General features: G+C 44.8%; 1 protein-coding gene across 2 annotated transcripts; it reads right to left on the bottom strand.

Annotated features, from left to right (window-relative positions):
- Nucleotides 1-36,556: 36,556 nt before the first annotated feature.
- On the bottom strand, nt 36,557-56,880 carry LOC139159764 (zinc finger protein with KRAB and SCAN domains 5-like). 2 transcript variants are annotated; one of them, XM_070737141.1, is made up of 6 exons: nt 56,795-56,880; nt 51,231-51,818; nt 44,896-45,010; nt 42,809-42,891; nt 40,962-41,088; nt 36,557-37,573 (listed from the first exon to the last, which is right to left on the bottom strand). In XM_070737141.1, the coding sequence occupies exons 2-6, from the start codon at nt 51,534-51,536 to the stop codon at nt 36,987-36,989; spliced, it is 1,218 nt and encodes a 405-aa protein (XP_070593242.1). In that variant the 5' UTR covers nt 51,537-51,818; nt 56,795-56,880; the 3' UTR covers nt 36,557-36,986. The 2 variants fall into 2 exon arrangements, with proteins under 2 accessions (XP_070593242.1, XP_070593243.1); XM_070737142.1 differs by having other exon boundaries at nt 56,791-56,850.
- Nucleotides 56,881-57,234: the final 354 nt, after the last annotated feature.

The following is a 57,234-nucleotide window of genomic DNA, read 5'->3' on the forward strand; positions in this document are numbered from 1 at the left end:
TAAGGGAAACATGATAGCAGAATTCCAATATCTCAGGGGTTGCCACAAAGAAGAGGGAGTCAAACTAAGTGTCTGAGGGTAGAGCAAGAAGCAAGGGATGGAAATTAAACAAGGAGAGAAGCAACTTAGAACTTAGGAGAAATTTCCTGACAGTTAGAACAATTAATCAGTGGAACAGCTTTCCTCTAGAAGTTGTGAATGGTCCAACGCTGGAAGTTTTTAAGAGAGCTATCGTGGGGCTTCCCAGATTCGTCCGTTTCTACAACACTCCATGGCCTACACTGGCTGCCTATCAGTTTCTGGTGCCAATTCAAAGTGTTGGTAATGACCTTTAAAGCCCTACATGGCAGTGGACCAGAATACCTCCGGAACCGCCTTCTACCGCACGAATCCCAGCAGCCGATAAGGTCCCACAGTTGGCCTTCTCCGGGTCCCATCAACCAAACAATGTAATTTGGCGGGCCCCAGGGGAAGAGCCTTCTCTGTGGTGGCCCCGGCCCTCTAGAATCAACTCCCCCCAGAGATTAGAATGGCCCCCACCCTCCTTGTCTTTCATAAATTACTCAAAACCCACTTATATCGCCAGATATGTGGGAACTGAGACACCTCCCCTAGGCTTTTATATTTTATGTTTTTGGTATGTATTTGTTGCATGGTTTTTAATTGTTGGGGTTTTATATATTGTTCTCTTAATATTAGATTTGTTGCAATGTTATATTGTCTTTGATTATTGTTGTCAGCCGCCCTGAGTCTTCGGAGAGGGGCGGCATACAAATCTAATAAATTATTATTATTATTATTGGGCGGTAGGAAAAGCAAATAGGATGCTTGGCTGCATAGCTAGAGGTATAACAAGCAGGGAGAGGGAGATTGTGATCCCCTTATATAGAGCGTTGGTGAGACCACATTTGGAATACTGTGTTCAGTTCTGGAGACCTCACCTACAAAAAGATATTGACAAAATTGAACGGGTCCAAAGACGGGCTACAAGAATGGTGGAAGGTCTTAAGCATAAAACCTATCAGGAAAGACTTCATGAACTCAATCTGTATAGTCTGGAGGACAGAAGAAAAAGGGGGGACATGATCGAAACATTTAAATATGTTAAAGGGTTAAATAAGGTTCATGAGGGAAGTGTTTTTAATAGGAAAGTGAACACAAGAACAAGGGGACACAATCTGAAGTTAGTTGGGGGAAAGATCAAAAGCAACGTGAGAAAATATTATTTTACTGAAAGAGTAGTAGATCCTTGGAACAAACTTCCAGCAGACATGGTTGGTAAATCCACAGTAACTGAATGTAAACATGCCTGGGATAAACATATCCATTGTAAGATAAAATACAGGAAATAGTATAAGGGCAGACTAGATGGACCATGAGGTCTTTTTCTGCCGTCAGTCTTCTATGTTTCTATGTTTCTATTATTATTATTATTATTAAGATGTTGGATAACCATTTGTCTGAAGTGGTGTAGGTCAAGGGTGGGTTCCACTTAACTTCGCCACCACTTTGCACACATGTGCGCTCTGCTCGCACTTGTGTACCCTCATGTAATTTCATTTCCGTGCATGTCCGGTAGCTGGAATCGACCCAAAACACAGCTGAAGAGGTGATCAGTGGTGCTTCGGACAAAGAAATAAAGATCAGTATTAATCCGGGGGCAGATGGTGGCGCTAATGGACCAACACTGAACGAATTGGATCCTTGACGTCACCAGAGGGTCGCTACTGTTCGGGAGATCCAGTCCAAACTGGGAGAAACACCCCCTGGTATAGGGTTCCTGCCTGAGCAGAGGATTGAACTGGAAGACCTCAAAGCTACTTTCCAATTCTGTTACAACAGTTTCAGACTATAATTGGTGAAGATTCTCTGTCACTCAGCTAGAGTCGTATCAATCAAGACAACTGGTCATCTTTCTTTTTCCATTGGTTAGAAATGTTTGCTGCGTATCCAAGTAGCTTTTTCCGTATGACCAGGGTGGCTGGGGAACTCCATATACAGGGTGTAGACAAAAAAATGGAAACACTTGACTTTTTGGCATCATAATGTTTGAACATATTCAAATCAACCAAAACTTGACATATTTTAATGTTTTTTTAAATTGTTATTTGATGTTTTTTTAAACTACCTTTTTTTTAACAGAAATTTAAGGAAATTAGGTATAACCTTCTAGAAATGGCAGACCTCTAAGATTTTCAAAGAGGCCAAATTGTTGGTGCTCGAATGGCAGGCGCTAGTGTAACAGAAATTGCCCGAATGTTTGGCGTTTCAAGAGGTAATGTCTCAAAAGTAAGGACCGCTTTTGAAAGAGAAGGGAAAATGTCCTCAGCCAAGCACAGGTCTGGTTGAAAGTCGAAGTTGTCTGAGAGAGACCGTTGGACTCTAAAGTAAATTGTTAGAACGGATCGCAAGACCACAGCTCCTAAAATCACTGCAGAACTCAATAGACACGTACAGAACCCAGTTTCCACAAAAAGTGTTTGAAGGGAGCTTCACAAATCTGGATTCCACGGAAGAGCTGCAATTAGAAAACCTCTGCTCTCAAAGACAAATGTTTCAAAGTGTTTAGAGTGGTGTGGAAACCACCAAAAATGGTCCCTCGAGCAGTGGCAAAATGTGATTTTCTCTGACAAATCATCGCTTACCATTTTTCTGACCTCCGCCCGTGTTTACGTTTGGAGACAGCCAAAATAAACATTTCATCCGGACTGCCTTCTCCCAACCGTCAAACATGGGGGTTCAGTGATGATCTGGGATGCTATTTCTTGGAAATCCACCGGGCCAATGATTTCCCTTCATGGAAGCATTAACAACCATCACTATTTAGGAATTTTGGCCGACCAAATTCATTCTATGGTTCAAGAACTGTTTCCAGAGGGGGATGCCATCTTTCAAGATAATGCACCAATCCATAGAGCAAGAATTGTTAAAGAATGGCTTGAGGAACATTCTAATGAAGTTCAGCATCTCATCTGGCCACCACAATCACCAGACTTCAACATTATTGAGCATTTATGGTCGATTTTAGAGATTCAAGTAAGAAGTCGATTTCCACCACGATCGTCTCTAAACGAACTGGAGGGTGGTTTAACTGGGCTAAAATTCCTTTGGAAACAATTCACAATTTGTATGAATCGATACCTCGGAGAATTGTGGCTGTATTTGCCGCAAAAGGTGGACCAACACCATCTTAAAAGATATTTTGATGATTTTTTAAAAAGACTGCGCGGAAATGGATATAATGACAAGACGGTTAAAAGACTAAGAGGAAACAGAATTTTATGATATCTGGAACAAAGTGTATATATGGATAAATAAGAAGAAAAAGTAAAAGTAAAAAGAATAGGAAAATTGTAGAAGTAGTTTATATATGAAGACTTACTATACAAGGCTAAACAAATTTCTTCTTTTCATTTAAAGTAATAAGTAGATTTAAAGTGTTTATAATGTATTCTTTTTTCTGTATTGAAATTTTACTTCTAGAATAAGCGGGGAAGTTGCAACCCCATTTTTATGTTAAATGTATGTCTGTCAATTTTGTCTATTTTATGAAAATTAATAAAATTTATTGGGGAAAAAAAAGATATTTTGATGATATTTCAAGGTGTTTCCATTTTTTTGTCCACACCTCTATGTCCCCTGTAGTAAATAAACTTCCATATATGTCTTCCATATATATTCTATTCTAATTCCAATTCCATTCTATTCTACAGTGCCATTAATTTCCACAATCAACCTGTTAAGCAGTAGGTTTTCTTAATCGGGGAACACATTCTGAAAGGGAGAAGCACTAAGTTAAGCATCCACATGACACTGATATACTGGTTGATAATGTGCAGTTTTTATTTGTACAAAATAAACAGCAAAACACAAAATAACAGCAACAGGGGTGCATATATGGTTGAAGAAGGGAAAAAAATGTAAATAGCCAGAACAAAAACAACTAAATAAAACATGTCACATTATAATTCTACATATACATGCGAAGGCAAAATTATATAATTTCATAATTACATTCTTTGACACTTTTATGTAATTATTTTTTAACACACGGCATTCTATATAAATGAATCCCATCTTTCATTGCATTCATCCAGAGAAAGACTACATATATAGCCAGTCCGCTTCTAGACGGCAAGTTACATTTTCCTTCATTGAGTGAAAAGGACGATAAATTTATTTTCCCAAAATTGTTTAAGGATGGATTGCGAGGCTGTCAACTCATTTCTGGTCTATCTGCCTTCCAATCCCACCTTTGTCGCCAGGGTTAGATAGGGTGAATGGAAGAGGCAGAAAGAAGTGGATTCAAAACAACAGCTCTTTATTTGGCAACTACAGTAGTACCTTAGATACGAGTATAATTGATTCCAGAAAGGAGCTTGTATGTCGAGCAACTCGTATCTGGAACAAATCGCTTTAGACTTTGTTTTCCCCCTCCGAGATAACCAAAAGCAAGGATTCTTGCGCCACCTAGTGGACGCTCGGCTCGTATGCCGAATTTCAGCTCGGGTCTAGAACAGAAATTTCTCTCCCCTCGTGGCTCGTATCTTGAAATACTCACATGTGGAGCAGCTCGTATCTAGAGGTAATACTGTATTTACAATCCAGCAAAGGCTCTGTCTGAGAGCCAGCCCTTTTAGTTAGTTGGGGGAAAGATCAAAAGCAACATGAGAAAATATTATTTTAGTGAAAGAGTAGTAGATCCTTGGAACAAACTTCCAGCTGACGTGGTTGATAAATCCACAGTCACTGAATTTAAACATGCCTGGGATAAACATATATCCGTCCTAAGATAAAATACAGAAAATAGTATAAGGGCAGACTAGATGGACCATGAGGTCTTTTTCTGCCGTCAATCTAGGTTTCTATGTTTCTTTTAGAGGGAGCTGCCAGACACAGTCTAGCCCAGGGGTAGGCAAAGTTGGCCCTTCTATGACTTATGGACTTCAACTCCCAGAATTCCTGAGCCAAACATCGGAGTTGAAGTCCACAATTCACAGAAGAGCCAACTTTGCCTAACCCTGGGCTAGCCAATCAGCAGTCAGTATTTTCCCTCCAGAATGGAAGACCTGACTATGTGCCTCAATCTGAGAATGTAATACTTAATACTGAGACAGCCCTGAACTTATTAGTGCTTTTGGAATTCTAGAATAAGGGCAGACCTCGATTTACAATAATAATTCGGATGCTTGGCAACTGGCTCATATTTATGACAGTTGTGGTGTCCCGGGGTCATCTGATCCCCCTTTTGTGACTTTCTGACCAGCAAAGTCAATGTGGAAGGCCAGATTCACTTAACAACTTCAGTGATTCACTTAATGATTTTGTCAAGAAAGATTGTTAAAATAAGGCAAACAGTGACTGAACTGCCTCGCTTACAAAGGAAAATTTGAGGCTGAACGGTGGTCGTAAGTCGAAGACTACCTGCACTAGAGTAGCTTGGCGTTATTCACATTTAATAACTAATAATACTACTGTCTGTTCTGTCGGGCTCTCTGGTAGAATCCTCCCGAAAATTCACAGGTACAAATTTCAGACTCACACACGTTTGAAAATTCAAAACAATGTTCTTTATCATGAAAATTCACTTAAACCAAGCCCTCTTTTGGTATAGCAAAGAGCACTCATCTCCAAACAAACTGGTAATTTGTACAAGTCCCTTATCAGTTCTGTGATACTTGCAGCTCTGAGGCAATTCACAGTCCTTCTTCTTTCACAAAGTGAAACACACTTTGCTCTGGTTTAGTTTCAAAGCGGGGGGAAATCAGCACACAAAAGGTCAAAGTCAGTAAAGCAGGCACGAAACACAACGATCAGATAATCCTCCACAATGGCCAAACCCACACGCTGCTATTTATAGCAGCCTCACTAATCACCACAGCCCCACCCAACCACAGGTGGCCTCATTTTCTTTGATAATAATCTCTCAGTTGTTGCTGCCTATGTGTCGCTCTCCGCATGCGTGGTTGTATCATTAACTCTTGTTCTGAATCCAAGGAGGAGCTAGATAATTGATCTCCTTCTGAGCTGTCTGCCAGACTCTCCTCCTCCCTGTCACTCATGTCTTCTTGGTCAGATGAGCCTTCATCATCAGATTCCACCGGGAGCAAAACAGGCCTGCAGCATATGGATGTCTCCCCCACATCCACAGTCCTTGGGGCAGGAGCTGGGCCAGAGCTAACCACAACACCGTCCAAAGAGGGATGGAGAGCAGCAGGGAGGAACTGGGGTTGAGACCCACTGGCCTAAGTGCTATTGCTATGACTTGTGGACTTCAATTTCCAAAATTCCTGAGTCAGCCAGGAGACACGACCATGTCCGAACCAGTCTGTTAACCTCGTTGGGTTTACCACACCATGTTGAACTTGGCCTAGGTTTTGCTACTTGCTAAACATCCAGGCAGTTGAAAAAGCTTACATTCATCCAAATACATTTTTCAAACATTTATTCCATTGCAGTCCGAATAGATCAGCCAGTGGCAGGAAGTCATTATCGTGATGTGAACGCGACCGACCCAGATGGGATCTTGCAACATCTTAAAATGCTGTCATGCGGCTGCAGGAAGCTGCAAGCAGCCATAAATACCGTGGGGAGGTGAGGGAGTTGACCAGCCCTCAGAATTTTGGAAGTAGGTTGTACGTACCCTGGGGAGGTCCATGATGATACAGGCATTCTGGGAGTTGAAGTCCACAAGTCATAAAGAGGCCAGAGTCTCCCACCCCTGCTCCAAAGCATCATTTTTTTTTAACCTGGGCAAGAGTCTGGGGGGTTCTGGGAAAGGAAGACCACACATCTTAAAATTATAAGACTGAAAAATACTGTTCTAATTGTTAAAACGTGGAGGCAACCAGACTGGATTTACACCCCAGCCCAGAAGCTTCTCCTAACTTTTCTTCATTTGTCACCTCTTTGTTTTGTCTCAAACATTAAGGCTCACTTCACAGAGCTTGCTAAGCTTAAATTGTATTGGGCAAGTGCATTAACCAATTTGTTGTTTATCTATTTCTTCCTCTATTACACAATATCCTATATAAAAAGAAAACAGAACTCTTAACATATCATAATTATATAGATCACATCATTAGCATCAAAATCCACTCTATCACTTGTATTGTTATATTCATTATATTATTTTGAATCAATTAGTCCTTTGTAGTTTCACATAATGACCATTCAGTTTTACCTTTAACCAAATCTTTTATGTAGAAGATACAGTGTCACCTCTATTTAAGAACTTAATTAGTTCCATGACCAGGTTCTTAAGTAGAAAAGTTTGTAAGTAGAAGCAATTTTTCCCATAGGAATCAATGTAAAAGCAAATAATGTGTGCAAACCCATTAGGAAAGAAATAAAAGCTCGGAATTTGGGTGGGAGGAGTAGGAGGAAGAAGAGGAGGAGGACAGTCACTGCCGAAGGAAGAAGGTGAGGTGAGGGAATAAAAAAAAATCCAAAACTTTGAGGTTAAAAAAAAAAAGAGGGACTCTGAGGCAGAGAGGAGGAGCACACTCCTCCCATGCACCCAGCGAGAGGCTGCCTCCCATACAATGCACCAGAGAGAGAAACCCAGGCGGGCGAGAGAGGGGAGGCTTCCTCCCTGCTTTCTCTTCCTTCCCATGCTGAAGGGCTCCCCTCTTCTCTCGCTCGCTCGCTTTGGAGCCAGTCCTTTCCTTCACCGTGGTGACTCCTCGGTTTGGCTGAAGCCGAGTTGATTCGGCCAGGGTGAAGCGCCCCCTTTTGCCTTTCTTTTCTTTTCATCTCACTGTCTACTCTTTTCCCCAACTACTTTTCTCCTTCTTAAATGTATTATTTGATCCTTATTGGTTTTGGTTTTGCTGAAAAATGCAAGGAAAAGCATCGTAAAACATGGTCCTGTGACTGCAGGAAGTTGTAAACACCCATAAATGCTACAAAGTGGTGGGGAAGGTGGGCAGCCTCCGCCATTTTGGAAGCAAGTTTTAAGTATCCCTGAGGAGGTCCGTTCTATCTTCAAACGATTACACAACAATTGGTCATAAGTGAACTTGTACCTGTAGGGGAAAACAAAAAGATGGAGAGAAGGCTAAGATGACTGGAATCATCTTGGAGAGCTTCAACCAAGCCTAGAGGTAGAGCTCTTGCCTCACAATCAGGAGGTAGTGAGTTCGATCCTAGGTAGGGTCTCCTGCTTGGGCAGGGGGTTGGACTAGATGACCTGCAAGCAGTGTTCCCTCTAATTTTTTGGGGGGGTGGGCGGAAAAGTATAGTGTCTGAGCAGCAGTCCCTTTGGGACTGGGCGGCACAGAAATAATAAATAAATAAATAGATAAATAAATAAATAAACAAATAAATAAATAAAAAACCCACCCTGTTTTGCCTCAGAGAATTTCAAAATAAAATACTATACTGTGTGTCTATAACAGGGAGCTCATAATAGGGCAACTCTATCAATATCAAAATGCCACTTAAATAGTTGAGCTAGTTTCAAACTAGATTTTGATTTTCTTTCTCTCTTCCTTACTCCCATTCTTTTTCTTTCTCTTTTCCTTCCTCTCTTTTTTCTATCTGTTTCTCTCTCTCCCTCTCTCTCTCCTTCCCTCTCACTCTTTCCCTCTCGGCTTCTGGGCAGGTTTGGAAAACTCTGAGTTGATGATGATTTTTAAGTGAGCGATTGCTCACTGCTCAGCTTAGAGGGAACTATGCCTGCAAGATCCCTTCCAACTATTAATCTGTTAAAGAGAGCAAGAAGCCTTCTATGACACTGCAGTCAAATTAGATTATGTTTCCCCAAATTTATTTAATTGAAATTCACAGGAGACCAGAAAAGGATCAGTGGCCAACGTCATGCTCATCAGTTTTATATACTGCTCAAAAAAAATAAAAGGAACACTTAAACAACACAATATAACTCCAAGTAAATCAAACTTCTGTGAAATCAAACTGTCCACTTAGGAAGCAACACTGATTGACAATCAATTTCGCATGCTGTTGTGCACATTCAACTTTGTACAGAACAAAGTATTTATTTATTTTTATTTATTCATTCAGATCTTTGGGTGTTCCCTTTATTTTTTTGAGCAATGTATATATAAAAAGTATATATTTTAAATTAAACATAAAAAATCCAATGTCTACATAGACAGTGTGTTATCTGGGTATATTTAGTTTTGAGAAATGATAAATGGTAATAATAGCAATGATATTCATAACATTAATAACAATCACATAATAATAATATTTGCTTATCCATTTTAGTAAACCTTTATTTATTAGATTTGTATGCCGCCCCTCTCCGTAGACTCAGGGATTCTACGTTTATATAATTAATAATTCTCTTAAGCTTTTAATTTTGTAACTTCTGTTTCTATTAGTTAGCCATTGGTAAAAGAAATCCCGTGTCAAAAAATATTCTGTTTCTTCCTTCTCCTTAATTTTAATTTATCCATTTCTGTACATTCTAATATTTTTTTAAATTACACTTTCATCCATAGGGATTTCTTCGTTCTTCTACTGTTGTGCAAACCCAATTCTAGCCGCTGTTAGCACATGTAAAATTAAATATGTATTTCTTTTATTGCATTTTTCTGGTAAGATACCCCAAAATATTTCTGGTTTTAAATCTGTATGTTGTTTTACCATATTTTCTATATGTTGTTTTACCATGTATGTATTTTAGTTCAATATATATTTTTTGCCTTTGGACAAAACTTCGGAAACTTCAGATCGTGCAGAATGCAGCTGCGAGAGCAATCATGGGATTTCCCAAATATGCCCATGTTACACCAACACTCCGCAGTCTGCATTGGTTGCCGATCAGTTTCCGGTCACAATTCAAAGTGTTGCTTATGACCTATAAAGCCCTTCATGGCACCGGACCAGATTATCTCAGGGACTGCCTTCTGCTGCAGGAATCCCAGCGACCAGTTAGGTCCCACAGAGTGGATCTTCTCCGGGTCCTGTCAACTAAAGAATGTCACTTGGCGGGACCCAGGGGAAGAGCCTTCTCTGTGGTGGCCCTGGCCCTCTGGAACCAACTCCCCCCAAAGATTAGAATTGCCCCCACCCTCCTTGCCTTTCGTAAGCTGCTTAAAACCAACCTCTGCCATCAGGCATGGGGGAATTGAGACCCTCTTCCCTTTAGGCCTTTATAATTCTATGCATGGTATGTATTTATGTATGTTTGGTTTTTTTATATTAATGGACTTTTAATTATTTCTAACATCAGACTACTATTATACACTGCTTTATTGTTGCTGTTAGCCGCCCCGAGTCTCTGGAGAGGGGCGGCATACAAATCCAATAAATAAATAAATAAAATGTCTACTACATGATAATACAAACCCGGTATCTGATTACATTTCCAACATTTAACAGGCATGTTACCTCTTATAAGGCTGCCAAAAAGAGCCCTTCAGCCCTTCCGGAACGACATGGGAATTCTGGGAGTTGAAGTCCACAAATCATAAAGGGGCCACAGTTTTAGACCATCCCTAGTCTAAAATGACAGTCTTGGAGCCAAATAGTCACTGCAGAGCAGTTGGTTGGAGGGGCTCCAATCTATAGCCAGCTTGGTCTAGTAGTTAAGGCACCAGGTTGGAAACCAGGAGACGGTGAGTTGCATGAAAGCTTTCTGAGGCCTGTCACTCTCTTTCAGCCCAATCCACCTCACAGGGTCGTTGTTGTGGAGAAAATAGGATGAGGAATGTTTGTTGGAGATGTTACTTATAAAGGTGCGATAAAAATCTAAATAAACAAAGAAACCTACCTGAGGGGCTGCAAGCAGCCCGTAATAATTTTATGTCCCTCAGAAAATTTTGAATCTGCACTGTCCCCCTACTCCACCTGCCCATCATTCTAATTGATATCTTTGCTAGGGTTTGCTCTCAACTCACAGCCTGACTTGATTCTCAGATGGAAAACATTAAAAAATCAAAACATTTGGTAATATTTCTACTCACAAGGAGGGTCATTCTTTGGCTTATCGTCTCCTTTCTTGAATCCTAGGTTGTATAAAGAGAAACAACAACAAGAAAGTCTCAAAATGGGTGAACAGTGCAGTCAGGCGGTAGGGAAAGCAAGTAGGATGCTTGGCTGCATAGCTAAAGGTATAACAAGCAGGAAGAGGGAGATTTTGATCCTGCTATATAGAATGCTGGTGAGACCACATTTGGAATACTGTGTTCAGTTCTGGAGACCTCACCTACAAAAAGATATTGACAAAATTGAACGGGTCCAAAGACGGGCTACAAGAATGGTGGAAGGTCTTAAGCATAAAACGTATCAGGAAAGACTTAATGAACTCAATCTGTATAGTCTGGAGGACAGAAGGAAAAGGGGGGACATGATCGAAACATTTAAATATGTTAAAGGTTTAAATAAGGTTCAGGAGGAAAGTGTTTTTAATAGGAAAGTGAACACAAGAACAAGGGGACACAATCTGAAGTTAGTTGGGGGAAAAGATCAAAAGCAACGTGAGAAAATATTATTTTACTGAAAGAGTAGTAGATCCTTGAAACAAGCATCCAGCAGACGTGGTAGATAAATCCATAGTAACTGAATTTAAACATGCCTGGGATAAACATATATCCATCCTAAGATAAAATACAGAAAATAGTATAAGGGCAGACTAGATGGACCATGAGGTCGTTTTCTGCCGTCAGACTTCTATGTTTCTATGTTTCTAAAGGTTGTTAGAGAAAACCACAAGGGAAGCCAATCAATGACAGGAAGGAATAAGCTTTAATGAGCTCATTTTGAACGGATTGGGACAACTTGTTACAGCCAACTCGCCACGGCCATCTTGCCAGAGTCAATTCACCTCGGCCAACTCGCTTGCGGGATAACTTGCCACGGCCAACTGGCGACTGGACAATTCAACAATTGAATTTCATTACTTAAAATCATTTAAAAATCATTTTAGTTTTTGCCCTTCACCTTTCATTTTGTCCCTCCCTTGACATCCTTTATTTAATGATTCTATCCCTCCATTTCTTCGATTTTATTCTAACTCTTGTCCCGCAGGAGAGTTGGCCGCAGCAAGTTCTCCTGGACTCCACTTCAAAAGGTGCATTTTGTTAGAATATTCATGACCGAGAGAGCCAGTGGTAACAAGGTCAGCCAATGAATAAGGCATAGCAACTAAGTCAGCCTGTGGGAGTTAAATACTTTTGAGTCTGTGCAGAGAATCGAAACTGAAAACTTAAGGCTGGACCTGGCTCCAGGTCGACTCTGCTCTCTGGACTCTGAACTAGAAGCTGCTTGTGTTTTACCTTTAACTGTTGCTACATTGAAGATCTCTGCTAACGGTATTGTAAATTTATATATTATATTACTATATTTATAAAGAAGTTATACATTCAACTTTGTACAGAACGAAGTATTCAATGAGAATATTGCATTCATTCAGATCTAGGATGTGTTCCTTGAATGTTCCCTTTATATTTTTGAACAATGTATATTATATTACTATATTTATAAGAAGTTAACGAATCAGCTGAATCAGTCATCGGTGTGTGCTTCTGGAATTGATTTTGATGCAACAAACTCTAATACACATAACAAAAGCTGGTGTCTGAAAAGAGGCTCCCAAGCCCTGGGGGAAAATATAGGTGTTTAATACCCTCCAAGGGGAAGATAGGTTTGGGATTAAACTGAAACCTCGGGGATGGGGATGCTGTCCTAGTTCCAAAAAGAGGAGCAGTAATAGAGAATAGCACACTTCTTGGATTCAACCGAAAGACATTGCTGATGCACCAGGAACTAAAGCCAACCCAATATCATTCAAGCACTCATTTGCTTTGATACAAATGGAACCCTGGATTGGTCAATGATCAATGGATCATTCCCCTGGATGGAAGTGAAATGGGGAAAACAGCAGCAGAAGCAGCAAGAACGTTTTCATTGAAACCCTTCTCTTTGACCAAAGCCTTTGAAAGAGGCAGTTCTGTGGTGCCCGTTCCCAACTCAGAAGGAGACTGGGCTGTCCGAACGTCAGACTCAACTGAATTAAAGCTGGAGTTCCAACAAGAGGCTGAGATTTCAGATGCTCCACAAGAGGGCTGGGAAAGCAGGGAAGAAAGGGAGGATGGAGGAGAAGAAAAAGAAAAATGAAAAAAAGAAGAGGAATGAGGAGAAAGAGAAGAAGTGGAGGAAGGAAGAAGAGAAGGAAGGAGGAAGGTGAAGAAAGGAGAAGAGGAGGATGGAGGAGAAAGACAAGAAGCGGAGGAGGAGGTGGGAGGAGAAAAGGACGGTCAGGAGGAAGGAGGAGAAAGATAAGGAGGAAGAAAAAGGAAGGAGGAGAAACAGAAGAAGAGGAGGAAGAGGGAGGAGAAGAGGAGGTGGGAGGAAGAAGGAAGGAGAAGAGGAGGAGGCAGTTTTTCCCAATGGTTAAGGCACCAGGCTAAAAAGCAAATGACCAAACATGAGTTGAAGTCTCACCTTGGCCATGAAAGCCAGCTAGGTGACTTTGTCTCAGCCCAACCCACCTCACTGGATTGTTGAGGTGGGGGGCGGGGGATAGGAGGGAGGTGTGTTGCATATGTTTTCTGCCTTGAGTTATTTGGGAAAATAACAAAGGCAGATAATAAATAAATGAATAAACAAAGATGCAACTAGCAGATAAGCAAACAAGCTCCCTAGCTCCCTGAAGGGAGACAAATGGGAGGAATCGCCCCATCTTTGAACTACCCAGAAAAGGATACTTACTGCGAAATGCCAAGATCCCAACAATTGCACACACTACGATAATGCCAGCTGCAGCAGCACCGATGATATACCACAGGTTGAACCTGGATTGTGGAACTGGATTGAGAAAAAGAGAAAATCACTCAATGGGAACCACCAAATATCTGCTTATTGGGCAAAAAGATCTCCAACAGTGAGAAAAATAAAGAGATCTACCAAGTTAAGAAATGTCAGATGTCTTTACGTCATAGGACAGTGATGGCGAACCTTTTTTCCCTCAGGTGCCAAAAGAGTGTGCACACGCACTACCGCACATACATGAGTGTACGCATCTCAGACATTAACACCCTTGAAAATGTCCAAAGATACTTCACCAGAAGAGCCCTTCACTCCTCCACTCGAAATAGAATACCCTACGAGACTAGACTTTCAATCCTGGGCTTAGAAAGTCTAGAACTAAGACGCCTTAAACAAGATCTAAGTATTGCCCACAAGATCATATGCTGCAACGTCCTGCCTATCGGCGACTACTTCAGCTTCAACCACAACAACACAAGAGCACACAACAGATTTAAACTTTAATATTAACCGCTCTAAACTTGACTGTAAAAAATACGACTTCGGTAACTGAGTTGTCAAAGCGTGGAACTCATTACCGGACTCCATAGTGTCATCCCCAAACCCCCAACACTTTACACTTAGATTATCTACGGTTGACCTATCCAGATTCCTAAGAGGTCAGTAAGAGGCGAGTACAAGTGCACTAGAGTGCCTTCCGTCCCCTGTCCTATTGCTCTCCTACATTTCCTATTCCTTTCTTCTATTCCTATATCTCTTCTTCTATTCTTTCATTGATATGTTCTATTACTATACCTTCTTTTCTATTCTTTCTTAGATATATTTTACTATGAGTATCTCCTCTATAACCTTCATCATGTATTTTACTATGTGTGTGTATATATATACCCAGTAAAACCCTAATTGTGTATTGGACAAAATAAATAAGTAAGTAAGTAAGTAAGTAAGTAAGTAAGTAAGTAAGTAAGTAAGTAAGTAAGTAAGTAAGTAAGTAAATAATTCAGTGCCTGGGGAGGGTGAAAACAGCTTCCCCCACTACCTTGGAGGCCCTCTGGAGACTGGAAATGGTCTGTTTCCCAACTTCTGGTGGGCCCAATAGGCTTGTGTTTTGCCCTACCCAGGCTCCAAAAGCTTCCCTGAAGCCAGCAGAGGGTAAAAATGCCCTTCCCCATTCTTTCAGAGGCTCTCTGGAAGCCAAAAACGTTCTCCCAGAGCCTCTGTGCGAGCCAAAAATCAGCTGGCCGGCACACACATGCACATTGGAGCTGAGCTAGGGCAACGGCTCGCGTGCCAGCATATATGGCTCCACGTGCCACCTGTGGCACCCGTGCCATAGGTTCGCCATCACCGTCATAGGAGATGCCCAAATTTTCATTCCACACATTCTACATGTACACTAGCAGTCACTAACCTTTCAGATCTTAGGACCACTAAATTGGTAATTTTAAATCTCGTGGAGTATTAATATGATGATTTTTAAAAAAAGATAAATAGTATTTGTTGCAACATAAAAATGCAAATATTTTTTCTGCAGTCCAAAATTTTCTCACGGACCATCAGTGGTCTATACTAGGGATGTCAAATTCGATTACAATGAAGGCCGCATCAGGGCTGTGTTTGATTTAGTTATTTATTGGATTTGTATGCCGCCCCTCTCTGGAGACTCGGGGCAGCTAACAGCAATAATAAGACAGCGTACAATAATACAGTGATCCCTCGAGTATCGCGAGGGTTCCGTTCCAAGACCCCTCGCGATAATCGATTTTTCACGATGTAGCGGTGCGGAAGTAACAACACCATCTGCGCATGCGCGCCCTTTTTTTCATGGCCGCGCATGCGCAGATGGTGGAGTTTGCGTGGGCAGCGGGGAAACCCCGATCTTCGGCTCCTCGCTGCTCCCGCGCTGCCGAGCAGATCAGCTGCTGGGCGGCCGAAGTAACCTTCCCTGGGTCTTCCCTGCCGCCCACGCAAAGGGGAAACCCCGATCTTCGGCTCCTCGCTGCTGCCGCACCCGCCGCTTGTCCGCCGCCTGCCTGCCCGCCCGCCCGCCGCTTGTCCGCTCGCCGCTTGTCCGCCCACCGCTTGTCCGCCCGCCGCTTGTCCGCCCGCCGCTTGTCCGCCCGCCGCTTGTCTGCCGCCTGCCTGCCCGCCCGCCGCTCGCCTGCTCGCCGCTCGGTGCACGAGAGAGGGAAAGTGAGAAAAAGAGAGAGAGCAAGGGGGGAGAGATAGAGAAAGAGAGAGAAGGAAAGAAAGAAAGAGATGAGAAAGGAAGGAAGAGAGTGAGAGAGAGGAAGAAAGAGAGAGAGAGAAGAGTGGAGTATTTTTTAATTAATATTTTCTGAAAAATCGCGATATAGCGTTTCGTGAAGATCGAGATGGTATTATTTGTTGAAAAATTGCGATATAGCGTTTCGCGAAGATCGAGATCGCGAAAATCGAGGGATCACTGTAATCCAATACTAAAAACAATTAAAAACCCATTAATATAAAAACCAAGCATACATACAGACATAACATATATAAAATTGTAAAGGCCTAGGGGGAAAGAGTATGAGGTGGGTTTTAAGTAGCTTACAAAAGGCAAGGAGGGTGGGGGCAATTCTAATTTCTGGGGGGAGTTGGTTCCAGAGGGCCGGGGCCGCCACAGAGAAGGCTCTTCCCCTGGGTCCCGCCAAGCGGCATTGTTTAGTTGACGGGACCCGGAGAAGACCCACTCTGTGGGACCTTGATGTTGGGAGACCGAGGTGGGTGTGGCCAAAGTGGGTGTGGCCAGCTTGACATCCCTTGTGTTGGAGGCGCCTGTGAGGGCCCGAACGTTCTGCCAGTGGAAATGGCCTCCCGAGTTCTGTTTTCAGCTGTGAGAGCCTCCTGCAACCCTCTGACAGTGAAAATAGAGCTTAGGTGGGCCACAGGCAGCCCTCCCTGGCTCCGTTTTTTAAAATAGAGGTACCGCAGGCTGGTTCTTTGCTGTTGCCATAATGGCCCCATAGGCTGGATCTAAGCACGCTGTGGGCCAGATCTAAGCACCCCGTAGGTAAAAAATACCGAAGAAAATCTAGTTGCCTTTTGAAAAACATTTTGGGACAACCAAATTTGATTGAGAATCTCTATCAGGGTTCAGCAACCTTAAACAGCCAAAAAGGTCCTAACTGGAAGCCCCCATTCAATTCTGGAGTCAACCAGAAGTCTGGTTCACCCATCATAGAGTCTCCTCCTAGTGTGGCATCCTTTTTCCTCTCCTTAGAGGAAGTTGGTTCCCCTACCATAGAGTCTTCATTGCATGGCATCCTATTTCCTCTACCTGTTCTAACTAAAAGCCCTAGCAATTGTGGAGCCGACCAGCACCAGGGTGCTGCAGCAGAGGGATGAAAGAGCCACATGCGGTTCCAGAGCCGCAGGTTGCTGACCCCTGATCTCCATAAACAATTTTTCATAGACAGGCAGCTTTTCTCACCCTTCAGGGCCAGTTCCAGAGGCTCAGGTAGACCGTCGTGATCCACGTAGCACTGATAACGGTCCCTTTCTTGGGGGTCGATCTGGATGCTGAGCCAGTAGTGGTAGGTCCCATCTGAATTGGGGGCCACAGACGGAGCATAGTGGGTGTCCACCTCCCAGATCTCCCCGTCCCTTGTCCAGAAGGCATCAATCTCCCTGGGGTAGAAGCCATAAGGTTCGCAGATGTGAGTTTCCATCCCATCCACCAGCTCCGTCCTGCTGCTCATCTTCACCATTGGAGGCTCTGGGGAAAAAAGGGGTTTATGATCAAAAACTGAGTCTATCTTGAAATCATCATGATTTGAGTATTCGGAGAGGGGCAGCATACAAGTGTAATAGAAACATAGAAACATAGAAGACTGACGGCAGAAAAAGACCTCATGGTCCATCTAGTCTGCCCTTATACTATTTCCTGCATTTTATCTTACAATGGATATATGTTTATCCCAGGCATGTTTAAATTCAGTTACTGTGGATTTACCAACCACGTCTCCTGGAAGTTTGTTCCAAGGATCTACTACTCTTTCAGTGAAATAATATTTTCTCACGTTGATTTTGATCTTTCCCCCAACTAACTTCAGATTCTGTCCCCTTGTTCTTGTGTTCACTTTCCTATTAAAAACACTTTCCTCCTGAACCTTATTTACCACTTTGACATATTTAAATGTTTCGATCATGTCCCCCCTTTTCCTTCTGTCCTCTAGACCGGTGATTTTCAACCTTTTTTGAGCCGCGGCACATTTTTTACATTTACGAAACCCTGGGGCACATTGAGCGGGGGGCGGGGAGGGGGGGCTAAAAAAAGTTTGGACAAAAAAATTATCTGTCTCTTCCTCCCTTTTGCTTTATTTCTCTCTCCCTCCTTCTTTCTCTCCCTTCCTTCCTCTTTCTTTCTCTCTCTCTCCGTCCCTCTTTCTTTCTCTTCCTTCCTCTCTTTTGCTCTCTTTCTCTCTCCCTCCCTACCTCCCTCTATGTCTTTCTCTCTCTCTCTCCTTCCCTCCCTCTCTTTCTCTCTCTCTTGCTTTCTTTCTCTCTCTCTTGTTCTCTTTCTCTCTCTCTTGTTCTCTTTCTCTCTCGCTCACTCTTTCTCTTGCTTTCTCTTGCTTTCTCGCTCTCTTTCTTTCTCTCTTGCTTTCTTTCTCTCTTTCTTTCTCTCTCTCTTGCTTTCTTTCTCTCTCTGAGCTTCGCGGCACACCTGATCATGTCTCGCGGTACACTAGTGTGCCGTGGCACACTGGTTGAAAAACACTGCTCTAGACTATACAGATTGAGTTCATTAAGTCTTTCCTGATACGTTTTATGCTTAAGGCCTTCCACCATTCTTGTAGCCCGTATTTGGACCCGTTCAATTTTGTCAATATCTTTTTGTAGGTGAGGTTTCCTACTAATAATAAATCATTATTAATTATTATTTTTGTGCATCTTGAGCCACGGTGGCTTAGTGGTTAGAGTGCAGTACTGCAGGCTACTTCTGCTGCCTGCCGGCTGCCTGCAATTTAGCAGTTAAAATCACACCGGGCTCAAGATTGACTAAGCCTTCCATCCTTCTGAGGTGGGTAAAATGAGGACTCAAATTGTTGGAGGCAAGACGCTGACTCTGTAAACTGCTGTAAAAGCACTGTGAAGCAGTATTTATTTATTTATTTATTTATTTATTTATTATTTAGATTTGTATGCTGCCCCTCTCCGAAGACTCGTCTAAATGCTATTGCTATCACACATGCAACCAGAACTAGGTGTCACCCAATAGATCCAAGTTGCTTGGAACAGTTTCTTTTAGCCAGAAAAACATAAAAGCACTTTATTTAAATGCAGGTAGTTTTCGACTTAAAACTGTTCATTTAGTGACCAAAGTTAAACGGCACTGAACAAAGTGGTACCTCGGTTCTCGACCACAATTCGTTCCAGAAGTGTGGTCAAGAACCGATTTGGTTGAGTACCGAATTAATTTATCCCTTAGGAAATAATGGAAATGGATTTAATTTATTCCCAGCCCCTATTTCCTTTATTTCCTATGGGATAAAGATCTGAGGAGCTCTATAGTCTAAGCACTCTAAGCTGTAGGAAGGGTGGGGGCGGCTGCAATACTGGCAGTTTCGGGGGGGCTCCTTTCCTCAGTGGTTCGTCTTGTACCTGTAGGCAGCTGCACCAACTTTCTCCTTCCCGGCGGCGGCGGCGGCTTTCCATCAAGCAGCAGCAGCGCCGGGAATGTCACATGATGAAGGGAAGCTGCTGGAGCCATCTCAGCAGTTGCCGCTGCTCCAGCGGCTTCCCTTCCTCAAGTGACGTTCCTGGCCCTACTGCTGCTCGATGGAAAGCCGTCGCCGCCGCCGGGAAGGAGAAAGTTGGTGCAGCTGCCTACAGGTACAAGACGAACCACTGAGGAAAGGAGCCCCCCCGAAGCTGCTGGTATTGCAGCCGCTCCCACCCTTCCTACAGCTTGGAGTGCTTAGACTAGAGACTGGGAGGCTGTTAAGTGAGCAGCCAGGATGGGCGTGTCGGATTCCAACTCCCATTCCTTCTCACCCCGTCCCCTCAGATCTTGTAGCATTTTGGATAATAAACAAAATTTTCTGTGGCTGTTCGGTATCTGAATTTTTGTTCAGATACCGAAGCAAACTTTTACCGAAAATTTTGTTCGGTATCCGAAATGTACGAGAACCAAGGTGTTCAAGAACTGAGGTACCACTGTAATTGATAACCCTTTTCACATTTATGATTAATAATAATAATAATAATAATAACAACAACAACAACAACAAACAACAACAACAACAACAATAATAATAATAATTTATTAGATTTGTATGCCACCCCTCTTCGATGATGGTTGCAACATTCCCACTGCCACATGATTTACATTTGAATGCTTGACAACGGGCTCACATTTATGACGGTTGCAGTGTCTCAAAGTCCTTTGGCAACGTTCTGACGAGCAAAAGCCAATCAGAATCAAAATGGAGCTAGAAGGGATCTTGGTGGTCTTCTAGCTCAAGCCAGAGCTAAAAGAGTCCAGCTCAAGCAGGAGAGACTATACGAGTGATGTCAAATTCAATTTCATTGAGTACCACATTAGGATTGTGTTTGACCTCGGGGTTTGGGGTGAGCCAGCTCAACATCACTCGTGTTGGGGACTCCGGTAGCAGCGCCAAAGCTCTGCCAGCGAAAATGGGCTCCCGAGGGCTGTTTCCGGATGCAGTGGCCTCCTGCAACCCTTTGCCAGTAAAAACAGAGCCTATGAGTGCTGCCTCCTGAATTCCTTTTTCACTGGCAGTGGCACCTCTGGTCAGTCCTTTGCTGTTTCCAGAGTGGCCCCATGGTGTACATTTCCACCCGTGTCAATTTAGTGGAGCGGTCAATGTGCCGGTGCCTTGAATCCATGAGGGTCTGGGTGGGAGTTAACAGGCTCAAGTTCAACGCAGACAAGACTGAGAGTCTTCGGAGAGGGGCGGCATGCAAATATAATAATAATAATAATAATAATAATAATAATAATAATAATAATAATAATAGTTGTTGTTGTTGTTGTTGTTGTTCTGGCTTCTGGTAGAAATTTAGCAATTACAAATAACTCTTATCAAATGCATTATATCATGAATAAAGAAACTCCATTTATTTCTCTGCTCTTCTGGAATTCAAACACATTTCGTACACGCACTTATCTGTTGGTCTGTTATCTCCCTTGACTGCATTTCTCATATTCCTTCTCCTTCTCCACTTAACAAGATTTATTTTCCTAACAGCCTGATCTCTAAAAACAGCAGCCCTGACTGTTAATCAACACAGAATACTTTTTCTTACTTGAGAGCAGCAAGAAAAACCTCCATTTTTCTCATCGGCAACGTGGAAACTCCACCCTTCTTCCCCACTGACCCCCTGACGTGCCAAATACATCACTACAGTATTTAACCCATTCCTCTCCTTAATATCTTCTTCCAGACTTCTGTTCTCTACGTTTTTGGGCCCTTCTGAATTTAGGGTTAAGCCAGCGAGTGTCTGATTCTCCCTCACTAGATCCTAAACTCATAGCTCCATCCTGTGGCTGGCCTCCCACCTGTTCTACTACCTGTAACCCCAGGCCTCCCACTAATTCATAAAAACTATCTGAATCAGAGTCCTCAATATCTTCAGCATCCTCCAACTGACCAGGAGTATGTACAACAATGATTATTATTATTATTATTTTTAGATTTGTATGCCGCCCCCTCTCCGAAGACTACTACTACTACTACTATTACTACTATTACTATTATTACTATTATTACTATTATTACTATTATTATTACTATTATTATTATTATTATGGGTTCTGCCTCTTAAAGACTCCACCATCTGTCTGTCTTTGAACCTACACAGAAAACACTTGCCACACCAAAACAATACATGGAGTAGCACCTTCTCCACACTTTTCTCCCTGGCCATTTCTCTGTACCTTTCCTCAAGGACCCGTTGAATCCATAGTGCTCGTTCTTCTTCATCCACTCCGTGCAGGTGCTCTCCAGGTAGCCCCTGAAGCGTTGCATGATGGCGGTTTCACTCTCCCATTTCCACTTGATTAAGAGGGCTTCCTTGTCGGCGGCGAACCAGCTGGAGGTCCCCATGTCGTACTTGAGGAAATGCCTCCCGTTGTAGCCGTATTGCCAGCGTCCGCTCCTGGTCCCGTCTTCCCGTACTTCACAAGTGATGATCATCTGGACGATGTGATACCCTGAAAGAAGCACCCCCAGAGTTAAGGAGGAAAAGCTCCCTCTTGGGAGATTGGGGAAAGCCACTCCCTGCAAGGGCTCCGGATTCTGTGACTGCTAAGACGAGAAAGCAAGGAAGACAGGGATTACAGGAAGAGATCCTTGGGGACCACCTGAGGTCAAGACCGAATTTGGGATCTGTAAGATTCAGCCTCACTATGAAGGAACTCACCATAAATGAGGCATCAAGCCTGAATTTGATTGGGGGGTGGGATTGTTTCAGAGGTGGGTTCCAACACAATCCTAAGCTGCATCAACAGGGGAATACACTCCAAGACCAGGGAAGTCTTAATACCACTCTACTACGCCCTGGTCAGACCATACCTGGAGTACTGTGTTCAGTTCTGGTCACCACACTTCAAAAAAGACATTGGAACTCTGGAGAAGGTGCAGAAAAGAGCAACCAAAATGATCAGGGGTCTAGAAACCAAGATTTACGAAGAGAGACCGTGGGAACTGGGCATGGATAGCCTAGAGAAAAGGAGGGCCAGAGCAGACATGATAGTGTAGCAGGACAAGAACGACTTGAGATGCACAGGTTTATTGCATGTGGTTCAGAATTATATCAAAGCACTTCTGAACAGTTATAAAACTGTCCCTTGGGAGTATTTATACATATGCAAAAGCGGAGAGTGAAATAACCAATCATACATCAAAAAGACAAGGTTATATGATGTAAAAATACAGAAACGAAAGTTACAAATCTGAAAGTACCTGCGGTAGACATAAAGAAGAACTTGTGGTTAATAAGTGGTTATATTCGTATCAAGCTATATGCCAGTCTATCTGCCTAGAGTGCAGGTGACAACCCATCTTGCACCATCAAAACTTTGTTCCTTTTCCTGAGTACATTTCTTGGTTACGCTTTTAGCGCTACAGCTGTATCTCAACCAGGTACAGAGGAAGCAAAAGTGTGAAAGCAAAGATTTGGCCGATTGTCAGCACTTTAAAATGTCAAGTTTATATCAGATACATGTAGGACAAAGGTCATATATCAGAAGAGCATAATTCAGCCAAGAGTTGCAGTATTAAGTGAAAATACATATATCAGGTCATAGCCTAGCTTCCTCAATAGCAGTCTACAGGTATACGAAGAGGAGGGGATCACTTTATTCTCCAGGGCACCGGAGGGCCGGACGAGGAACAACGGCTGGAAGCTGACCAAGGAGAGATTCAACCTGGAAATAAGGAAGAACTTCCTGACGGTCAGAACGATCAACCAGTGGAACAACTGACCAGCGGACGTTGTGAACTCCAATACTCTGGACATTTTTAAGAGGAAACTGGACTGCCATTTGGCTGGGATGCTATAGGGTTCCTGCTTAGGCAGGGGGTTGGACTTGATGACCCGCATGGTCCCTTCCAACTCTAACAATAAATAAATAAAAATAAATAATTTACCTCGCTACCGGTTCGCTTCCTGTTGCGCTGCGTGGCCGGTGGCTGGTGCAATGGCAAAATAATTTGGGGGGAAAAGACAAAAATAAGATGGCAACGACTTTGCAGTGCCAGAAACTTAGCCTCTGAGTATGTGCAGAATTTTTTAAAAAAATCTGGATTTTTTTTTTAAAATCCAGGGGGAAAAATATCTGAAAAAATTAATAAAAAATAAATTTAAAAAATAGGTGGTCACGCCCAGACTAGCAACCGACAGAACCTTTTCCATGACATCATCATGACATCACCGGCAGTTTGTTACAGGTTTGGGCAAACCAGTGCCAACCGGAAGGAATCCACCTCTAGATTGTTTGTATCCTTGGGCATTCTGACCTGCATTCTGCTTGACACATTTTGCAGCTGAAGGGGGGATGGAGCCTTCAGTCAAAACAGCATTCCTAACTGAGGAGACCACCACGTTTCAATGTCTGGTTGACCAGAGAAGAAGGAGAGATATCTCTGAGCAACCAGCTCCCATCTTGGTTGGACAATGTGACAATTGTTTTGGAAACGTGAGAAACTGAAAGGTATATTGGAGTGAAAAGACCAGGAATTTAAGTTCTGGCTTTTCATTAGTAGCCCCAAGATGGTAACCTTGTTATTTGAAACATATTCCTTTTCCCCAAGTGCATTATTTTACATTTGGAAACATTAAACTGCAGTTTCCATTGCTTTGACCATTTATCTAGTAAAGCTAAATTCTAACCTGTTTACAGTGCTCCTTTCAAAATGATATGGATGATGGATTTTTGGGGGAATAAGGCTATCAAATAGCTTTTCAGAAATTTTAGAGCCAGGATGTGAGGGCCCTAAAGATTGAGTGGCCCCTAAGACAAAAAAAAATTAAAAGACAGGAATGAGCAAAATAATAAAAATCTGAATAGGGTTTCTCTGGTTGAAACCAGCTGTGCCGGTTCTCCATCCTGAGTAAGCTACTTCCAAGGCCCGTGAAGAGTGGGAAATAAGAAGCCTAAAAATTTTTAGAAAACAGAATAAGACAGGTGTCCCAAAGCAATTTATTGCATATTAAAATACTTTCTTCCAAGAACGGGTGGCTAGCAAGGTAGGCACACAGAGGGATACAAAGACAGCGTTGCAATCTTCCCAGAACGCCAGTTTCCCATGAAACTGAAATCTCTTTCCCCACCTTTTGCCCAGTTCCCCTTCTTCCACACTTCCTTTTATCAAATTTTTTAATTTTTTTAACCTATATTTCTTGTTTCCTTACAAAACGTGCAGCATAAGCATAATAAATTTAGGGAAGTGGTTAATTACCGTAATTTCTCCATTATATACTACTAAGCTGTGTGGTTAGAAGTGGTGGGATGGCTTAGAGATGGAGCTCTCACCTCACAGTGTGAGTTCAATCCTAGTTAGGGGCAGATGTTTCTCTCTCTGTGTTCTGTCTGTGTTCCCCCAGACCTCAACACCAACTGGAAAAAACAGCCAGACACTCTGGTAAAAGCAAAAGTACTTTATAGCTGGAAAAATAAACACAGAGGAAAACCTGTTCTTCCCAACAGACAGGCTATAAGACTTTACAGCAGAGTCCTGATGTCCAGACAATACAGCAAGCTTCTTGCTGGCACACCCACCCCAAGGTTTCAGTAGTCAAAGGCACAAACCAGAATTCCAAGACGCCAAAGTTCACAGCCAGGTCCCAGGACTCTCAAAGATAAAACTCCACAAGCCAGGAAGGGTGGGTCTGCCTTTTAGCCTTTCCAGAGAGCACCACACCCAAACCCAGCTGTTGCCTCTTTAGTGCTGAAAGTACCTAGCTATTTGGTCCCTTCGCTGTGTAGCTCTTCTCTGTCGCAGATCAATTATGGCTTGTGCATTTTCCTCTAAGGAATCCAGGCTGCTTGCTGGGGAGAGCTCCCTCTGGGGGGACTCTGGCTGTCCTCCCTCTTCTTCAGCCTGAGATTCCTCCTCCTCGTCTGCCTGCACCTCCTGTTCCTCATCCTCCCCCTCTGAGCTGGAAACCGACAGAAGATCAGCCGTTCCCTGAGGGGCCTCAGACGGAACCACAACACTCTGGGCACAAGGAGAATGTATCTGCTGAACAAAACTCTGCATTGGCGACAGGAAGGGCATCTGGCCAGTAAACACTCTGCTTATTAGATTTGTGTGCCACCCCAAGTCTTCACAGAGGGGCGGCATACAAATCTAATAAATTATTATTATTGCTACTACCCTGTTTTCCCCAAAATAAGACATCCCCTGATAAGCCCCATTGGGCTCTAGGGTGCATGGCAATAAGGCCAAGCACTTATTTCAGGGTTCAAATAATAATTTATTATTATTATTATTATTATTATTATTATTATTATTATCATCATCATTATTTATTAGATTTGTATGCCGCCCCTCTCCGTAAATATAAGACAGAGTCTTGTTTTCGAGGAAACACAATAGTTCCATTTAATTGCCCATACTCCACTTTGCAAGGAATTATGGGATCATTAAAAGATGATGATACTAGGCTAAAACTGTTAACTAATCTGCTTGCCCAAGCTGACTCGCTTATTGGAAAAGCAGACCCTTTCTGTTTTCCAGTCTTGACCTTTTTACCCATAAATGTCCCAATATCTTACTGAACTTTTAAACCCACGTTTCAAAAATTGCTTCCTTTACAAAAACAACTCCATGTTTTTCTCACAGTTGTTGCAGTTGTCAGTGTTTGCATCCTGTTGAATGAAGGGTAGTGTGAGGAGTGTTTTTCTGTGTGTATGTTGTGCTTTTCCTTCACGCTTTTTGACTCTCACTTGGCCCACTCCCTGCAGTTTTCGTGGTGAAATTTCTGAAGGGGTTTGCAGGCTCCGAAGTGGTTCTTCTATGGTGTGAGGGCAGGTACCCAAATTACAGATAATCCTTGGCTTACCCACAGTTCATTTGCTTGGCCGTTCAAAGTTACAAGGGCGCCCAAAAGAAGTGATTTACTACCGTTTTTGTAGTAGCATTCCTTGTGTAGGTCAAAGGCCATATGGATGAGCACATCCAGATGTGGCCAAGGGCTGCACATGGGTGCTTAGTTTATAGAAAACCTTTGGAGGGAGTTGAAAGTCCATGTTGCCCAGCGACAGCCCCAAAACATAACTGCTCTAGAGGAGATCTGCATGGAGGAATGGGCCAACATAAGAGCAACAGTGTGTGGCAACCTTGTGAAGACTTACAGAAAACGTTTGACCTCTGTCATTGCCAACAAAGTATATATAACAAAGTATTGAGATGAACTTTTGTTATTGACCAAATACAGTGATATCTCATCTTATGAACCCCTCGTCATACGAACTTTTCGAGATACGAACCCGGGGTTTAAGATTTTTTTGCCTCTTCTTCCGAACTATTTTCCCCTTACGAACCCGCCGCCCCCGCTGGGATGCCCCACCTCCGGACTTCCGTTGCCAGCAAAGCGCCTGTTTTTGTGCTGCTGGGATTCCCCTGAGGCTCCCCTCCATGGGAAACCCCACCTCCGGACTTCCGCATTTTTGCAGGGGAATCCCAGCATTGCAAAAAATGGGCGCTTTGGCTGGCAAAAGGGGGTGAATTTTGTGCTTGCACGCATTAATTGCTTTTCCATTGATTCCTATGGGAAACATTGTTTCATCTTACGAACTTTTCACCTTACGAACCTCGCCCTGGAACCAATTAAGTTCGTAAGACAAGGTATCACTGTACTTATTTTCCACCATAATTTGCAAATAAATTCGTTAAAAATCAGACAATATGATTTTCTGGATGTGCTTTCTCAATTTGTCTCTCATGGTTGAGGTCTACTTATGATGTCAATTACAGGTCTCTCTCATCTTTTTAAGTGGGAGAACTTGCACAACTGGTGTCTGACTAAATACCCCCCCCCCAACTGTATAAGGCTTCCTGCCCATGTGGGTTTTCCAAGGTAAAGTCCAATCTGTTAGAATATAGGTCGGTGGTAAATAAAACTCTCCTCATCTGGGATCTGATCCTGGATGAGGAGGCCGACCTGGCATGTATTACTGAAACCTGGCTGGGCTCGGAGGGAGGTGTTCCTCTCTCTGAAATCTGCCCAGCCGGGTTTCAGATTTGGCATCAACCTCGACCCCAGGGAAGGGGGGGGAGGAGTGGCTATTATAGCCAGGGAGAGCCTTTGCCTGCGTAGACTCATTGCTCCGGAAATTGCGGGTTGCGAGTCTCTCTTGCTGAAGTTGGACTTAGGGGTTCAGGTGGGCTTATTTCTCACGTACCTGCCTCCCAGCTGCGTGTCAAAAGCCCTGCCTGTGCTACTCGAGGAGGCAGCTGGGTCGGCGGTGGAGTTCCCTGGACTCATTGTCCTGGGGGACTTCAACCTGCCGTCACTTGGCGAAACCTCTGGGCTGGCACAGGAGTTCATGGCCACCATGACAGCCATGGACCTGACTCAAGTAGTACAGGGTCCGACTCACGAGGAAGGGCACGCACCTGACATGGTATTCCTTTCCGAGCAATTGAGAAATGGTCTGAGACTAAGGGGCTTAGAAGCATTGCCTTTGTCATGGTCAGACCATTTTCTACTACGGCTTGACTTCCTGGCTCCAATCCTTCCCCGCAGGGAGGCGGAACCAATGAAGATGTTCCGCCCCAGACGCCTAATGGACCCAGAGGGCTTTCAGACGGCGCTTGGGGTTATTCCAGAGGCACTCATCCACAGTTCGGCGGAGTCTCTTGCAGAGGCCTGGAACACGGCTGCTGCGGAGGCTCTTGACCGGATTGCGCCTTTGCGACCTCTCCGTGGCGCTAGACCCCGTAGAGCCCCATGGTTCAACGAGGAGCTCCGGGAGTTGAAACGCCAAAAGAGACGTCTAGAGAAGCGATGGAGGAAGAGTAGGTCTGAATCTGATCGAACACTTGTAAGAGCTTTTATTAAGACTTACAAAGTGGCGCTCAAGGCGGCAAGATGCGCGTACCGTGCCGCCTTGATTGCATCAGCGGAATCCCGCCCGGCCGCTCTGTTTAGGGTGACCCGCTCCCTTCTTAACCAGGGGGGAGTTGGGGAGCCCTTGCAGAGTAGTGCCGAGGAGTTTAACACGTTTTTCGCTGATAAAGTCGCTCAGATCCGGGCCGACCTCGACTCCAATTATAAAACAGAGTCGACTGACAATGAGTCAGTTGAGGTGACTGCGGCACGTACTTGTCCACCTGTCTGGGAAGAGTTTGATCTGGTGACACCTGATGAAGTGGACAAGGCCATTGGAGCTGTGAGTTCCGCCACCTGTCTACTGGATCCGTGTCCCTCCTGGTTGGTCTCGGCCAGCAGGGAGGTGACACGGAGCTGTGCCCAGGAGATTACCAACGCTTCCTTGGGGAGGGGAGTTTTTCCAACACTCTATAAAGAAGCGCTCGTGCGCCCCCTCCTCAAGAAGCCTTCCCTGGACCCAGCCGTACTTAATAACTATCGTCCAGTCTCCAACCTTCCCTTTATGGGGAAGGTTGTTGAGAAGGTGGTGGCACTCCAGCTCCAGCGGTCCTTGGAAGAAGCTGATCATCTAGGTCCCCAGCAGTCGGGTTTCAGGCCCGGTTACAGCACGGAAACCGCTTTGGTCGCGTTGATGGATGATCTCTGGCGGGCCCGGGACAGGGGTTTATCCTCTATCCTGGTGCTCCTCGATCTCTCAGCAGCTTTCGATACCATCGACCATGGTATCCTTCTGCACCGGTTGGAGGGGTTGGGGGTGGGAGGCACTGTTCTCCAGTGGTTCTCCTCCTACCTCTCTAGCCAGTCGCAGTCGGTGTTAGTGGGGGATCAGAGGTCGGCTCCGAGGTCTCTCCCTTGTGGGGTGCCTCAGGGGTCGGTCCTCTCCCCCTTGCTATTTAACATCTACATGAAACCGCTGGGTGAGATCATCCAAGGACATGGGGTGAGGTATCATCAATATGCCGATGATACCCAGCTTTACATCTCCACCCCATGCCCAGTCAACGAAGTGGTGGAAGTGATGTGCCGGTGCCTGGAGGCTGTTGGGACCTGGATGGGTGTCAACAGACTCAAGCTCAACCCGGATAAGACGGAGTGGCTGTGGGTTTTGCCTCCCAAGGACAATCCCATCTGTCCGTCCATTACCCTGGGGGGGGGAATTACTGACCCCCTCAGAGAGGGTCCGCAACTTGGGCGTCCTCCTCGATCCACAGCTCACATTAGAAAACCATCTCTCAGCTGTGGCGAGGGGGGCATTTGCCCAGGTTCGCCTGGTGCAGCAGTTGCGGCCCTGTCTGGACCGGGACTCATTGCTCACAGTCACTCATGCCCTCATCACCTCGAGGTTCGACTACTGTAATGCTCTCTACATGGGGCTACCTTTGAAAAGTGTTCGGAAACTTCAGATCGTGCAGAATGCAGCTGTGAGAGCAGTCATGGGCTTACCTAGGTATGCCCATGTTTCACCATCACTCCGCAGTCTGCATTGGCTGCCGATCAATTTCCGGTCACAATTCAAAGTGTTGGTTATGACCTTTAAAGCCCTTCATGGCATCGGACCAGAATATCTCCGAGACCGCCTCCTGCTGCACGAATCCCAGCGACCGATTAGGTCCCACAGAGTGAGCCTTCTCCGGGTCCTGTCAACTAAACAATGTCGGTTGGCGGGCCCCAGGGGAAGAGCCTTCTCTGTGGCGGCACCGGCTCTCTGGAACCAACTCCCCCCGGAGATTAGAACTGCCCCTACTCTTCCTGCCTTCCGTAAACTCCTTAAAACCCACCTTTGCCGTCAGGCATGGGGGAATTGAAACATCTCCCCCTGGGCATGTTTAATTTTTACATGGTATGCTTGTGTGTGTGTCTGTTAGTATATGGGGTTTTTTAAATCTTTAAATATTTTAATTAATTGGATTATTTATGATTTGTTTCACTTGTTGTGAGCCGCCCCGAGTCTTCGGAGAGGGGCGGCATACAAATCCAAATAATAAATAAATAAATAAATAAATATTCATGACTGGGAGAGCCATGGTAACAAGGTTAGCCAATGAATAGACATAGCAACTAAGACAGCCAAGGGGACCTAACCACTTCTGAATCTGTGCAGAGAAGCAAAACTGAGAAGCTTAAGGTGGGACGTGGCTCCAAGCCAACACTCTGCTCTCTTATCCACTCTGAACTCTGCTGAAATGAAACTAACCATTCTCTGCTACCTGCAACTGCTTGAAGAAGAATCTATATTCTTGCATGTAAAGTTAATGAATCCAACTGAATCAAGTCATCTGTGTGTACTTCTGGAAATTGATTTTTCTGCAACAAACTTTAATAAAATCTGCCTTGTTCCACAGTCAAATCACACATGGCTTTCTCCTGGTGTGGTGTCTCGTAACTCGATTTTACCCACAAACCTATGGTACAATCCGAGCAATTGCAGAGTTTTCTCCCTGGTGTGAAGGTTCTGGTAGGAATGCAAAGCTTGTGATGGGACTGAAACTCCACCCATACTTTTTTTTCCCAAAGGGAATTGAACTTTCTGGGTTTTCCTTAAAGACATTTTGCTTCTCATCCAAAAAAACCCCCAAACCCTCAGCTTCTCAGAGCTGAGACGAGAAGCAAAATGTCTTCAAAGAAAAGCCCAAAAGTCCAGTTGCCTCTAGAAAAAAAGTCATCTTTGAAACAACCATGATCTACTAGATGACTGAGAACCTCTGTAGAATTTAGGCCAATGTTTCTCAACTACTTCAAGAATTTCCCAGTCAGCATGTTCGCTGGAGAATTCTGGGAATTGAAGTCCACATTTCTTAAATTGTTAAACTGTTCTAGGCAAATAGTCTCTCTTTCCTTTTTGGATTTTCTGATGCCTAGTAAGATGTACACTCTGGATGAAACTCTTCCAACATACTGAACATCTATGGGGTTTCTCCCCTCTGTAAATTATTTAATGTGTGTTGAAACCCTTCCTACCCTCCTAACTATCACCTCCCCATTGTTGAGTCCGCCAATGTCCTTCAAAGTTCAATTCACCGCTGAAATTGGGGGCATGCAGTGCTCTGGAAGAGTAGTGGTTAAAGTGCAGTACTGCAGGTTAACTCTACCCACAGCCTGAAAGTTCAATCCTAACAGGCTCAAGGTTGACTCAGCCTTCCATCCTTCTGAGGTCAGTAAAATGAGGACCCAGGTTGTTGGGGGGCAATGTGTTGACATTGTAAATCATTTAGAGGGGGCTGTAAAGCCCTATGGGGATGACATAGTGGCAATCCTCGACTTACAATCATTCATTTAATGTCAGTTCAAAGTTACAATGGCACTGAGAAAAATGGCCTAGGACTGTTTATTTTTTCATACTTATGATCATTGCGGCATCTCCATGGTTACACGATCAAAAACTCAAGATGCTTAGCAATTGGCTCATATTTGAGGGCCGCAGTGTTTTTACAGGGTCACGTGATCCTCGTTTGCGATCTTCTGACAAGCGAAGTCAATGGGGAGGAGAGGGGCGGCATACAAATCTAATAAATTATTATTATTATTATTATAATTATTAACAATAGTGTTGCTCACTTAATAACCTCACTGATTCACTTTACAACGGTGGCAAGAACGATTGTGAAATGGAGCAAAGTTCACTTAATGAACATGTCGACTAAACAATGTCGTTTGGTGGGACCCAGGAGAAGAGCCTTCTCTGTGGCGGCCCCGACCCTCTGGAACCAGCTCCCCCCGGAGATTAGAACTGCCCCCACCCTCCTTGCCTTTCGTAAAGTTCTTAAGACCCATCTCTGCCGTCAGGCATGGGGGAACTGAGACATCTCTCCCGGGCCTATACAGTTTATACATGGTATGTTTGTGTGTATGTTTGCTATTAATAGTGGGGTTTTTAGTGTTTTTTAAATTATTAGATTTGTTCTTACATTGTCTTTGTTGTTGTTGTGAGCCGCCCCGACGAGTCTACGGAGAGGGGCGGCATACAAATCTAATACATAATAATAATAATAATAATAATAATAATAATAATAATAATAATCACTTAGCAACATAAATTTGGAGCTCAAATTATGTGCACGTGCGCGCACCCAAACGGAACAGTGTGTGTACGTGTGCAAATGTGTGCATGCACAATCATGCTCGTGTGTGTGTGCATATGCTCACAGTCACTCATGCCCTCATCACCTCGAGGCTCGACTACTGTAACGCTCTCTACATGGGGCTACCTTTGAAAAGTGTTCGGAAACTTCAGATCGTGCAGAATGCAGCTGCGAGAGCAATAATGGGCTTTCCTAAATATGCCCATGTTACTCCAACACTCCACAGTCTGCATTGGTTGCCGATCAGTTTCCGGTCACAATTCAAAGTGTTGGTTATGATCTATAAAGCCCTTCATGGCACCGGACCAGAATACCTCCGGGACCGCCTTCTGCCGCACGAATCCCAGCGACCAATTAGGTCCAACAGAATTGGCCTTCTCCGGGTCCCGTCAACTAAACAATGTCATTTGGCGGGACCCAGGGGAAGAGCCTTCTCTGTGGCGGCCCCCTGGAACCAACTCCCCCCAGAGATTAGAATAGCTCCCACCCTTCTTGCCTTTCGCAAGCTTCTTAAAACCCACCTGTGTCGTCAGGCATGGGGGAATTAAGATATTCTTTCCCCTTCGGCTTCCACAATTTATGTATGGTACGTTTGTATGTATGATTGGTTTTAAAATAAGGGTTTTTAGTTTTTAGTATTGGATTGTCGCACGTTGTTGTTAGCCGCCCCGAGTCTACAGAGAGGGACGGCATACAAATCCAATAAAATGAAATGAAATGAAATGCACGCATGCGCAGCAGAGAACCAGGCCAGCTGCTCAGGGGGAGATCTTTTTCTTTTGCAATAAGGAAATAAGAAGCTCACAAAAGAAACACCACGGAGCTCCAATCTGGGGCGACGGCGCATGTGCCAGCTTGAGAGGGCTCTGCATCCCACCTCTGGCACGTGTGCCATAGATTTCACCATCACGGACCTAGAAATTAGTGTCCCGATTTTGTATGTGCTCTTTCTTGCACGGTCAATGTGGTGTTTATTTCTAACCTTCTCCTGCATCTCCCAAAACGTGGCTTCCCTGCTCGTCTTAAAACTACCGCAGACCAAACTGGCTCTCACTCTTAACATACATTGAAATGTCCCAAAGGTGCTTTTTTCTAAGAGGCAAGTGGACTTTCTGGTTTTTCTTTGAAGATAGAAACATAGAAACATAGAAGACTGACGGCAGAAAAAGACCTCATGGTCCATCTAGTCTGCCCTTATACTATTTCCTGTATTTTATATTACAATGGATATATGTTTATCCCGGGCATGTTTAAATTCAGTTACTGTGGATTTACCAACCACGTCTGCTGGAAGTTTGTTCCAAGGATCTACTACTCTTTCAGTGAAATAATATTTTCTCACCTTGCTTTTGATCTTTCCCCCAACTAACTTCAGATTGTGTCCCCTTGTTCTTGTGTTCACTTTCCTATTAAAAATACTTCCCTCCTGAACCTTATTTAACCCTTTAACATATTTAAATGTTTCGATCATGTCCCCCCGTTTCCTTCTGTCCTCCAGACTATACAGGTTGAGTTCATGAAGTCTTTCCTGATACGTTTTATGCTTCAGACCTTCCACCATTCTTGTAGCCCGTCTTTGGACCTGTTCAATTTTGTCAATGTCTTTTTGTAGGTGAGGTCTCCAGAACTGAACACAGTATTCCAAATGTGGTCTTACCAGCACTCTATATAAGGGGATCACAATCTCCCTCTTCCTGCTTGTTATACCTCTAGCTATGCAGCCCAGCATCCTACTTGCTTTCCCTACTGCCCGACCACACTGCTCACCCATTTGTTGTTTCGCTTTTCATCTAAGCCGCTTCTTCAACTCTGAATGGATGGTAGGGAATGGAAGGATTGATATGCCTTGCAGACAGCTGGTCATCTGCACTCTTTTCGAGCAGTAGTTGCCAACCTGGGGCCCTCGCCCCACAGGAGGGCAAATTGATTATTTAATGGGGACCAGTGTTCCCTCAAATTTTTTGGGGGGGTGGGCGGAAAGGTATAGTGTCTGAGCGGCAGTCCATTTGGGACTGGGCAGCACAGAAATAATAAACAAACAAAAAAACAAAAAAACAAACAAATAAATAAAAAAAACCTCCCTGTTTTGCCTCACAGAATTTCAAAATAAAATACTGTACCGTGTGTCTATAACAATGAGCTCATAATAGGGCAACTCGATCAATATCAAAATGCCACTTAAATAGTTGAGCTAGTTTCAAACTAGATTTTGATTTTCTTTCGCTCTTCCTTACTCCCATTCTTTTTTTCTCTCTTTTCCTTCCTCTCTTTTTTCTATCTGTTTCTCTCTCTTCCTCTCTTCCTCTCTCTCTCCTTCCCTCTCAGTTTCTGGGCAGGTTTGGAAAACTCTGAGTTGATGATGATTTTTAAGTGAGCGATTGCTCACTGCTCAGCTTAGAGGGAACTATGATGGGGACAATTGGAACCTTCTTTAAACTAAATCAATGGCCTTTTAGGGTTCCCCCGTACGAGTAGGAGTTCACTCTTTGAATAGTAAGAATTATATTTGTGAGTGACATAGGGGAAGGTTTGGTAGGGAAGGTTTGCCTATTTGCCGATGACTCTAAAGTGTGCAATAGGGTTGATATTCCTGGAGGCGTTTGTAATATGGTAAATGATTTAGCTTTACTAGATAAATGGTCAAAGCAATGGAAACTGCAGTTTAATGTTTCCAAATGTAAAATAATGCACTTGGGGAAAAGGAATCCTCAATCTGAGTATTGTATTGGCAGTTCTGTGTTAGCAAAAACTTCAGAAAAAAAGGATTTAGGGGTAGTGATTTCTGACAGTCTCAAAATGGGTGAACAGTGCAGTCAGGCGGTAGGGAAAGCAAGTAGGATGCTTGGCTGCAAAGCTAGAGGTATAACAAGCAGGAAGAAGGAGATTATGATCCCGCTATATAGAGTGCTGGTGAGACCACATTTGGAATACTGTGTTCAGTTCGGGAGACCTCACCTACAAAAAGATATTGACAAAATTGAACGGGTCCAAAGACGGGCCACAAGAATGGTGGAAGGTCTTAAGCATAAAACGTATCAGGAAAGACTTAATGAACTCAATCTGTATAGTCTGGAGGACAGAAGGAAAAGGGGGGACATGATCGAAACATTTAAATATGTTAAAGGGTTAAATAAGGTCCAGGAGGGAAGTGTTTTTAATAGGAAAGTGAACACAAGAACAAGGAGACACAATCTGAAGTTAGTTGGGGGAACGATCAAAAGTAACATGAGAAAATATTATTTTACTGAAAGAGTAGTAGATCCTTGGAACAAACTTCCAGCAGACGTGGTTGATAAATCCACAGTCACTGAATTTAAACATACCTGGGATAAACATATATCCATCCTAAGATAAAATACAGAAAATAGTATAAGGGCAGACTAGATGGACCATGAGGTCTTTTTCTGCTGTCAGACTTCTATGTTTCTACATGTCATAGGGATGTGTATGTGTGGCATCAGGATTTTAGAGATGCTTAGGTGGGGCCTGGCCAAAGAAAGGGTTGGGAACCACTGTTTTAGACTGTTGAGACCATCTGGTTTATGTCCTCAGGGTCACCTGAGTGGTGCAAATGGGTGTGGAGATTTTTTGGATCTGTCGGTAGGACTGTGTTATAGACTAGAGAAAGATGATGTCATACCCATTGAGAGAGAGCTGTTCAATGTTGCTTCTTTGACCCTTCTTTCAAACCAGCGCTCCTCTGTCCAAAATGTGGACTTTGCTCTCTTCTGTCTTTTTATTTATTTATTTATTTATTGTTTATTTATTTATTTATTGGATTTGTATGCCGCAGATAGGCTGCTGAATCTTGTCCTGATGGGTTTCTTCTCCTATGTTGTGGTTGTTTTGTTTCCCCAACGTACAGATCTGCGTGTGGCTCACCGCATTGTACTGCATGCATCACGTTGCTCACTTTGCGTCTGGACTAGATTTAAATTGAGAATGCAAACAACGGGCTGTCTGCAAGGAGTGTAAATCCTTCCACTCCCCACTATTAGTTAGAACTGAAGAAGCGTCTTGGATGAGAAGCGAAACATCTTCAAAAGAAAAAACCCAGAAAAGCTTAAAAAAGCACCAGGACATTGGATGATCGAATATCCACAGACATACATTGAAATGAATTCACTAGCTGGGATTCTACTTTGTTTATTTATTCTTTAGTGTTTAAATGCAGCCCGTCTTACCACCTCGACTTGTCTCTGGGTGGCTTACAATAGTAGGAGGGGGGGGGGAAGAGATATAAAAGCATTTAATATTGATCATTAAATAAATCCAAGCTTTCTCTCAAAAAAACTAGCAAAAAAGAACTTCGGGAGATTCATGTTGGGGTGGGGAAGAGAGAAAAAAAAACCCAAATCCACATTTCAGATAGCTGCCCAAGGGGGGGGGGGAGAGAAAGAAAGGCTATTTATAGAGATTTGTAAAGAGTTTGTACCTAAAGCGTGAGGTACTTTCCACGGCGGAGATTAAACCATCAGTTTCTGCCCTGCACAAAATTTTTGCTCTTTTGGGAAGCTTTTGGATTTTGAACGTGACCGGCCTGTGCCGCTTTGATGGCATTTAAATTTTGTGACTCCCTAGATGAGAATGGAGAGCGATGCTGTGGTTAAAACTCTTCCCGCATGCCATACATTGATAGGGTTTCTCGCCCGTGTGGATGCGTTTGTGAGAAGTCAGGGTCGCCATCTGACTGAAGCTGATGCCGCATTCGTTGCACTTAAAGGGCTTCTCCCTGGTGCGGATCCTTTCATGTTCGTGCAGGAGAGACCGGTGGGCGAAGCTTTTCCCGCAGACGGGACACGTATTCATTCTGGGTTTCTGAGCCAATTGCCCTTGGGCGGGCGTTTCGGCAGAATTCGTGCTCTTAGAAACCAAGGTGGCATTTCTCGTGCTCGGTTTCGCTTGGACGGGCGTTTTGCAAACGTTCCTGCTCGCGGATGGCAAAGGTGCATTCCCCGGATATCTTTGGGGGGGCACCGTTACACCTTGGTTGGGACGAATTTCCGAAAGAGAGAACTCGTCCCATCTCATGACCTTGACCCGGTTCTCTGTCCCTTCGCTCTGCGGTTCCTGCTCGGTGGATCTGGATCTTTTTAAGGATACTTTTTTTGACTCGTCCTCGTCCTCGTTCCGCCATGCCTCCCTCCCTAGAATAAGAGAAAAACCAAGAGAAAACATGGGGGGAAAGGGGATCAAATGAAAACAAAAAAAAGCTTTTGGTGAGAGAGAGAGAGAGAGGTAAGGTGAGAAAAAACGAATGCACAGGTATAGCATAGGTGGAACCTCACTCCATACTGTTTCCCTGAAAAATAAGACCAGGGCTTCTATAACTGTCTGGTTTGGTGCTGCAACCCAACAGGACCGACACAGACTTCAGAGGATAATCAGAATTGCAGAAAAAACAATTGCTGCCAACCTGCCTTCCATTGAGGACCTGTATACTGCACGAGTCAAAAAGAGGGCGGGTAAAATATTTACTGACCCCTCACATCCTGGACATAAACTGTTTCAACTCCTACCCTCAAAACGTCGCTACAGAGCACTGCACACCAAGACAACTAGACACAAGAACAGTTTTTCCCCGAACACCATCACTCTACTAAACAAATAATTCCCTCAACACTGTGAGACTTTCTACTAAATCTGCACTTCTATTCTACTAGTTTTTCTCATCATTCCTATCACCCATTTCCTTCCACTTATGACTGTAATGCTTGTATCCTTAAGATTTTTATTAATATTGCTTCTTCGTTGCTTATTTGACCCCTATGACAATCATTAAGTGTTGTACCACATGATTCTTGACAAATGTATATTTTATTTTATGTACGTTGAGAGCATATGCACCAAGACAAATTCCTTGTGTGTCCAATCACACTTGGCCAATAAAAATTCTATTCTATTCTATTTGTTCTGTCTGGGTGACTTCGGAAGCTATGACCAACCCAAAAAGATAAGCCAGACACACCGGTTGAATCCAAACACAGTTTTATAATGGTAAAAAGCAAAGAAACCAACAGGAAATGTCCTTACAAGTCAGGAAAGCACTGGAACTCCAAAAGAAACACAAAAGCAATTGTTCATACAGAAAAACAGGATCCTTAATGCCAAACGAGGCTGTTGAGCTAACAGACACAAACCTCCCACCGGTCTTCAAGACTGCTGGGCCACGAGCCAGGAACAAAAACGCTGAGAGAAAATGCAGATAACACCAACTCCTCTTTGATAACACTCCACGCTGCCGAAATGGTTCTCATGCCTTATAAACCCTTCCCTGCTAATGAGGACCACACCCAACCCCCAGGTGCTCCTCATTCAACGCTGTTAATATCTACGCAGTTGAGTTCTCCTTTGAGCTATGCGTCTCTGCCGCATACTAATGATATCTTGTGCTTCGTCATCCAGGGATTCCAGGGAATCCAGAGAATCAAAGCTACTTGCTTGAGATAGCCCTTCCCCAGGGCTCCCAGGCCTTGCTTCATCTTCACTTTCTTGACTACTGGCTCCACTGTCCGGCTGTACAGAACTCTCCCCTCCGCTCTCAGACTCCCCCGTGCATGGAGCCAGCAGAGACGCAGCTGGTCTTTGATCTGGCTCAGGCTGAACCACAACACTATTAATGCATTAGTTCAGTGACGGCAAACCTATTTGTAGCCGTGTGCTAAAAGTACGCATGTGCCAGTACTCCTGCGCACCAGCACCCATGATGCACTGTGTGTGCCTCCCTGTCCGTGCACGGGTGCAACCCAGCCCAGCCTGGCTCCCAACCCCACCGCTAGCCACTTTTTCCTTACGCAGCAGTGATGGTGCCTCCTCCTCCTGGCCACGATTTACAGGCCGAACCGCCCATGCTAGGAGGAAAAAAGAGGAGTTTGCCGAGTGCTGGTATTGGTAGGAGTGCCATAAAGGCTGCCCACCTGACTTTGTATCTCATGCAGCAGCAGGAAGCTGGGCATTGCCAGGGCCCTTGAAGCCACCTAGCGGTCTTCGTCCTTCTCGAACAGAGAAGGTGAGGAAAGCAGCCTCCCGAGTAACGGCACGGTGGCTTGCAATTTCCGAGCCACAGTGCCACACACACACACACAGTACCACACCATGCACTCTAGTTTGATGTCAAGAGCCTTGGTGGCAAAGGGGTTACAGCGCAGTACTGCAAGCTGCTTCTGCTGGCTGTAGTTCAACAGTTCAAATCTCACCAGGCTCAAGGCTGACTCAGCCTTCCGTCCTTCCAAGGTTGGTAAAACCCAGATTGTTGATGGCGATATGCTGATTCTGTAAACCGCTCAGAGAGGGCCGTAAAGCATTGTGAAGCGGTATGCAAGTCTAAGTGCTATTGCTGGGTTCAGGGCAAGTCCCTGAAATTTGACATGCTGGATGCAGCCTGGAGCGCGAGGCTGGCAGGAGGAGGGGATCACTCCTGCCTCCCTTCCCATCCTGCTGTCCTGTGTGCTGCAGCCAACCTGTCGCTCCTGCTCTTCCCCCTCCAGCTGTTGCTCCTGCTCTTCTGAAGCTTCGCTTCCTTTCCCCCCCTCCTCAATGGACGACTTCAGACTCGTGCCAAATTAGGTGGAAGGAGGGGGGTGGTAAAGAAGTGGCGGCTGCAGGGCACCCTTGGCACAGAATCTGCTCCTTCGGCAGTGTTGCTTCTTCTCGGTGGCTGGAAAGGGGGGGGCTGATTTGTCCTCCAGCACCCCAGGCACAAGCAGCAGAGTGAGAACCACTGTGCAGCCCTAGGAGAGTAGCAGGGGCAGGACTGCTTGGGGGGGGGGGAGATTATTCTCACTTGTGCCTAGGTTTTTAGATATTTTTTAAAATGCAGTAGTACCTCTAGATACGAGTTTAATTCGTTCCAGAAGGGAGCTTGAATGTCGAACAACTCGTATCTGGAACAAATGGATTTAGACTTTGTTTTTCCCCTCCGAGATAACCAGAAGCAAGGATTCTTGCGCCACCTAGTGGACGCTCGGCTCGTATCCCGAATTTGAGCTCGGGTCTCGAAAAGAAATTTCTCTCCCCTCGTGGCTCGTATCTTGGAATACTCGCATGTGGAGCAGCTCGTATCTAGAGGTACTACTGTATTAGATTTGTTCATTCTACACTGTTTTACTATTGTTGTGAGCCGCCCCGAGTCTGTGGAGAGGGGCGGCATACAAATCTAATAAATAATAATTAAATAATAATAATAATGCTGGAGGAGAAATCCCTTCCCCCCGCCCGTTCCAGCCACCAAGAAGAAGCAGCCGTGTCCCTGCTGCTCTCCTTGGGCTCCCAACCCCACGTACAGATCTGCGCATGACTCACTGCATTCGTACTGCATGTACCACATTGGCTCAGTTTGCATCTGGACTTAGATTGAGAATGCAAATGACCAGCTGTCTGCGAGGAATACAAATCCTTCCCCACTATCCTGTCAAGAGCCGAAGAAGCTTCTTGGATGAGAAGCAAAACGTCTTCAAGAGAAACAAACAAACAAAAAAGTCCTGAAAAAGCAACTTCTGGGTTCAAGCCTGTTGGGATGCAACACGGGGAACTCACCCACAAAGGCCAGGTTATGGTAGTTCTCCACCATGACCTCCAGTTGCAGGATCACTTGGGATGCGTTCAACAATGGACACTCTTTGTCTGTGAAATACACAGCCACGTCCTCAAAAGACAGCGGACTCTGGAGAGGGGAGGGAAAAAGAGAAGGAAAAGAGGGAGAAAAGGAAATGGAGGGAAGGAGAAAGGGGTCAATGCTACCAGTAGTGGGTTCCTGCCACTACGGCTAACTGCACGCAGCTCTGTGGCTCTGGTGCACGAGCGTGGGTTTGAGCACAATTTTGAGTCCTGCACCTGTGCAAGTAGCAAAATCTTGCACAGGTTTTTTTTGTTTGTTTCCGTGCATGTGGGTCCCCGTGTGAGATTTTGCGCCTGCACAGGTGCGGGAAGCCAAATTGTGCCCGAACCCATAGTCGTGTGCCGGAGCCACAGAGCTGTGCGCATTTAGGCATACCAGCAGGAACCCACTACTGAGTGCCACCCAGGAAAATGTACAGTGGCTACTATTTATTTATTTATTTATTTATTAGATTTGTATGCCGCCCCTCTCCGGGGCGGCTAGCAACAGTATAAAAAGACAATGTAACAAATCTAATAAAAATAATCTAAAAAACCCCAATTTAAAGAACCACTCATACATACAAGCATACCATGTATAAATTCTATAAGCCTAGGAGGAAGGGAAATTTCAATTCCCCCATGCCTGACGACAGAGGTGGGTTTTAAGGAGCTTGCGAAAGGCAAGGAGGGTGGGGGCAACTCTGATATCTGGGGGGAGCTGGTTCCAGAGGGTCGGGGCCGCCACAGAGAAGGCTCTTCTCCTGGGTCCCGCCAAACGACATTGCTTAGTCAACGGGACCTGGAAAAGGCCAACTCTGTGGGACCTAACCGGTTGCTGGGATTCGTGCGGCAGAAGGTGGTCCCGGAGATATTCTAACCCATTTTGGTCTCCCATCCCAGGGGTGAGTTCCTCCCAGTTCGGACCGGATTGCCCAAACCGTTAGCAGCCCACCGGTGATGTAATTTTGGCATCACGGATCTGGTTCTGTCTCTGCTGATCTGTGCATGCCATTTTGGGGGGTGGGGGGATCTTTGGTGATTTTTTTCCCCGGTGTTTGGATGGCTTCTCCTTGCTTTGAAAAAAAGCCCTCCGGCCCATCCCTGGGCTAATATGGACCTTTGTTTCTTCACCTGAAACACAGCTGACCAGCTCCTCAGCTGTGTTTCGGGCTGAATCCACCTTCGGAGCATGCACAGAAGTGAAACTGCATGTAAAGGATGTGTGCATGAGCGGAGCATGGTTATGACCTATGAAGCCCTTCATGGAATCGGACCAGAATATCTCCGGGACCGCCTTCTGCCGCACGAATCCCAGCGACCGATTAGGTCCCACAGAGTTGGCCTTCTCCGGGCCCCATCGACCAAGCAATGTTGTTTGGCGGGACCCAGGAGAAGAGCCTTCTCTGTGGCAGCCCCGACCCTCTGGAACCAGCTCCCCCCAGATATCAGAGTTGCCCCCACCCTCCTTGCCTTTCGCAAGCTCCTTAAAACCCACCTGTGTCGTCAGGCATGGGGGAATTGAAATTTTCCCTTCCCCCTAGGCTTATAGAATTTATACATGGTATGCTTGTATGTATGATTGGTTCTTTAAATTGGGTTTTTTAAGATTATTTTTAATATTAGATTTGTTCACATTGTCTTTTTTATTGTTGTTAGCCGCCCCGAGTCTTCGGAGAGGGGCGGCATACAAATCTAATAAATACAAATACAAATGAAATGTCATGATGCGCACCGTTAGCAAAGGTAAGTGGAACCGACCCCTGCTCTGCCTCCTTTATTCTTACCATAGCTGGCTGGTTGGAAGTAGACGCCTGCCAAGAAACAAGTGCAGACATATTCGGAGGCCTCATCGAAGATTTCTCATTGCCTGTACATGGACAAAAAATGCAGTGGAAAGTGGTTGTTTTATTTGCACACGAAAAAGGCCAAATGGGACAAGGCCCAGCCTGGAGACACTTGTTTTTCTAGGGTTTTTCTAGGGTTCACACAACTCAGGAGATGTTCCAACAAACCCTGGTTTGCTTACTTCAATATGGGTTTCTTTTCCCATTATCCCCAGTAGAAATCTGGCCCTCAAATCCATTGGAGTCTGCAAAACTGCAGTGACAGAAATGAATACTTTTTAAAAATTCTTTTGCAAGTCTTTTATTGGACAGGTCGTCCTCGAACTTACAACACTTCCCTTAGTGACCATTCAAGGTTACAACAGCGCCAAAAAGATGACCATTTTCTGCTCTCATGACTGCTGCAGCATCCTCCGTGGTAAGAGGACTGACACTTCATATGCTTGGCGACTGATTCATATTTAGAACTCCTAGAATTCCTCCTTCAGTCATGCTAGCTCAGGAATGGGAGCTGAAGTCCACAAGCCTTAAACTTGCCAAGTTTGAATACCCTTGCACCCCTAACCCCGGGATCCTCAAACTTGACAGCTTTAAGACTAGTAGACTTCAACTCCCAGAATTCCTTCTCTAGTCATGTTAGATGGGGTAATTAGAAGTCAAAAACAGCTCTGCTTTTGCGAAAACCAGCAGTTTTCTGCCTGGTTTTTTTTTTTTTTTTTGCAAAAAAAGAAAAAAAGGTGGTAAAGGATCTGGGAACCTGGGTGCTGGGAAATAGCAAATTTTTCACCCATGTGAAAAATGGGCTGTTTTTTACCCGTTTCCTGCCCCCCCACAAAAATGAAGGCATTTTTGCCTTCCCCCAGTGCCGAGAACCTCTCTGCAGGATTTCCCAGACCCTTTGCCTGCCACATTTTTGCGAAAAAATCGCCCAATGTTCATAAAAACAGGGGTGTTTTTGCCATTGCCCAGCACCTAGGAGCTCTCTGTGGGTAGAGGGCAGGGCTTTGGGATAGCAAAAATGGCTGCATTCGGTGTATAAGAGACACCAACATTCCCCCCATCTTTTAGGGGAGAAAAAGAGGCATCTTATATTCCCCAAAATACGGTAATCAATCTTAAAGTCGCCACGGTGGAGAAAAACAAGAATTTTTAAAAGGCTCTTCCCTCAAATAAAGGAAAATATTTGGAGCCCTTGGTGCTCTCTGAGGTTGGTTGGTTTCTTGCAGACTGTCCACCCCTCCGAGTGTTCGGAGAGGGGCGGCATACAAATCTAATAAAGCTAAACTAAAAGTAAACTAATTAAGTAATATCATTCCCCTAACTAGGTAACATCATCAGTGCTAGTCCTAGCACTGATAACTTAGTCCTAGCAGTATGTCACCTTGCTAGTTAGATAATTAGTTAGTTAGTTAGAGAAGAGCAAAATAGATGATTGGGGACTAGAGGCTGAAACATATAAAGAACGGTTGCTGGAATTGAGAATGTCTAGTTTAATGAAAAGAAGGACCAGGGGAGACATGATAGCAGTGTTCTGTTATCTCAGGAGCTGCCATAAAGAAGAGGGAATCAAGCTGTTCTCCAAAGCACCTGAGGGCAGGACAAGAAGCAATGGGTGGAAACTAAACAAGGAGAGAAGCAACCTGCAACTAAGAAATTTCCTGACACTTGAAAGAATCAGTGGAACAACTTGCTTCCAAAAGTTGTAAATGTTCCAACACTGGAAGTTTTTAAGAAGAGATCCAACAACCATTTGTCTGAAATGGTATAAGGTTCTCTGCATAAGCATGGGGTTGGACTTGAAGACCTCTAGGTTCCCTTCCAATCTCTGTTATTCTAATTTCTTTTGAACGTCTTCAAGAAAACAACCAAGCTCAGAAACCATCAAGGCTCTGCATCTTTTAAACTTTTTTTTTAAACGAAACATCTGAAATTCACCAGGGCTATGCCCGTCTGATAATCCAGAAGTTCTCTCTCTGCCTAGAGATATAGAAGACAACAATCTATCTATCTAATCTCTTGATTCTTACCCTGCAATATGGCATCTTCATTCTCTAAGATCTGCTTGAAGAACTGTCTCTGTCCTGCGTCCGAGGCAGCCTCCTTCTTAATTTTGGGGAAATCGTTAGCATCCGCAAACAGGCTCTGCAAAGCAGTATCAGAGATCCATACAAGGTTGGAACAGGACAGGAAACAACACCTCTCTTTTAAGGATCTCCCCCCCCCCCCCAACAACTGTGAAGCTGGGAGTGGTTTGGGCAGAACCATGTATTCCCCTTGGAAATAGCAAGAAGAAAAGTTTTAAGTTACTGATGGGTGGGGAGGCAGGGCATACATACCTTGCATTCAGAGGTGGGTTCCTTCCGGTTTGGACCAGTTTGCCTGTACTGGTAGAAAACCCCTGGTGATGTCACAATGATGTCATGGAACTAGTTTTCTCGATGTCGATCCATGGACACTGCCATCTTTCTTTTTTGAATTTTTGAATGCTCCCCCATATTTTTTCCCTGTTTTTTTTTCCTTTTGCACATGCATAGAAGCAGAGTTTCATCATCTTGTTTTCGGTTCTTTTTTGGGGGGGATTTTTATTTCTAAGCACTGTGCATGAGGCACAGGCGTGCGGCGTGGGGGGAAGCGAACTGGACTTAAGGTAAGTTAGAATCCACCCTCTTTGGCAACAGCATCTGGAGGCTCTGCTCAGATCCTGATGGAAGGCGGTGACCCAGAATAAAACCACTGCTCCCTCTGCACCACAAAACATCTCAGGATCTCCTCCAAACGAATGCTGACTAAGATCCTCCATGAGCCACACGCCTTAAGACGTTAACGGGAAGCCTTCCCAAACTGGGGCGTGACTCAAATCACCTCACAGACCTTGAAAGTACAGTGATACCTCGTCTTACAAACTTAATTGGTTCCGGGACGAGGTTTGTAAGGTGAAGTTTGTAAAATGAAACAATGTTTCCCATAGGAATCAATGGAAAAGCGATTAATGCGTGCAAGCCCAAAACTCACCCCTTTTGCCAGCCGGTGCCCGTTTTTGCGCTGCTGGGATTCCCCTGAGGCTCCCCTTCATGGGAAACCCCACCTCTGGACTTCCACGTTTTTGTGATGCTGCAGGAGAATCCCAGCAGTGCAAAAATGGTTGCTTCGCTGGCAACGGAAGTCTGGAGGTGGGGTTTCCCAGCGAGGGGAGCCTCAGCGAAATTGCAGCATTGCAAAAACACGGAAGTCCTCTGAAGTAGACCCAGGACAGGGTTTTTGAGCAATCGGTACTTTTATTCAGCTCAGAGAACAAGTGACAGCTCAGCAAGGTAAAGTGACAATTCAGCGAGTACCGACTGACTCTGCCTGGAGAAACCGCTTCTTTTATACTTTTGCGGTTCCCGCCAAAGCTAGAGCCGGCCGCGTCTGAGCCAATCAGGAGCGACTTCCTGCTTGGGCTCAGACAGCGCTGGAAAGAGGAACAAACTATTTACAGAGTTACAAGGTAGCCATTTCAGGATACAACACCCCTCCCCTCATAGTTGGACTCATCCATCAAGAAAGCCATGTGACGAAGTCGTCCAATCGGTGAGGCCTCCGAGGTTCTCGCGCTGACCTGCGCAGTTCAATTTCTCCTTCGCCACTGACTGTGGAGGATGGCTCGCCGCTGTTCTCCCGGTGCGGCGGACTTGGCCTGGCAGGCCCAACGAAGGCTTCGGAGGACGAGGATGGCTCGGCGTCGCTGGATGGTTCCCCCTGGCCCGATAAGTCTCTTTGCGTGTTTCTTAGTTCGGGCAATGTACTAAAGTCTGTTGAAGGGGGAGAGTCCATGTCAGCGGTTTGTGGCAATTGATTTTCAGTTCGTTTCCGAATGTGGTCTATGTGTCGTTTCCACAAACGACCATCCTCTAGTTTAACAACATAAGTCTTGGGTGCGTTTTGCTTAACAATAATTCCCTTCATCCAGTTTACATTTCCATCAAAACATTTTACATATACATTTTGTCCCAAATACATTTCTCTTTCTGGTTTCATACACATTTGGTTATTATTAACACAGAACCTTGGATTTAACCTGTCTAATGGTGACCTCAACTTCCTTCCCATCAATAACTCTGCAGGGCTTACATGTGTGTGCGAGTTAGGGGTAATGTGCTGGGTTAGTAAGAATTGGTCCAAGTTTTGTTGCACATCCCCAGGGCCTGACCTGTGCAATGCCTCCTTTGCCACCCGTACGTAACGTTCTGCCAACCCGTTAGCCCAGGGCGAGTAAGGCGAGATGAGGGCATGCCTGACCCCTAGGCCATCTAGGAATAATTCGAATTGCCTGGCTGTTAGCTGTGGCCCATTGTCAGACACTAAGAGATCGGGGCAACCATGGGATGCAAACAGTCTGCTCAATACCTTGATAGTGGCACTTGTGGTTATGTTGTTCATTGCTATTATTTCCAACCATTTGGAGAAGGCATCAACCACTATTAAAAAATACTGAGACCCAACTGGGCCAGCAAAATCAATGTGGATCCTAGACCAAGGACCAGCAGGCTGTTCCCACTCAGCCGGAGTTGTTTTGGGGGGACTGGGCCTTGACTCTTGGCACGGGTCACACTTTGAAACCCAACTTTCAATATCAGCATCTAGCCCTGGCCACCATAAATGCCCCCTTGCTAGGCTCTTCATCCTGACAATCCCAGGATGGCCCACGTGTAACATTTTGAGTACCTTTTCCCTTAGGCGTTTGGGGATGATCACTCTATCCCCCCACAGCAAACAACCTTTTACATATGATAATTCAAGCCTTTTGTTTTTAAAATCACACAATTCAGGTTTAACAATATCATTTTGCCATCCCTTTAGAACACAGTTCACCACTTGTTTAAGGATTTGATCTTGCTGCGTGTGTGCAGCTACCTCTTTTGCTGTGGTTAGTGGGTTTTCCTCGAGTTCTATCATTAGCACATCTGTGGAAGGAACAGGGTCTTCCACTAAGTCTGCTATGGGGCATCTGCTGAGGCCGTCTGCATGATTGATTTCCTTCCCCCCCTTGTGGGTGAGCTCATACTGATACCCTGAGAGGAAAAGAGCCCATCTGATTAGTCTTGGAGACATAAAAGGTGGAGTGGGCTTGTTGGGGGCTAGCAGGCCTAGTAGGGGTTTGTGGTCAGTGACTAGCTCAAAGCTTCTTCCAAAAATGTAATTGTGAAACTTCTTTACCCCTGCCACTAATGCTAGAGCCTCCTTGTCTAACTGGCTATAATTCCTCTCTGTGCTGGTCATGGTTCTTGAAAAAAATGCTATTGGGGCCTCTGTCTTATTAGGTAGAACGTGAGCTAAGACTCCTCCTATGCCGTACGGCGAAGCGTCGCAGGTGAGCCTAATGGGTAGTGAAGCACTATATTGGACTACTACACTTTTCGAAGTTAATAAATTTTTTATTTGAGAAAAAGCTTCACGTTCAGTTTTCCCCCATGTCCAGCGGGCTTCCTTCTGGAGTAAACGATGGAGAGGCTCTGCTACTGTTGCCTTCTGCTTTAAAAAAACGGAATAAAAATTAAGGAGGCCCAAAAATGCCTGCAACTCATTCTTATCTCGTGGCTCTGGGGCTTCTCTAATTGCTCTCAGCTTCTCTGTTGTGGGGTGGATACCTTCTTTATCTATTTTATACCCAAGGAATTCAATACTGTTAGTTCCCCAGACACATTTATCAGGCTTGATTCGTAACCCTTTGTCCTGTAGCCTCTTAAGTACTTCCCTTATTCTTTTGTTCACTTGTTCCTGGTTTTCCCCTGCAATTAAGATGTCATCAAAATATGGAATTGCCCCATTTACCCCTGACAATAGGCGTTCCATGATGCTCTGGAATATTCCTGGGGCTATGCTTACCCCAAACTGTAACCTCGTGCATTTGAAAGCCCCCCTGTGCGTTACAATCGTTTGAGCGTTTGCTGTTTGTTCATCGACCGGAAGTTGCTGGTAAGCCTGCGCCAGGTCGATCTTTGCGAACCTTTTTCCCTCCCCCAGGGAGTGTAAGAGTTGTTGCACAACCGGGATGGGGTAGGGGTGGTGTTGGAGTGCCTTATTCAGGGTTGATTTGTAATCAGCACAAACTCTTAAAGAGCCATCTGGCTTCAGGGGTGTCACTATGGGAGTTTCCCATGGCCCCTGTTCCACAGGGACCAAAATACCTTGACTAATGAGTTTGTCCAGCTGTATGTCTAGCTTGGGGAGAAGCGGAAGGGGGACCCTGCGAGGTTTCAGTCTAACCGGTGGGACCTTGGGGTCAATAGAGAAAGATATAGGGGGTCCCTTATACAATCCCAAGGTGGGGCTGAACACTTCAGGGAACTCTTTCACAAAGTTAGGCATATTATCACAGTTTACATTACACACACCCGAAATTTCGATCCCCAACGGTTCCATCCACGCTAGACCCAGCAGGGAGTGTTTGGCCCCCGTCACAATAAGCATGGGAAGGGTACATTTAACATTCTTAAATGCAATAGGTACATTTGCTGTTCCCAGGACCGAGATTACCCCCCCTTGGAAGTCTCTGATCACCAAAGAGGTTTGAGTTAGGTCAGCCTTAGACACATTAGGCATATATAGCTTAAATTTTTCCCAGGGCATGATGGTATATCTCGAGCCCGTATCCAGCTCCATTGAGCAAGGCTGGTTATTTAGTAACAATGAGATAACAATTTTAGCCCCCTTTTTGGTTGCCGTGTTATTCACGGAAAATTGAGAGTTACCTCTAGTGTAGTCGCGGTTAGCGGTTGAGTAGTTCCTTTGACCCGAGTTGCGGAACGGTCTCCTTTCTCGCGATTGGGGGGGCTGGTTTTGAGGTCGCTGGTATTGTTGTGTGGCAAAAGTTTCTTCTGGTGCCGTTGCCCTGCATGCGATGGCGATGTGGCCTCTCCGGTTGCAACGGCGGCAAGTAGCGTCTCGGAAGGGGCATCGATGGCGCTGGTGATTTCCCCGGCAGCCCGCGCAGGGGGCTGGGTGAGTAGCTCTAGGGTGTCTCGGCTGGTCTTGCAGGAGGAGGCAGTTGTCCCCGTTGCTAGTAGGCTGGCTGAGGTCGTCTGTTCCCATGGCGCTGGGAGACTCGGCGTCGATTTTGGCAATGATTTCTCGCCTTCCGTGCTCTTTTAATTCTCTTGCCGCTGCGTCGGCTGCTTCCGCGGTCTGCGCTAATTTAATCACGGTTTGTAGAGTCGGCTCTTCTTCGGTGAGGAGTTTATTTCTCACTGTGTTGCTCTTCATGCCGAAAACCAAGGCGTCGGTGAGGCGAGCTTCCGGGTCTTTAAACTTGCATTGAGCAAGTACCGTTCGAAGCCGCGTTGTAAATTGGCTGATCGACTCGGTTTCTCTCTGAGCCATCATGTGGAATTGATGCCGGTAAACCATGGCTGGTCTGGTTGGTTTGAAATGGCTCGCTAGTTTCTGTTGAAGGACGTCCCACGCTGTGGTTCTTGCTTGTTCTGGTTCGGTGAGAGTTTGGGCAAGTCTACGGATCTCTGCGCCGCAGTAGTTAAGAAAAATAGCCCGTCTGCGATCGGCTCCGGCGTCCTGCATTCCCGCCGCCTCGAGGAAGATCTCGAAGGTGGCCATGTACTCGTCCCATGTCATTTTCTCGGGATCGAAGAGTTCCGGAGCCTGGCCGATCTGGATTTTGTCCATGTTGCACGCGAAGTTTCTTCCGTTCGTTCGTCGCCAGTGAAGTAGACCCAGGACAGGGTTTTTGAGCAATCGGTACTTTTATTCAGCTCAGAGAACAAGTGACAGCTCAGCAAGGTAAAGTGACAATTCAGCGAGTACCGACTGACTCTGCCTGGAGAAACCGCTTCTTTTATACTTTTGCGGTTCCCGCCAAAGCTAGAGCCGGCCGCGTCTGAGCCAATCAGGAGCGACTTCCTGCTTGGGCTCAGACAGCGCTGGAAAGAGGAACAAACTATTTACAGAGTTACAAGGTAGCCATTTCAGGATACAACATCCTCAAAATCCCACCTCCGGACTTCCATGTTTTTGTGATGCTGCGATTTTGCTGAGGCTCCCCTTGCTGGGAAACCCCACCTCCGGACTTCCATTGCCAGCGAAGTGCCCGTTTTTGCAGCATCGCAAAAACACGAAAGTCCGAAGGTGATGTTTCCCATGGAGGGGAGCCTCAGGGGAATCCCAGCAGCACAAAAACGGGCGCTTCGTTGGAACAGAAGTCCGTAGGCGGTGCATCCCAGTGGTGGCGGCTTGGGTTTGTAAGGTGAAAATAGTTTGGAAGAAGAGGCAAAAAAATCTTAAACCCCAGGTTTGTATCTCGAAAAGTTAGTATGACGAGGGGTTTGTAAGACGAGGTATCACTGTACCACCGAAAGGCCACCATCCTCACCTGGATTTTCGGCTTTTTGTCCTCCGCTTGGCTCAAGAGGAAGCCTTCAGCCAGAGCCACCGCCTGACAACAGGTCTCTGCTCCACATTCTCTGATCCAGCTCTTCATGTCAGGAGGCAGGATTGTCAAGAACTGCTCTAAAATCACCATGTCCAGTATCTCGGCTTTCGAATGCTCTCCTGGCTTCAGCCATTGGCAACAGAGATTGTGAAGCTGGCTGCAAACCGCTCGGGGCCCGGCACACTTCCGGTAGCGGAACTGCCTGAAGTTTTGGCGCTGGGCATAGGAGTTACCTTTCTCTTCCATCAGGATTTTGTTTATGTTTTTTTCCCACTGTTCCCCAGGGCTGCGAGCCTCGGGGATCTCGAGGCTCCCCACTGAATCCACAGCTTCCTCCTTTGATCCTGGGGTCTGCACGGTCACCAGTAAGATTCAAAACATCTCCTGTCTCAATGGCTTTCTTCCAGCAATGTCTGAATGGCTATAATTGAACCGAAAGAAAGTGGGGGAGGGCAAAGTGATGGCACCACTCAGGGGTGTGTCAAGGATTAAATTACAAGGCAGCCGTAAACCGATGTTAGTAACTCTCTGTAAACAAGAGAAAAATGAGATAGATCAGAGGCAGCCAATACAACAGGTAATATGATACAATACAACAGGAGTTCCCTCATACAAAATCACAGGAAACATGCAATAGGGTTGATATTCCTGGAGGCGTCTGTAATATGGTAAATGATTTAGCTTTACTAGATAAATGGTCAAAGCAATGGAAACTGCAGTTTAATGTTTCCAAATGTAAAGTAATGCACTTGGGGAAAAGGAATCCTCAATCTCAGTATTGTATTGGCAGTTCTGTGTTAGCAAAAACTTCAGAAGAAAAGGATTTAGGGGTAGTGATTTCTGACAGACTCAAAATGGATGAACAGTGCAGTCAAGCAGTAGGGAAAGCAAGTAGGATGCTTGGCTGCATAGCTAGAGGCATAACAAGCAGGAAGAGGGAGATTATGATCCCGCTATATAGAGCGCTGGTGAGACCACATTTGGAATACTGTGTTCAGTTCTGGAGACCTCACCTACAAAAGATATTGACAAAATTGAACGGGTCCAAAGACAAGCTACAAGAATGGTGGAAGGTCTTAAGCATAAAACGTATCAGGAAAGACTTAATGAACTCAATCTGTATAGTCTGGGGGACAGAAGGAAAAGGGGGGACATGATCGAAACATTTAAATATGTTAAAGGGTGAAATAAGGTTCAGGAGGGAAGTGTTTTTAATAGGAAAGTGAACACAAGAACAAGGGGACACAATCTGAGGTTAGTTGGGGGAAAGATCAAAAGCAACATGAGAAAATATTATTTTACTGAAAGAGTAGTAGATCCTTGGAACAAACTTCCAGCAGATGTGGTTGATAAATCCACAGTAACTGAATTTAAACATGCCTGGGATAAACATATATCCATCCTAAGATAAAATACAGAAAATAGTATAAGGGCAGACTAGATGGATCATGAGGTCTTTGTCTGCCGTCAGTCTTCTATGTTTCTATGCTTTGCTTGCCTGATAGTCACATTTGAATGAATGAATAAATGATAATTATAAGTCCCATATTCTCCAAATAAAAGCAATAAAATAACCTGCAGGAAAATGAGACAATGACACACTCCTCACAATAGAAGCAATAATCGGTCCCCAACTGTCTATGGAGGTTCTTAGTCATCCAGATCAAGGGCCCTATCTAACAAAATGAAATTCAATACAGAGAAAAGAAAAACCCTACACTTAGGTAAGAAAAACCCAAGATATACATATACACTGGGTGAAACCACACTCAATAGCAGTGACTGCAAGAGGGATCTTAGACTCTTGGTGGACAACCAGCTAAATACAAGTCCTCTGCCGCCAGGCATGGGGGAACTAAGATACACTTTCCCCCTATGCCTTCACAATTTTATGTATGGTATATTTGTATACAGTGATCCCTCGAGTATCGCGAGGGTTACGTTCCAAGACCCCTCGCGATACTCGATTTTTCGCAATATAGTGGTGCGGAAGTAAAAACACATCTGCGCATGCGCGCCCCTTTTTCCATGGCCGCGCATGCGCAGATGGTGTTTTTACTTCCGCACCTGGAAAGACCCAGGGAAGGTTCCTTCCGCCGCCCAGCAGCTGATCTGCTCGGCAGCGCCGCAGCAGCGAGGAGCCGAAGATCCGGGTTTCCCCGCCACCCACGCAAAGGGGAAACCCCGGCTCCTCGCTGATGCGCCCGCCCTCCCTCCCGCCGCCCGCCAGCAAGAGGGGGAGAGATAGAGAAAGAGAGAGAAGGAAAGAAAGAGATGAGAGAGGGAGGAAGAGAGTGTGAGAGAGGGAGAAGCAAGATAGAGAAAGAGAGAGAGAAAGAAAGATGAGAAAGGAAGGAAGAGAGTGACGTCATCGGGTGGAAAAATCGCGATATAGCGTTTCGCGAAGATCGAGATCGCGAAACTCGAGGGATCACTGTATATGATTGGTTTTTATATAATGGGTTTTTAACTGCTTTTTTAGTATTGGATTTTGTTGTACTGTTTTACTGCTGTTGTTAACCGCCCCGAGTCTGCAGAGAGGGGCGGCATACAAATCCAATAAATAATAATAATAAAAATAATAATAATAAATTCAAGCAATTAGTGGAAAAAATATATACTTCCCAGAAAGCCAGGGCAATTATTTATACTGAAATGACTGAACCACATAAATAAATAAATAAAGGTGTCAGCACGGGGATGTCCATTGTCATCTCTGCTCCTTGTCCTAACACTGGAAACCCTTTTAAACAGAATTCACAAAATAGTAACATCAAGGGAACAAAAGTAAAAAGGGAAGAATATAAAATTCAGGCCTATGCGGACGATTTAGTGTTCTTTGCAGAAGACCCATTAGAAACAGGACAATGATTTATTGCAAAAATAGAAGAATACAGTGAATTCGCAAGACTGAAAATTAATAAACAAAAAACCAAATGTTTAACTAAAAAATGGCAATGAAACAAAAAGAATTGGAAAACAAATTGGTGGTTAAAAGTACGAAGAAAATTAAATACTTAGGGATTAACTTAACTAATAGATGCCCACTGATAAAACAAGATAATTATACAAATTTAGTAAATCAAACAAAAATGGAGCTAGAAAAATGGAGCAAATTACAATTGTCATTGATAGGAAGAATATCGATTATTAAGATGAGCGTTCTTCCAAAATTTCTTTTCCTACTTCGAACAATTCCCATAAAATTAGACTTTCAATTTTTCTCAGAATTCAATAAACTGGTTTCCAAATTTATTTGGCAAAGGAAGAAACCAAGGATAAGATTGTCCGATTTGCAAGACGTTAAGAGCAGAGGTAACCTGGGACCACCAGAATGGAAGGCATACTATAGGGCAGCCTCCCTAGTATGGATAAAGGAATGGGTCAACCTTGAAAATAAACGTGTATTACAACTAGAAGGGCATGACTTGGAAAAGGGACAGCAGGCATACCTCTGGGACATTGGTGACAAAAAACATAAATATTTAGCAATCATTTAATTAGAAATTTTTTACTAACCACATGAAAAGAAATAAGAAGAAAACATTACCTGAGAATCCCAAATTGGCTGTCAACCATAGAGACACAATTGAGACAATAAAAAAATTAAATATAAGGACATTCTAGACCCACTAGGTGTTCTGTCGGCTTCTAGCACAAGCCTCCAATGAAAAGGAAATTGGTTCAAAACAGACACACACACACAGTAGAAGTGCAGTAAATGTTTTTTATCTCAACAAAAGAGTAGCAAAATTCCCTTTTAGAATTCAAAGGGATTTCTTGTATAAACAAGGCAGTAATGGATTACACTCTGATAACAAGGCAAGCAATAAATCAACAAGAAACTAGTACTGTGAAGTTCGGCACAAATACTTTGTCCTAACACTGAAAACCCTTTTAAACAGAATTTGCAAAATAGTAACATCAAGGGAACAAAAGTAAAAAGGGAAGACGTGGCAAAAACTTACAAGGATTTCTTTTCTCAAACTCCATGACTCCCAACAACTACGATCAGATAATCTCCTGCACGCTGCCAATTTAACAGCTGCTATAATTACGTGAGCCCCACCCAACCACAGGTGGATTCTCTATCGCCTGTAATATTTCTTCAGTTGTTCTCTTCTATGCATAACTCTATGCATGCATGGGTCTAGCAATTTCTCATCCGAATCCACCAAAGATAATGGAGATTGGCTTCCTGGGCTGTCTGCCAAGCCCCCCTCTTCCAAGTCACTCCCCACCTTCACTACCTGACTCTGTCGGCAATAAAACAGGCCTATGACATGTTGATGTTTCCCCTGCGCCCACCTCCACATTCCTTGGGGCAGGAGCTGGGCCAGAGCCAACCACAACACTTGGTAAATTGAAAAGTAGAGAAGAATTGGCGAAACAAAATATAAATATAGACTGGTGGACATATCTACAAATTCAAATGAGGTATAAAAAAAGATTCAGAAGGGACAGGTATTGACAGTCACATTCAGCAGTTAGATAAATTAATAACAGGCCCAGAGGAAAAAATAATATCTAAAATCTATAAATATCTAATAGAATATGAAAAGCATGGGGAAATAGTCAAAGGACCGATGATCGCCTGGGTAAAAAACATTGGTCGTAGTATCCACCGGGCAGAATGGGAACAAATTTGGATGAGAAATATTAAAATGACTAAATCATCAGTCTATAATCAATATAAAATATTGTATCGGTGGCACCTAGCACCAAAAAGATTGGCTCAGATATATCCAAATTATAATCAATTATACTGGAAGTGCAAAAAAGAACAGGGCACCTTCTTCCATCAATGGTGGTCATGCCCTGAAGTGAAAAAATATTGGATGCAACTCAGAAAGTGGTGACAAGAAATAACCAATGTAGAAATTGAATGTACAGCAGAGTTTGTTCTATTAGGAATTATTAGTAATTTGTATGAGAAAAATGTTAAATATTTGATGTTACACATCATAACAGCCGCAAACAGTGTTCCCTGTAGGCTGTGTGTGCGCGCATGCGCACACCCCAAAATATCCCCCCGGTGCACCCTTTTCCAAGGGCGCGCAAGGAGCCGGGCATTGGAGTTGGGGGCGGGAAGTGACGAAAGTGCAGAGGCGCCGCGCGCGCTCCCCATCCCCCTGCCAGCCGTGGAGCTGCGGCCTCCCCCACCTCCCCTCTGGCCCCCTCGCACCCATGGCCTCTCGCTGCTGCCCCCCGCCCACCCGATCTGCCCCCTCTCTGGCTTTCTCCGCCTCCCGCCTTGGGGCGCAACTTCTCCCGCGGCGGTGGTGGCTTCTCCTCCTCCTCATCCACGCTCCCATCCAGGGGGCTGCGAGAGGGTTTTCTCCACCCGCTTCGGGAATGCCCGCCCCTCTACTCTACTTTTCTACTGTACTGCCACCTTCAGGGATTTCCGTTGGGACACAAAAGAAGTCAAGAACTGGGATCCGATCGCAGGTTGTCCCCCACCCACCCCCGCCCGTATCCTGACGATCTTGTTACCCACCTACCCAGCTTCTCCTGACCCGAGTTTCAGCTAGTTGCACCCCTCCAACTACCTAAACCATCCCGGCCGTCCCGTCGCGCACCTGCTTGTAACCAAACGCCCCCGATTGCGCAGGCGCTCCCGATTCCGAACCGGGATTCCCCTGACGTACTGGCAACGCGGGAAAATCCCTTTGAATTATTAACGAGTCCACCCTGGGAGGGCGTGTCGAGCGTGACGTAATAATCAGGGGGGGCGGGACTAGGGGGGAGAACCGGTTAACACCTGAGAGTTGTGGTCTGGTGGAATTCGGACGGGAAAACTGCCTTGTGCAGATTAGAATGGCTCAAAATGGAGGCTGGGCGGGCGGCAGAAATAGTATTCGCGTTCAGACGACTCGGGCAGGCAGGCAAGCGGTGACCTTGGCACAGCATAGTAAGCTGGCTTAAGGTCAAACTTCCTTTT

This window comes from Erythrolamprus reginae, chromosome 2, assembly GCF_031021105.1.
Source record: "Erythrolamprus reginae isolate rEryReg1 chromosome 2, rEryReg1.hap1, whole genome shotgun sequence".
NCBI lineage: Eukaryota > Metazoa > Chordata > Lepidosauria > Squamata > Dipsadidae > Erythrolamprus > Erythrolamprus reginae.

Coding starts and splice junctions, on each gene's coding strand:
- LOC139159764 (XM_070737141.1), bottom strand. CDS start 51,536: ATGGAAGAGAAAGGTAACTCCTATGCCCAGCGCCAAAACTTCAGGCAG. Junction 45,011..51,230: donor ACAAAAAGCCGAAAATCCAG/GTGAGGATGGTG, acceptor ACTGCTTTGCAG/AGCCTGTTTGCGGATGCTAA. Junction 41,089..42,808: donor CTTCCAACCAGCCAGCTATG/GTAAGAATAAAG, acceptor TCCCCTCTCCAG/AGTCCGCTGTCTTTTGAGGA.